The sequence below is a fragment of the Coptis chinensis genome, chromosome 6, assembly GCF_015680905.1.
Source record: "Coptis chinensis isolate HL-2020 chromosome 6, ASM1568090v1, whole genome shotgun sequence".
In the NCBI taxonomy this organism is placed as follows: Eukaryota; Viridiplantae; Streptophyta; class Magnoliopsida; order Ranunculales; family Ranunculaceae; genus Coptis; species Coptis chinensis.
Window position 1 is genome coordinate 19,327,921 of NC_141461.1, and position 72,089 is coordinate 19,400,009.

General features: G+C 36.6%; 1 protein-coding gene, 3 long non-coding RNA genes and 1 pseudogene across 4 annotated transcripts; 3 read left to right on the plus strand and 2 right to left on the minus strand.

Moving 5' to 3' along the window:
* Positions 1 to 19,920: 19,920 nt before the first annotated feature.
* LOC147491963 (putative LRR receptor-like serine/threonine-protein kinase At4g37250 pseudogene) lies at positions 19,921 to 22,045 on the plus strand (annotated as a pseudogene).
* Positions 22,046 to 37,826: 15,781 nt separating this feature from the next.
* Positions 37,827 to 38,781, minus strand: LOC147491964 (uncharacterized). The gene is made up of 2 exons (XR_015200104.1): positions 38,095 to 38,781; positions 37,827 to 38,057 (listed from the first exon to the last, which is right to left on the minus strand). It is a non-coding gene; the product is annotated as an uncharacterized LOC147491964 (long non-coding RNA).
* Positions 38,782 to 38,915: 134 nt separating this feature from the next.
* LOC147491965 (protein TIC 21, chloroplastic-like) lies at positions 38,916 to 44,038 on the minus strand. The gene is given in 5 exon segments (XM_086568582.1): positions 38,916 to 39,267; positions 39,900 to 40,092; positions 40,094 to 40,101; positions 43,438 to 43,695; positions 43,770 to 44,038. Coding segments are annotated over 5 exon segments (798 nt in total). The 5' UTR covers positions 43,995 to 44,038; the 3' UTR covers positions 38,916 to 39,153.
* A 14,219-nt stretch (positions 44,039 to 58,257) lies between these two features.
* LOC147491966 (uncharacterized) lies at positions 58,258 to 58,773 on the plus strand. The gene is made up of 3 exons (XR_015198199.1): positions 58,258 to 58,316; positions 58,406 to 58,562; positions 58,720 to 58,773. It is a non-coding gene; the product is annotated as an uncharacterized LOC147491966 (long non-coding RNA).
* A 764-nt stretch (positions 58,774 to 59,537) lies between these two features.
* On the plus strand, positions 59,538 to 60,006 carry LOC147491967 (uncharacterized). The gene is made up of 3 exons (XR_015199746.1): positions 59,538 to 59,663; positions 59,755 to 59,818; positions 59,898 to 60,006. It is a non-coding gene; the product is annotated as an uncharacterized LOC147491967 (long non-coding RNA).
* The last annotated feature ends 12,083 nt before the right edge of the window (positions 60,007 to 72,089 follow it).

The window sequence follows — 72,089 nt, forward strand, 5'->3', positions numbered from 1 at the left end:
CGATCCAATGAATAAAGGAATCAGTCTTTATCTTCTTTACGCAAATGGAAACTTCACTTTCAGTTCGAGCTGGTGCAAAAGAATTTGTGGATGGAGTTAGAGAGCGGGCATTTAACAACTTCCATAATTTATCTCATTCTTCTCCCATATAAAATATGTACATCTATGTTCTACCGGTAAATGATATGTATTTCTTGTGCAAATGAAGAAACGCCGTCCAGGATTCAACTCGGTTCTTGAAATTCTATCCAATACAGTGCTTCCACATAATGTACACTTGCTCTTATTCATGGATGTAGAAATACTACAGAAAGTTTAAAAGACAAGCATCTTGTAAAAATTCTAAACCAGACATTGGTAGTTAAACACTGATACGGGGTGTATATAAAAAGTCTAGTATAAAGCTACAAGAACAGAGCTATGACCTCAATATACATAACATTGAATAACAGACAACGATGAGCTATGTACTCATATACACTTTCATGGTCTATACAGACCCTCTAGAATCCCTGCATCTAACAAGCAAAGATTGATTTCCTTTTCATGCAATCGTCCTCCTCACATTAAGTCACTAGAACTTGTGACTCTATCAGAAATTGGAAATTAACTTAGTTGGTCAAAGGATTAATCATTCTAATTACAATTTGGGAAAATTGGGGGAAATTATCAAGTACTTTTTAATTCCACGTGAAAGTTGCAAATAATAACTAGATAATAACTAGTTACAGACAGTACGCAAGTTGTTGATCAATTTTGAATGAAATATGGAGAATAGTGAACTGAAATCATGGGTAATGCAATGGTTATTTGATTATTGCAATGGGCATAGTGGAATGGGCATTTGATTTTAAGTAATATGTGAGGAGGGTAACAAATAACAAATAACAGAAAAATAATAGAAAAATAACAAGTAACAAATAATGCAATGGGCAACAAGGGAAGTAACTAACCTGGGGTTAAAGCTTGCGATGACCTTGAATGCCGGAGTGGGTTTTTCAATTTGGAGTTTTCGGAGTTTGGAGTGTTTTTATTCTTAGTTCAAAATCGGACCTTTGTTTCACAAAGGTGTTTGTATTCCAATTTCTGTTTCTTGTTTTGTTGAGTTCGTGGGTTGGTTTTTAAGGACACAAACAAGGATGTTAGGATGTCACGTAAGATGTCTCTGTAGCCAAACCAAATACATATATATATACGATTTGGCTAGAGTGACATCCCACCGTGACATCCTACTGTTTGAGGCCGGATCTTAGAAGTACATACTTATTTTAAGTTAAAATAAGTACGTAAGTAAAAATTCACCTAGAAAATGAATTCAAATCTAATTTTTTGTGGATATCACATACTCACCATAAACATCATCTCTACAAAATTTCAACTCATTTGAAAGTCTCTAACTTAGAAAAAAAAAAATGATTGCAAAAATATTAATTTCTAGACAGTTAGATTTCTTTTTTAAATATGACAACAATTTTTAGTTAGGTTAGAAGTTTTCAAATTAGCTCAAATTTTGTTGAAATGATCTTTATGGTATGTAGGTAATACCCACAAAAAAATAGAGTTGAATTCATTTTCTAGGTGATGTTTTACTTTACGCATTTATTTTAATTTTAAAATAAGTATATACTTCTAAGATCGAGCCTGTATATAAAATTGTGAAATACTAAATATTTTGTATACAAATTGTCTGTGAATTCGATATGAACTGATCTGAAATTGACATGCTGGCTTAGCGAGTCACCCGTTATATAGGCGGGTTGGGTTTGAATTTTACAAACTCGACACAATTAGTAATTGGGTCGGGTTTAGGTTTGCTCTTCTAACACATGACCCGAATATGGCATGACACGAACCCGACCCAACACGATCCATTGCCACCCCTATAGCCACATCTAATACTTCGGGTTGATCCAACCCAATAGCATACGAAACAATGACATAACACAAGGGAAAGTCTCGGCCATTTTGTGAATTTTCCATAACTCTACAGATTAGATATAATTGATATTTTAATTCTTTCAACAGTTGGGTTTTCCTTACTTTAATCAAATCACTATTTATTTACATATAGTTGATCTTTCTAACAACTGGTTTCCCTCTACTGTGAAGGAGAGCTAGAGAGGTGTGTTTAGAGCATTTCCAATGCAAACAACAACTTGTTACCTCCACATAGGACTATTTCTCCTCATAGTTGATCATTGAACTCGATACATTTTTCTTTTTCTCCTTTTTTCTTCGCTGTGCAATATCACAATTACATTGCTGCTAAAAGATATTTGCAGTTACATTTACTTTTTGACTCTTATTGTATACTGGGTTCTCATTTTGCATACAATCATATGTTTTATGTAGGGAATGGAAGTGAATGGTGGTGCTTCTAAACATTTCATGGGTTTTGGAGGCGGTCCGAGATTTCGTGGTTGGAACATACTTTACCAAGGTTCAAATCGTAAGTCGGCCAACTTTGTGATCGATCCCGGTCACACGGCTCCATTTTGTTATTTTAGATCGATTTGGCGGACGGTGATCCTCCAAGGCATCGCGTTATCGCTCCATCAAATGATCCTAATTGGTACTTTGCCTCATTTGTCACTTTTCAAATGATTACCGACATGACCCAACTCTTCATTGTATTACGTCATCCGATGCTTATCGAGCAACGTATGAAACAAACATATAAATTATTATAACAGATTGTCGGATGGTCATGTAGCTACAGATACACATATTGATTGATTAGTAAATGGCATAATAAAATAGAAGATTGATTTATTTTTACTACAATTGGATTTACTAGGTGGACGTGATAAAGGGAGGAGATATTAATAGAACTCACGGTGGTTTCACGTTCAGATCTTGTTCCGAAAGTAATGTATGAAACAAACATATAACATTATAATTGTTGTCGATGGTCATGTAGCTACAGATACACATATTGATTGATTAGTAAATGGCATAATAAAATAGAAGATTGATTTATTTTTACTACAATTGGATTTTACGGTGGTGGGCGAAAGAAAGGAGGAGATATTGTCCGAACTCCCGGTGGTTTCATGTTCAGATCTTGAAGAACATATGATCAGTATGACATAGGACAGACGCCATATTGGCAATTCAGACCAACGGAAGTGAAAAAGTGACTTCTGAATAGCACATCCAATTTACTTCGCTCTCTGTGCACTTTGAGTACTTAAAACCGACATCAGTATAATTACATAATGAACATTTACCCGTACTTAACGCACATGGTGATATAACTTTTCTTTTATGTTCTTACCAGATACATGATTCTGCCCAATAATAACAGAAGAAGCATCAGAGAATTGGGCAGCCAGTCCACAAAGACTAATCTTACCTACATCTTCGATAAAGTCCGGGATCATGCTCCATGGGAAGCACAGCTTTTGCACCAATATGGTAAAAATTGTCAAGGTTAGCACATACCAGTCGAATCTCTACCTCTCCTTTTCATGTTTTATCTGATACTTCCATTGGTTGTGCAGCATGGAGGTGGTCAGCTATTCAAGACTCTCCAGTGGTTGGTCCACAATCTCAACAACGGAAGGGTCTCTCTGGGAGCTATAGTAATTGAGGATGAGAATGGTGCATGTCGTCACTTAAGGCACTATGCTTTGGAGCAAAAGCTACTGGAACCTTGGAGGTGGTCAGCTATTCAAGACTCTCCAGTGGTTGGTCCACAATCTCAACAACGGAAGGGTCTCTCTGGGAGCTATAGTAATTGAGGATGAGAATGGTGCATGTCGTCACTTAAGGCACTATGCTTTGGAGCAAAAGCTACTGGAACCTTAGTTTTTGCTTTAGGCACAGAAGTAGCTTTTTATGTGCACTTCCATCCATATGTTATGTGCACTTCCATCCATATCTTCCTCTTGCTCAACCACTTCAACATCCACATTCTGCATGAGACGTGTTAACATATGGCGCATAAGGACCGACTTATATGTACAAAGACGAAAAACTCGAGTGACTCCTCAATTTAGAATCAATATAGCATCTAGCTAAACTCAAAATTATATAAGGACCTTCGATATTTTGCAGTATGGCACATTCTCTTAATAGTTGTATATGTGCGAGTCGTACCCCCCTCCACTATGTATGTTGCAATCGTCCATGGCGCTCCCACAAAACCCAGCACCGCTGCTTGTTCTCCGACCTACATATAGTAAAGTTTAATCAGAGTATGCTAATAAGGAATTAGAATCTAGCTAAACTCAAAATTATATAAGGACCTTCGATATTTTGTTGCATACTGATCAACCAAAACCGCACTACAACAAATGGCACTTTCAGCGACGAATCTTTTAGTGACGATAGAAAAACGTAGGCAATAATTACTATCAGCGACACTGTTTATCGTCGGTAATAATTTTCTGTCTAAAGGTGAACTAATGACTTTGGCCACAATTTTATCGTCGTAAATAGTACCGTGAGACATATAAAAATTGCAGCTAACTTTTCAGCGACAATAAGAGTGTAGTTAAATACTTTGTAAGCTTCCGCGTTGATAAAATCGTTGGTATTTGTCATAGCATTTTCGACGCTTGTAGAGACTGTAGCTAATTGGGTATTTTAGTGACACTTGTTTCGTCGAAAATATTCTTCCCAATTTTCTAGCGCCAATGATTTCGGTATTCCCGCAATCCCACTTATTGTTTTAACTTTTGAGTCAAAAATTCAAAACAATAATCCGTAAAATCAATAAAGAGAGAAAAAAAAAATCAAACAATATAAAAAATTAGAAAAAAGAAAGAAAAGAAACCCTACGTCTGCCTCTTCCTCCCAACCCCCAACCTCAAAGTCTCTGAATATCCCTCCATCTCTTACCCCCTCTCTCCCACCTCAAAGGCAACATTTTCAATTCCGTTTAATTTATCCTTGAAGTTTGCTTCAATTTTTTTTTGTCAAATTGCAAGAGATCCACTCGCCTCTAAATAGGATTGGAACAAAATGAGAGCAGAAGAGGTTTTTTCGATTTGTTCTCCCTTCGTAATTCGTTCAACCAAAGCTTGGTAAGCTCCATCATTAAACTTGTTTGTAGATAGTTCAGATTGGAAAGTTGTGATTTTTTTTGTTCAATTCCGGTTCCTTCTTGCCCAAATGCAAAAAAAAATATAATTGTATGATATGATTTGAATCTAGGTTTGCGATGAAGTAGAAGAAAGGCCTTAATTTTGTATGGGTTATAATTGCTTTTTAAAAGGAATTCAGTGGTTTTATTCTACTTAACGAGGAGAAGAGCTTGAAGGAGGAAGACGAATCAGGTAAACCCACTTTCAGTGTGATTTTTCTCCCCTCTAAAAATTTCTAATTATTTTTCTTTTTGGGTTTTTCAATTTGGGGCGAGGAACTTAATCTACTCCTTAAAATTACTTGGGAACTTATTCTAAATGATATATGCCTTCTAAATATTAATCCTTTTTCTGTTGTTGGCGAAGGAATTTTTAGAAGTGATATTCAAGTGTTGGTAGTTGGTACTTAACTTGTTTTATGGTTAAAATTCATTTTTTACGAGTAACACTACCTGATTTAGATGTTCAGATAGGAAATCGCTTCTCTTGAAGTTGCTTGAGGCATCAGAAATAGTAATAACCCTCGAACTCGGCGAAGTTGTAAGTATTACTTTCCTTTAAAACTATTTTCTTTATTTATTTTTCGTTATAAATGAAAAGCTCAAGTATTTATTATTTTATATTATTAGACTACGGAGAAAGTGGTAATTAGAAAGGAGAAACACTTGGGAAACGATGACGTGGAAGGTGAAGAAGAAGAAATTATTTACAAAATTGAGATTGGTGCTAATAGGTACTATCATTTTTCCTATTTAAAAAAATCTCATTTATTTCATTAATTAATTAATTTGGGTTTTTGGTAATAGGTATGATTTGCTTTGTTTCGAAGGGTTAGTACTAGCGCTTAGAATATTCAAAGGACTTGATGAGATTTTTAATTATAGAGTTTCGAATATACCAAGAGATTCGATGCTTAAAATGCATGTCAAGCCTGAGGTATTATTTCGATTATTTGTGCATTGTCTTAATTATGTTTTAGATGTTATTTATGAAAAGTGGGGATATCTGCAGACTTGTGAGATTCGGGCCGTATGTTGTTTGTGCTGTTTTGAGAGACATTACTTTTGTTGAGGCAAGCTTCAAAAGTTTCATTGACCTTCAAGATAAGCTCCATCATAACATATGCGGTAATGCTTGCTCGCTTTTATTAATGATACCGTGATATATTAAAATCATGACCTATATAATTTTAAATTGTTCGTTAGTTGTTTAGTAAATGTTTGTCTCTATATTATATTCACAATACTAAACTTACCTCTTTATGAATGAACAACAAAGATCTACTCGAACTAATGTGGAACAATATTGTATATTTTAGATTGGGACCCTTTCTTATTTATTTACTCACATCAAAGCTAATTATTTTATTAGCTATCTTTTGTCTGAACAACACTTGTAATATGTACGTATTATTTACCACACTGATGAAATTGACACTTATCTTAAGTACGATGCTAGTGGAATGTTGTACTCAGGTCATTAGAACTTTCAACTCTTTTTATTTATAAAATCACGGTGGCAGTCCGCTTCTAATTCTAGCTTGGGAATTAGAAAAAAAAAAAAAAAAAAGCCTATGTACTAACCAATTATTGTTGGAATTACACCATTGTGTGCATATATTGAAGTAAATTAAATCATGAAATTTGCTTACAACATTTGCTTTTATATAAGATGATATAAATGATATCTCCAATTTCCATCAAGAGAGCGGTTGTAGGAGGAGGAGTGGGGTTACTTTCGGTTTGTGACGCCCCTATATTCCAAAGATGCTATAGCAGGCCTGGGTCTACCTTCTAGGAAGTTATGGGCGTCACATGTTGAAGACTAGGTAGCTTGGGATTTGTTTCCTATGCTGCATTCAAATTGCAAAAAGCCGTAGAAGGTTTCCATTGTGTTTTTATATGCATAATTCATCTTTTTTCTCTCGGATAATGTCTTGAAAAAGGGTATCATGTCAACTTTGTTGTCAAAATGGTTCTTTCTTTTGTTTTAGGCGGAGAACCCTTGTTGCTATTGGGACTCATGATAGAGGGCCCTTTCACTTATGAGGTAGATTATAATTCTTTTGTCTTATATTTTTTTTGTTCAGAACTCTCAGTTTTAGTTTGTATTTGGATGAGTATTGTTTGTTATTTTCTTCTCATTTGTATATATAGAGATCCTCAAAGTTACTCATTCAAATTATTTCCGGGATAACAATCATATATTAAAACTGGAATTATATATTTATTTCTTATCACCGGTCACAAACAAGTATAGAAACAATCGTTGCAAAAAGTGAATATGGGACTTGAGGAGACTTCTCTGCAAATCATGGCCCACCCAGACTTTTCACAATCCGTGGTTGATGAGTGACTATAAGCTGAAATCATTGGATGCTCTAGGTTCTTCCAAGTGGTCTTGATTTCAAGCTCTTGCATGGGGGTTCCTGGGTTGGAAATTAGGGGAAAGATCACTGAATCCATATACTAACAGTAAACATCGAACTGATAATTAGCTTATTGGTGGCTTTAAGTTCCAAGGATGCCGGATAGCTGCTTAGTCATACATGCATAAAGGAATTTCCTTCTGCAAATATAAATGCCTTTATACTTCTCGACTAGATTTTATGATTAGTGGTATATGTTTGTAAGAGTATCATATTGCTTAGCACATGTCTTGATGGCTATAATTCTTCTGCATTCTACTTAAATGTTGTGTTTATTTATTTACAGGCCCTTCCACCCACAGAGATAAATTTTGTGCCAATCAAAAACAGGTACACATTTTGATAATATTATGAGCCCTTTCTCTTTCTTTAGAAATGATAGTTTTCAGGCCCTAAAAATGATTATTGTTTCTCGATTGCTCAAAGGTTAAACTAAGTCTCTTATCTAGCTCATGCAACTATTCTCCTAGTAATAGTTGATTTGTCTAGAAACAGATTTCACAAATTTTTAGATTTGGCTGTCTTTAATCTCATTAAGAGTATGGGCTTCCATGCTTTATTGTCATTTTCCTATATGCTTCTTGAAAAAGTTCAGGATTCCGTGTTTTAAATATAATAGTCGGGATGGGAAGACAAAACAATATATGGAAACATTGTTATGTAATGAGGGGACTAATCATGTAAAATTCTTACCTAAAAGAAACTTGAGTACCCTTTTGGCATTCTTCTCTTTATTCATCTATATTTTACTAGGTCATGATATTGAGAGAAACTGCAATTAGAAGGGGAAGGATGCATAAAAATGACAATGGTAGTCAAAGTTTCAAAAATCGAAAGAGAGCGGTATGTATCCATGGGACTACCAATTATTCCTCAGATAATCCTTTCTTTGTTATCGATCCGAATAATAATGTGTTATTGTTGTGTGTGTGTGATTATTTTTGACTTCGGCCCTAATGTTTACCATCAAGCTTGGATGATTCATTTTTATCTTAGACATCTAGGATATGTCATTCAGACATGAATCTGTTAAGTGCTTGGTTGGTATCATAAAGTCAATGGGAGCATGGATGGACCAACAGTTATGAATCGGTGATTTGTATCCGCCTTAAGAGTCCCGAGAGGATGGCGTGTCAATGGATAATCAAAGTATGCCTCGTGGAGAAGGAGCCATCTTTGACTATGAGCTACATTCGAAGCAAATTCTGAACATTCGGAAAGTCGCTACTCTAAGAGCAACGTCGTGCTTTCAAAAAATAGAATTTCAGGTATGGAATTTGTAAAAGTTTGGATGTAAAATAGAATTTGTAAAAGTTTGGACTAACAGGATTGTGATGTTATGCTATACTGACTTTCCAGTTCTAAGTATGTGATATGCTCAGTAATAGGATACTGCTGCATGAATGTCCACATTTAATGAGAAGCTTTCCTGCTACTCCACAGTTGTGATCATAGCAATTGTACAATAGTAGGACGGGAGAGAGAGAGGACCTTCCAAATAATACTTTAGTTGATTGCTTAAATTATGTGAGGTGTTGGTTCTTAATTTCTGGTTGTTATTTTTTGACGTCTTTAGCACCAAACTATATTCAAGTCTGAAGGAATTTATTATTTATTTATTTTTTTGCAGATGGACTTGTAAAAATGCTAAAGGTTGGTTCTATTACAAGAGATCGGCAATTGTTCAGTCTGGCCAGTGACATGACGTTCTTCCGTTTTATAGAAACGATTTAGACTTAACAAAAGTACTTGTAGAGGATGGTAGACTATTTTTCTATATTTTGACCATGTTAAAACTTATGTACAAAAGGATGTAAAATTTTCTTTTTATATTTAATGAATATTTTTGTCTTGTTTGATATTTGATGTTTTTTTGTGTTTTAATTGAATGTTAGCAAAAAATAAAAATGATACGTGGAAGTGGCAAAATATTTGTACAAATGGTTTACATTTGGCGACGATATTAGGGCTGAAAAAATATTAAAAAATTCAAATAGTTTAGACTTTTTATCGACGAATTATTTTTATTTTTAGTGATACTAAAAATGTTGCTAATAACACCAATTTCAAATTATTTTTATCTTTAGTAACACTAAAATTGTTGCTAATTTTAAAAAATTGGGACTTGTAGCGATGATTATAACGTCGCTAATAACGCTTAATTTTTTAAATTTCTTTGACCTTTAGTGATTTATATAAACGTTGCTAATAAAGTCTTGATGGCGACGATTTTGAAGATGTCGCCAAAAAACATCTTTTGCAACGTTATTGTATAGAGAATTAGAAAAATATTTAGCGACGCAATTGAAGCAATGGCGACAATTATTATCGTCGGTGAAGATATCATATTTGGCGACATTGTAAAATCGTCGCTTTGTATCTTTGCCGACTATAGCTTTAGCGACGATTAGGTGACGCTCCAAAAAACGTCGCGAAATCTAATTAGTGACGTTTTTGTAATATTCAATGACGTTGTTTTTTGTCGCCAAAAACCCTATTTCTTGTAGTGCCGACATCAGACTCGCCAGTCCTTTAGCTCATCAGCGAGAACTCAATGAGAAGAAGAAGAAAAACTACATATAGTAAAGTTTAATCAGAGTATGCTAATAAGGAATTAGCATCTAGCTAAACCTTCAGGGTGGGAATTTTAGCTGACTTGATCAACCAAAACCGACATCAGACTCGCCAGTCCTTTAGCTCATCAGCGAGAACTCAATGAGAAGAAGAAGAATGCGCGTTACGAAGGGTTGGGTTTTCTTTTTTTTATATTTCATAATTACTAAAATAGCCCAGCCAAATAGAAATAACGGGCGTAGAATTGAAATAACGGACGTAGTTTTATTTTATTTTTTTTCAACAGAGATGAAAAGACAATTTTAACTTATATTAAATTAGAGAAGACACCAAATTTAGGGTTAGTTTGGTAAGAAGGAGAGTAATTATTTTCTAAATAGGGACTTTTTTAAAAAATATGCTGACGTGGCTCACTGTGAGCATATTGGGAGAAACTGATATTAATATAGGTAGGATTAGTGCTCGATGTCAATGGTTCCAGTAAAGATGTTAATCACTTGCAACATGCCCCCCTACGTGATGTGATGGGACAATATACAACCACTACACACGATTGAATTCTTGTTTGAACTCTTAAAACAAAATAACCAGATCAAAAGTGTAGTATGCGAGCCCACCTAACATGAAGACTAGCTGAACATTTCTAACAATGCCAAACACATAAGACTGAAAAGCTAGTTATCAACCCATCACAAACTGTCAAACCATAACAAAACGTGAAGAAGATATGGGCTTAAAAAGTATATTGAAGGCCTAAATGTGCGAAGTCGTGGCCATGTGTGATTCCGCAAGACATGCAGTTATGCCGATCAGTTGCTACTTGGGCAAATTATTTAACCTTTATATATATATATATATATATATATATATATTCCTAAATGTAACAGTAATCAGTATAATCAATTGATCAAAAATTCAGAATGCTGAACTCATCTTTAGAAGTTGCTTTGGTAATATTAGGAGTTAGCGCAAACGACACAATGACCTCAATCGGCAGGAGGGATTACATTAAGTACACCAATTTGTTCATGGCCTTACAATTGATTAAGTAATGGTAAAGTATAAAATTTATAATTAATGCTAATTTCTGCTAGAACTTCAATCTTCGCGAGACTTGACATAGACTGATAGACACCAGATCAAATGGGATGGGGGAAAGCACTGAACAGCAGGAAGGCTAGCGTACATCTCATTGATATATATACACCCGGCGATATAATTATTGAACAAAATAAATCACTAATCTAAAAAAGAGAAAATGTTAACCATTAACTGGGGTGTATCGTGTACATACGATCCAAAAATGCTTTCATCATGCAGGAGATCTATGATCTAAAACCGTACGAGGAAGAAAAATTAAGAAATAAGTGCAATGATGCAATCCAAGACCAGGTATTCATTTCCTGATTTCCTTAATAGAAAATTGGGTGGAAAAAAACAGTTGAACTAGAACGCTGAATAACGGATCAATAGAGCAGCTTAGCTTTCCAGAATTCCAGCTATAGGGAATTAGGAGATCATCATTAAAAAAAAACCTGAGGAAAAAGCCTAAAAGAGGCCGGGTTATTAAAGCAAGTCTCCTACTCTCCTTTGCTCCACTTTAAAATGACATGATGCAATACAAATGCCCCGACCCAGCAAACTAGTGTGGCCCTGTCACCCTGTGGAATGTGGATGATCTAGGTAATCAATCAAAGCGGGAGAAACAGAATTAGGAGTGTATTAATATTTCATTTCTTTGCACACATGTTATTACTTCATTACCAGAGAATGTTCCTTTTTAGTTTTTAAGTAAGTGCTTCATATGACTTTTGGGGAAGAAAATGTACAGTCAAAAAGACGTTTTGACCATTCCCAGTGTAGTGAAATACAATTGAGTATCGAAAGATAGAAGGATTGATACAAATGAAATAAATAGAAAATATTGAAATTATTATGTGAAAAATGAAAGTAGTAGTTGTTGGAGTTCTTGTTTTATGTTTGAGTTGAAACTTTTATAGTTTATAACAGGAAAAATAAAAGGAAAATTAAGGGTAATAGAAGAAAAGGAGAGGCATGATTGATAGTGATAAAGTGTACGTGAAACCACCTTGCGAAAAGAAAAGTGAGTAAAAAAAAATAGTTGCACCTTTATTATTGTGAAAGCTAACATAAAGTTCGAAGGAGCAAGCGAGAAGATTCCTACTTCAATGAAATGCATGCTATGCCCTATTTTCCTAAAGAGTGATTCGCTGATTCTGGTCAAATGGTCGATACATTGCTCTTTTCCAATTTTAGTACACAGATGAAAATTAATGTCACGAACAAATCCTCATGTACTACATTTGAGGAAGCTAAGAGGGTTTTAGAGCGCTATTATTATCTAAATTCACATTTGTGGATGGTTATATGAATTCCACTTTATATAGTGACTCTCTAAAGTTACTCCACTCATAATAGTTGACTTGCTAGATGAATTGAGAGCTAATTTTTTAGTAGAGATATACATTATAAGATGGAGAACACCCCAAAAAAACAGCTCAATTGAATACGTTTAACATTGTCAAAAGTTGTTTAAATTAAAAGAATATGAGTCGTTGGATCATTTTATAACATTATAAGCGATTTTTGATGAGGTTGTACATCTTCAAATGAATTGATTTTTGTGAAGAGGATCTCTATTGTATGGAGAATATCTCCACTAAAAAATTAGCTTCTAATTCATTGTATTTAGTTGTGGGTTTTTTTAGAGTCATTTTAAATTGGAGTTCATATAACCATCTGTAGAATTCCATATTAGTGGTGATGTTAGGAGAGTCAGAACATTGTTCTAATGAGAAAAAAAAAAAGAAGAAGAATTTTGAAAGAGAGTAGGCTATAATAATAGGGTTAGAGTTCTTCAGATATTGAGTGTCTACCCGTGAAAGTTACATACTTATACTAAACTAAAACCCGATAATATAAACTACTAGATATGGATGTCCACACCTATAGAAACGTGTGACTTTCCATATTTGACATATTCTAATACTAAAATATTCTAACACTCCCCCTCAAGCTGTAATGCCACAAACTTGCAAATTGCAGTTTGAATGGCAGAAAGAAAAGATAAGAATGCAGCTCCCCCTTTCGCATAGAATTGTCTTTAGTTAAAGAACTCAAACAACTGTTGAGAGTTGAGACATTCTGGAAGTGAAACTGTCAGTTTAGGCAATGACAAACAATAACAGTGATTTGATGTGAGCTTCTTGGTCGCTACTACCAATATCATTTGTTGAGTTTTTTGCACAACATAAATTGCAAACAATAACACTGATTTGATTTGAGCTTCTTGGCTGCTACTATCAATATCATTGTTAAAGTCTTGCATAATATAAATTGCAAACAATAACACTAATTTGATGTGAGCTTCTTGGCTGCTACTATCAATATCATTGTTAAAATCTTGCAAAATACTTGTTCTAGGTACTCCTGAATATTGAATAGTGAAACTGCAGTTTAGACTTGACTGCTACCAGCTGAATACTGAAGAGTTCATATTCTCCTTGACTGCTACCTGGAAACATGAGTACTAAATAGTGGGGATGTCACACTGTTGAGATGCAAGAAGTGAGTTCGCCAAGACATGATGGAATATGGAGACATGTTTGCTCTTCCACATACGTCTACATATTCTCTTTGCCTCATATACTACTTAATGTCCTCATATAGCCATAATCTCCCCCTCAAGTTGGAATATACAAGATGAGGAGGTGGAACATACAGGAGCTTGTCTAGTCCGACTTGAATCGAAAGCATTGAGCACCATAGTGGCATAAAAAAAAATGATAAACCTTTTGGATAACCCCAAACATGATGAGGATCACAAAAGGGCACGGATGGATAACCCCAAACATGATGAGGATAACCAAAAACGCGAACATAATAACCCCCAAACATGATGAGAATAACAAAGAAACGAGGCAGAATAACCCCAAACATGATGAGGATAACAAACAAGCGCAGACATAATAACCCCAAACATGATGAGGATTACCAAAAACACTGATTTGAATCAAATCGCTCAATTTGACCGGCTAGGTGTTCTTCGAGTGAAGTTAAATCAAGAACACCGAACAAGATAACCCACATAGGAACTCTTGAATTCCATTAGTCAAGATGCGATTCTCCATTCTTGAATTAAATACCATATATAGTGATTGGACCTTTATTATCCACCACTAGATTACCATACAAAATCTCTAAGAAAGTAAACATATTTACCTCACGGAATGGCAATAGCTCGCGGTTCGGAGACGAGTTCATAGAAACTCGAGACAAAAGCGATTATCAATACCAACCGCGACGGAAGCTAGAAATCCAATCATCCATAGCGGCATACAATCTTGGATGAGAGTGTAAACTACCTCCAAAAGCGATACTTCAAAAACTTCGGAAACTAATGTGTGGAGGCTAGAGCTCGTGCGCTCCTTTGCCAAGACATATTGGAGTGCGCCCGCGCCCTCTTCTAGTTCAACTTCATTACTTTCGGTGTCGCGTCGCCCCTTGGACTGGTTATACTTAAAGCGCCGCGGCGCCCTCTTCTCTAAATAAAAAAACAATGAACAGTACTGAAACCAACCATTTTGCGAGAATGTCAAATACTAACTCCAGAGACTACGAGATATAGAGAGGTTGTGCCCCTCTTATCAATACTAATTTAAAGAAGATGAAAAGCGGAACCGGAGGCTAAACAATACTAAAAATCAATACTGAGAAACTTCGAATCTCTCTCCTAACATTTTTCAAACAAACTTTAAACATCAGCGGAATCTTGAATACTGACTTCGAACATGTCGATGAACAGTATCGATGAAAATTATCGATGAACAGTGTCGGTGAACAGTGTCAGTGAACAGTAAAACCGTGAACATAAATAATCTATCCAGAGAAAGAAACTTCAATTGAGATATAAGACTTTCTTCTTGTGAGAAAGCTTGAAACTTAATTGAATACTAAAAAACTGAAAGCGAATTGATTTTTTTTCTTTTTCTTGTATACCAATTTTAGGAGATACCTCTCCTAGCATACCACTAAACTTATATTTGAACCTAATACTCTGATACCATGTATAATTTCATATTAGTGGTGATCTTTGGGAGAGTTCAGAATATTGTTCTAATGAGAGAAAACCAAGAAGAAGAAGAATTTTGAAGAGAGTAGGCTATAATAATAGGGTTAGAGTTCTTGTATATTGAGTGTTCTCTACCCACAATTACATACTTATACTAAACTAAAACCACGATAATATAAACTACTAGATGTGGATGTCCACATTCTAAAGCGTGATACTTTCTATATTTGATTTATTCTAATACTGACATATTCTAACACATCCCATTCACATTTAAAGAGTTCACACATAGCGCATAGAGAAATCTTGAATTGCAATCCTATTCTCCCTAGCTCTAGGTCTTCTTCATGCATGCAATTTCTCAGTTAATACTAAGTAAATGATAAAAAAAACCAAAAGAAATACTTAACTGGGCTTACGTGGTTACTAATTTACTATACATATTTAAGTATTTTGAAGGTCAACTTATAAAGATAAGTAGGCCAAGCAGCATAAATTTAATAGTGGTCCTTGACCAGTTGAATTAATTGCAAACAGTTGTGCAAACTGAACCTAAATTAACTCCAAGCTGACAATCTGTAGTTTTGGTGTGTTTACACATTCACACTGTGATGATAGGATCACAGCCAGGCAAGAAGACCCATTTGCAGTTCTTGGTACGACACTGTATTGAATTCATACCTTGTTGATGATTCATGAAATCCCAGTTTTCTGAACGTTAGATCTCCTTCTATTCAGAACTCTTTTATTTGGGCGCGACTACAACACATGGCCCAGCAAAAAAAAAAGTTACGAAGTCGTCTCTAATTGGCTCATTGTAATGACGTGGCAAGAAATTAAAAAAATGAAATACGCCCCCCAAAACCGCGATAAAATAAAGAGATATCAAACTCTCTTTCTCTTTTCACGTTCCTCTCCCAGCTTTTATCTCTCTCATTCTTCTGCAAAACCAAAAAACGCCCCTCTCCTTCCGTCCTTCTCTAGTGTGAAATTAAAATTGACTAGAGCTTGTTCTTCTTGACCCCATGAAATTTTTTGTTAACCTCTCGTACAATTGTGGGAAACAGAGCAATCTGGTACCAATGATGAAACACACGCTCACCTTTCTAATTTGTATCAATTTCATCATCTACACATTATGACTAGTAAGGTTTTGAGACAGACCTATTGCCATTTTCATATCAAATAGAAGTAATTGTCTTTCAAAAGCACAATTGAAGCATGAATTTTATAAATTATGATAATGATCCTACAAACGAAAACGAAAATATAGATAACATCAAATGGCTATGAATGTGATAAAAACTAACTAGAACAACAAAGATACTAAAATTGTTGTAGTACATTCTACTGTTTCAAAGATTTTTTGCTATACATTACAAGAATCCGGATCAATTGTTTATGGAATGCCAAGTTTAATCAGATCAGTTGGCTCGCCTGAGGACTGAGAATAGTAAGCACGCTTGATTGGGGTCCCATATCAGTCCGATTTCGTCTCCTTTTCTCAAGCACCTCCTACTCAAAAAGCTCACCTTCCAATTACTTTTCAGGATATTACTACAACAATTTTAGTATCTTTGTTGTTCTAGTTAGTTTTTATCACATTCATAGCCATTTGATGTTATCAATATTTTCGTTTGTAGGATCATTATCATAATTTATAAAATTCATGCTTCAATTGTGCTTTTGAAAGACAATTACTTCTATTTGATATGAAAATGGCAATAGGTCTGTCTCAAAACCTTACTAGTCATAATGTGTAGATGATGAAATTGATACAAATTAGAAAGGTGAGTGTGTGTTTCATCATTGGTACCAGATTGCTCTGTTTCCCACAATTGTACGAGAGGTTAACAAAAAATTTCATGGGGTCAAGAAGAACAAGCTCTAGTCAATTTTAATTTCACACTAGAGAAGGACGGAAGGAGAGGGGCGTTTTTTGGTTTTGCAGAAGAATGAGAGAGATAAAAGATGGGAGAGGAACGTGAAAAGAGAGAGAGAGTTTGATATCTCTTTATTTTATCGCGGTTTTGGGGGGCGTATTTCATTTTTTTAATTTCTTGCCACGTCATTACAATGAGCCAATTAGAGACGACTTCGTAACTTTTTTTTTTGCTGGGTCATGTGTTGTAGTCGCGCCCCTTTTATTTACCTAGATCAAATTTTCGTTGTACTTGCTAAATTGAAAGCTTTTCTCCTGTAAGTCAGTACGTGACACATTATATCAAGCTAGGATTCTTTACTAATTGTTTCTTCCATGCACTTAGTTAATAGTTGGGTGTTTTGATCCTGTTACCATTATCTAGAGTCTCAAGATTGTGGAGGGCATGTTCTTTTTCAATACACATTGTAGAACTTCACGATAAAAAACAACAACTCGTTAGTCCGGTGAGCACCATGCCTCCGATGATTTGATGAACACGCAGATTTTTCGGAGTTCAGAACTTCAGATCATTTTGTCAGAATTTTATTAAAACTGCAAAAGGGGGTTGAATTATAACGTTATACAATTAAAAAGTAAACACGCTACTGCAATGTTCTACACTTCTACGACTGGTCGGGGAGTATAAAAGAATTAAGCAATGTTCTTGATCCAAGAAGTAGAATTTCATTTATTTAATAGGTTGGGGTTTTTAAGCTAACAAAAATAAAAATAAAAAATAAAAATCTCTAGATGAACAAATATCTAAAACTTTTTTAATAAATGAGCCAAAATATGTCCTAACTGTTGGTACCTTTTCCAAGGTAAAATTAGTCCCCTCTTTGCCTTGTCGTTTGGTATACCGTACATCAGGGCCTTGGTCTGCTTATAATAATTAACCAATTATTAATCTGTTTGTTCATCTAATTCTGATCACAAGTGTCGGTTTGAAACTTTAGGGTCACCAATACCAACATGCCTGAATCCTGATGCCTGCCCGTCTTTTCTCCCTAGACGTCATGTGGTTTGTAATTGTGTATATTTTTCCTCACTAGAAGACATTCATACTACAGTGTTCAGAGTGTGGTTGTTATTAAAGTCTTTCCCATTCAATTGCTTATATATAGAAAATAAGACAGTTCTGTAATTTATCTAGCTAAATGATGATCAGATTCTAACTTCACTTGGATGTCCTGTTGCAAACTTGATCTAGATTCTATCTTCTAATTATTAAAAAATAGTGTCCCCCCTCCCCGGCCTCAAGAACAAAGTTGGTACCTTCAAGTTTGAGGTAACACAACTCCCAGCCAACCCCCACCTCCCCCTTCCCCGCAATGTTTTTTTAACGCTAATCACTGTCCTCTCAATGTGTTGACTAGTTTTTGTTGGCATGTAAATGATATTAGTTTCAGATCTTAGAATGGCACTGAATTAATTTAGATGATATAATGGTACTCTTGTATATTAACTTTTTATTGTCCATTGGAGTTTTTCATAAATATGAGTGTAGTGGCCAAATATAGTACATACCGATATTTCAATCTGTAATTTAGTTTATAAACTGAGATATCGATATAAGAGTCATATCTCTTCTTTAAATTGAATTATGCACGAAAGAGTGAGAAAGGAGGAAGAAAAAATTGAAGAAGATGGACACACATTGAAAAATGATTGGAGCTTTGATGAAAGAGGAAGACTATAGAATGATGAAAAGAGGAGAGAGAGATTCATTTTGTTTTTCCCACTTTCACATTTGGAAACCAGAGAGAAAGAAGAGAGATTGAAATCGTCATTGTTGATTAATAAGAAACCTTCACTTTCCTTCATCTCAAATCACTATCATTTCGATCCATCTTTATTGATCATTACAATGAGTTGGTTAAAATGGTAACAAACTAACAATAGAAGAAAACATGTACAAAATTAAGACTGCCTTTTCTTATAACATAAGAAGCAGTACACATAAAACTCACTTAAGCTACCATAGCATTTGATAGTATATGTAGTACTCAACTATTCAGATTCTATGTTTTTCTATGATTTCATACTTTCATATACTTTCATTCAAATAAGAAATGAAAAGCTAATAGAAATTGATAATGTACTTGTAATTTGTAAAAGGATGCAGGAAATAATATGAGATTTTCTGAGAAAGTAACCAATGAAATATAGGTAAAATACATATGTATTTTTTGAAATGATTAATGGAAAAAGAAAAAGAAAAAGAAAAATCAAATTAGAAGCAACAAGGAAAGTATCATATATAAGTATATAACTACAAGTCTACAACCAGTCGAAAAAAAATAATAAGTTGACCTTTAAACTATCATTTGACTTTGCTTGTGTCAATAGTGTTCACTAAGAGAATCCATCAAGGAGTCCAGATGTAATTTTCGGTTAGAAACTTAGAAAGGAGTAAAATATGTTTTTCCCCCGCCCTCAAATTCCCAAATAAAAGGCAAAATTACATAAAAACAAAGTCTATTGCACCATGTGAATAGTTCCAGGTCTTCAAGCACACATCATAGTACTATGCCAAACGTATAACAAAAATCTCTCCCTGGATTCATGTAGGATAACACATTAACACGATGGTCCTCAAACTTGTTTAATATTTGGACCCATACTATACAAACAAATTTTATTTGTAAATTTCTGCTTACCTTATAACATATATAGCAACAACTACGTCACACATTGAGGTGTAGCTCTCCAAAATGTGGACAAATTTGAAATGTCCATGATTCAATTTGTCCAAAAGATCATTATTTACTTCCATTATTGAAGGATAAAATCAAATGATAAAGGCACAAACTCATTTTCCTAGAATAGAAATATCAAACATTAAAATCAGATAGCAATATGTTGGAGACTTGGAGTAGATAACTTAACGGTGAGGGTGAATAAGATAAATCACTCTCACTCTTTCCTCATCACATGGTCTTTTCTGAGCTCATTAAATCTCACTTCTCATTCCCTTCTTTCTTTTTTATGTTATCGATTTGGTCACCAAACAAGAAAACTAAGTGTATTAGGTAGTATTGCTCTGTTTTCATCTGTTTTTCATCTACGCTAGAAACGGAAATGTTTCATTCCAAGAAAGTATGAGCTTCATTTCTAAAATTCTCCATTGTTGGTGGGGGGTTTCTATAACTATTCTTCTTGCTCTTGTTGTTCATTCTCTTGGGTTAAACACAGATGGAACTCTTTTGCTATCTTTCAAGTACAATGTCCTTAATGATCCATTTTCAGTGTTAGGAAACTGGAACTATGAAGATGAAACACCTTGTTTATGGACTGGTGTAATGTGTACTTCTCTTCCATACCCAGGTGCTTCTAATGCTTTAAGAGTTGTTGCTTTAGTTCTTCCTAATAACAAACTTCTTGGTTCAATACCTGAAGATTTAGGATTGCTTGAACATCTTCGACATCTTGATCTTTCCAGCAATTATCTAAACGGGTCTCTTCCAAATTCTTTGTTCAACTCTTCTGAACTTAAGATTCTTGATCTTTCTACCAATGAGATCAGTGGTCAGTTACCAAACTCATTTCAAGGATTGAACAGTCTTCAATTACTAAATCTTTCTGATAATGCTCTAACTGGTAAAATTCCTCAGTATTTAAGTTCTCTTCATGATCTTACAACTCTTTTTCTTAGAAATAATTACTTCATTGGCGAAGTTTCTAGTGGTTTTAGTTCATTAGAAGCTGTAGATTTGTCGTCGAATTTGATTAATGGATCTTTACCGAAGAATTTCGGTGGAGAGAGTCTTAACTACTTGAATTTTTCTTATAACAAGATCAGTGGAGACATTCCAATTGAATTCGCCAAGAAAATTCCAACAAATGCTACAATTGATCTCTCATTCAATACTCTCACAGGGAAGTTCCTGAAACTAGTCTTTTTTCTCTCAGACAACTGAACATCTTGCTGGAAATCCAGATCTTTGTGGAAAACATCTTAAGAATTCATGTTTAAACTCCTCAGTTGTTCCAAATGCAACAACTGATTCTACTTCTTCCGCTGCTATTACTCCTACATCAACTACTTCTCCTCCTGCTATCGCTGCGATACCGAAAACCATTGATTCTTCCCCTGCTACAGATTCACCAGGAACCGGATCATCATCGAATGGTTCTGACCAAGGTGGCCAAAGTGGTCTAAGGCCTGCAGCAATAGTGGGAATTGTAGTTGGAGACTTAGCTGGAATTGGGATATTCTCAATCATTTTTCTCTATGTTTATCAAGCAAAGAAGAAGAAAAGGATTGAAACTAGCACTATGGGAATGACAGAGTTCAAACTGAAAGAGCAGCAAATGGGAAACAAAATCGAAACAATCCCATCACCAATGGAATCAAAAGGAGTAACCCCATGGCTTTGTCTAAGACAAAAGGGGTCAAAGATGAAGAAACATCAGAAACAACAGCATCAGAAACAGATTCATCAGAAGAAGAACAGGTTAGTTTTTGCTCAACCAAAAGAGCAAAAACAGGTACACTAGTAACAGTTGATGGTGATTCAGAACTTGAACTTGAAGCTTTACTTAAAGCTTCAGCATATATACTTGGTGCAAGTGGTTCAAGCATTGTATATAAAGCTGTTCTTGAAGATGGAACTACATTTGCAGTTAGAAGAATTGGTGAAATTGGTGTTGAGAGGTTTAAAGATTTTGAGAACCAGGTTAAGCTCATCGGTAAACTACAGCATCCTAATATCGTGCGCATTCGCGGATTTTACTGGGGTTCTGATGAAAAGCTTATTATCTATGATCATGTTACTAATGGTAGCCTTGCCAACATTGGTTACAGTAAGTCTCACTCCCTTTTTGTGGATTTTTTCATACTAAATTGCGCTGATAATTATACATTTAATACACAAAAACAGATTTCAGTTGCTGCTATATTGGTCTTACACTCTTACCTAGTGTCAATTTGTTAGCAAGTTACCAGAAAACAATTTATCGCGATTATACATTTAGTTTAATGAATTGAATCGCGATAGATCCTTGAAATTGACCAATTTACAAGTTTTTGTTCACGTAACTGATCGATTTTGCTATGTTAATTAAGTTGCATGACATTTTGATTGATTTAATCCTGATAAGATATTTAGATTAGCCTATTGTGTCTGGAAGGTTAACTGATTTCGCCATGTTTTGGTACTTACTTGCAAATTTTCATTTGGAGTACACGATGAAACTTGGTCAATCTTAGTCTGATACTGTGATTTTACAGATGTCAACCTTTGTTGCTTTAGATCTGAAAAATAAAGGAGCCAAAATCAAACTTGAATGAAGCAAAAATCCAACAAAAATGGCCAATTTTTACCACCACTACTAACAAAATTCCAGCAGCTATTCAGCAAATTTATATCGTCTTTTCCTAAAATGCACAATGCTGACATAGCTGGAGTACTGGACATGATGGTAGAGTAGATGGGTAGGTTCATCTGTCGTACTGAACCCTTTATTAAACCAACACAAGGTCAAGTGGTCAACTATGGTTTAATTTCAGATACTCGTCTGGTTTTGGCAACAAAGATGAAATTGAACTAGCCTTTCTTATATATATATGCCTGTGGCATTAATTAAACATTGTTTATACAGTTTGATATATTTGCAGCACATCTGCAATTGTTGATTTTGTTATAAGACCATATTCCCATTTTCATGAGCTGATATGCTTTCAATAGTACTAGTTTGTACTCTATCTGGATTTAATGGTTGTAAAAGCTTTGGTTACACCTTCCGTAGTCCTTAATATATGTGGTATTGATAAGTAGATTGTTTTCCTCTGCTTTCCCATGTGAAATTGGAACCGTTACTCAGACAAAATTCCGTTCCCACTGACAAGTAAACACTAACCTTTATAATTTTTATGATATTTACTATTTTTTATTTTTTTTTCTGAAAAGGTTATGCTTATTTCCTGGGATCATGTGATTAAAAACCATGTTGGTATGGTGAAACTGTAAAATCTCATAAGCATTTACATTATATAAGCAAGTAATACTGTCTTTTCAAAACTAGTTGGATTCCTGTTATTGGAACTTCCTCTTGAATTGCTGAAAATTTCCTATCGTTTTTTTGTTTGGGTCAGTTGTTAGATCTTAGAATGCCCTACTGCCCTAGTTTATTGCTCCTCTTGAAGAGGAAGTCCCAAGTCTAACCAGATTCATCTTGTTTTCATAAGATAATTGCTTAAAATTGCATCCACTCTGTTTTTGTTTGGTTCATGTAGATCTTGGAATGCCTAGTTTTATCCTTCTTGAGAGGAAGTCTACCCCTATATAACCCTATATAACTTGTTATTCCTATGGCTGATACTTCTGATATTGTCTTAAAGTGATAGAGCACCCCTTGTGCTGATAAATAGGAAATCAATGAAGGCCACAACAAATGTAAAAGGATGCCCATGTTTTATCTGTTCTCTTTAATATAGGGAAGTCTCATTGTCTCTTATCTTTAGAATCTGACTCGAAGAGTGTTGCTAAGAACTTTTGAATTTTAAGCCTACCTTCTACCTTCTGTAGAGACAGTTTAAAGAGGCACTAAAATGATGAGCATAACAGATTTTATAATAGTTCTACTTCAGTCTTAAGTTTGAAGCTTGGTATGAGATTTGGAATTGATATATAGATGCAGTGGAAGTTTTATGGTAGTTTCATAATTAGATTCTTGAATTTGAACTGGGGATATTGTTTCCTGTTTAAATGTTCAGTGTAACTTTCAAATCAAACGGATCTACTGGTAACACCTACTCTCCGCTTCTCTATCTTAGTTAATACTACTTAAATTGGTCCACTTATAATAAGTGCAGATTGCATATGAATTCATTTAATGCAAAAAGCAATCCATTCTTTGGATGAAGTAGTCCAGTTTTGAATTGTAAATGATTTTAAACATGCTCCATTTTGTGGAGTGAACATAAAAATTTATTTTTCTTTAATGAATGTATCTAACTGTAAACTCTGAATGTGAATAGTGCTTGCTCTTTTTTTTTTTTTTTTTCCATACTATTGCTTTCATCCACTTAATGTTTTACCAAGCATCCTTCATAGTCTAAGTTTCATTGTGGTAAATGAAAATATGAATATTCTTTTTACTGTACTTAAAGATCAAACAACGCCACATAGTTAAGGAATGAGTCTATGTTAATGCATCTCCGAAGGAGATCTATTTTTTTTGCATTTGCCTAATCACACCTTGTTGTCATGTCAGAATTAACCTTGCATTTTTATCCTAGAAAATTTGGGCCCACAGATATCTAGAACTTGAGTGGGTTACAATACTTGCAAGGAAAATTATAGGCCAGTATGAGGTAACTGTGGTTTATAATAAAGTTCAAATAAAATTAACTTCTTGATGTGCATCACATGTTAACTTTTTTTGTGGTTACCTTCCCATCAAGGTGGTATGACATGAAATATCTTTGTGTCGGATACAAATTTTCCACTAAAGTATTTTAAGCCGGATATCCCTCAAAGCAAGTTCAACAATGTCAAAAATGCTTGCATCCTGTGTTACAGAAAGTCACAAGTTCTTTGAACTGTTACCCATAACCCATTCCTCTTGTTTGGCATACATATATAATGTTACAAGTTACCTGAATATAATTTACTATCTTTGGAGATTTAGCCTTGCTATTTTCAGAGATGCCCTGCTCTGCACATATATTGTATATAATGCTTTATTCAGAGATGCTTATTGTATATATTGTATATAATGCTTATTCAGATATATGATAGCAGTTCTAAGTTAGACATTGACTCTCATATACAGGTTCCGGCTTTGGTCTTCCCAGCCATTTGTCATCTAGTGGACTGGCATACCTGTAGCAACTGGAGATGTCACTACAATCGCCTTCATACAACCGCTACATTGTTGAAGAACGAACGTCCATTTTGGCTTTGGTTTTGACGAGTCTTGTTCTTTTTCTTTTTATGTTTCCTGTGTTAACTGAATCTCCACCCACTGATCAAAAGAAAGAGAGTAGTATTTTTCCACTTATATACAACTTTCCTGTAGTTAATTGGGCTGGAATCAAGTTTATTCATTTGGTGCGAACACAATCTACAATTTATGTTTCTCAATGTGACGTGCGTAGCATATGCCAATTTCTCCTTCTACAAATTAGATTTCATTATCTAAGGAAAGGGCCCAGGCATGTGTTTCAATGAAATGTAAGTTTTAGAGACGGGTCTTGGTGGATCATTGTGTTTAACATGTTGGCTCCCCGAATTTTGATTACAAAGCCAACAATACAGAAGAAATCAGCGTTTACTTTGATTCTTCAATCTGATTACTTAGTTAAGAAGATTGAGAGTAGAGAGTTTGTGAGAGTAGAAGTGAGTGTAAAATTATAGAGTATAAAGTTATGGTGAAAGAATGAGAAATATAGCCTTTTTTTTTTCAATCCAAATTACACTGTTTTAGTAATCCACGAAACCGCATGAACTTTAAGCCCCCGTTGCATTCTGAAAACAGCGCCATAGAAGCCAATAATTCAGCCACAATTCAGCCACTAATGTTTGGTTTGGTGTATTTTTATGTTAGAATGATTTTGATCTCATCACTAAATATGGTTTTTTACCAAATCTTCAAAAATTTAGTGTATGGTCATGAATTGGTGTCACCATTAAAATGCTTTTTATGCCCCAATGTGGTACTTGCCAATTAAAACCTGTATGTTATAGAGCTACGGATATGATACGCTCATAAAAAATTAACTCATTCGAATTTGTCTAATCATTTTTTTTTTGATAAAATTTGTCTAATCATTCAACTACTCAAGGCCATTCTTTTATGCTTTGGGATCTTAAATATTAGTACCATATTAGAGCTGGGTGAAACTATGATCTGACCCTGTAGACTCCGCCCAGTGATTGTTGTAATCATAATTTCATATATAGAAAATCCAGTCATTTTTCTCCAAATAATAGTGCGCAAAAAGAACTAATAAAAACTAAGGCTAAATCCATGGTGTGCGTCGTGACGGTATGGTATCTTTATCAATCTTGAATTAAAATACCAGGGGGTGCATGTGTATTAATTAAAAGAGTACTGATCCAAAGCGCCTACATTACCTGCGCCCCACATCTCGCGCACTGGAAGACTAACTCAAATAAAATCTGTTGTAGTGGCTGAGTACTTTTTTCCAGAATGAATTGCTGCATAGGTCATGTGGGAATTGGATTACTCTAATTCCAATTTTAACATGACCACAGCGATGCCAATAAAATTGAGCGTCTAAACATCTACTCTATTAAAATATGCCATCCAAAAACACGTTTTAACAAATTCTATAATGGTATGATTTTGGTGCTACGATCCTATAACGCAATCATTCTCCAAGTTTTTTTTGGATAAGTAATCTTTATTGATGAACTTGTGCCTGAGCACATGGTACAAATAAGTGAGTGAGATCCCCCTACAAGGCCTATTGAGAGGTTCACATTATCAAATGTTTGTAACACCTAGAGCGGATCCCATAATAATAGAGTGCCAGCTTAACATCAAGTCTTTGAAATGATAATTGCTCATTTGTGCCACCGAAGACATCCAATACTAGAGGAACGCTTTCACCTCGATCATTGATTTGCGTACTGCTGGTACATTGGCCCTAAAGATACGATCATTTCTTGTCTTTCACAGCACCCAAATAATTGCGTAGGGAAGTAAACTCCAAAACTTCGACCCAAAACAGTTTGCACCTCTTTCTCTCGACCAATTTGTAAACAAGTCTTGTATTGAATCAACTCATACAAGTGTCAGAAACGCCCTTGCAATTGGTTGAGCAGTAAAGTCCACAGTTCTTTATGAATAAGATTATCCGTCAAAAATGGATCCAAGCATGGCTTCCCAAAAGAAGAAACACACTTTTTAGTGGAATAGGCATTTTCCAAAACCAAGTTGGTAGAGAAAGGTGCCGTGAGAGAGAGTTAGTATTAGATTTTCGGTGGCTAATGCTTCATTGAAAGAGGTAAATATAGAAAGTGTAGAAAAAGTCAGATATATATTCTAAATAGGAAACAATATATTTAGGATATATTTAGATAGGAAATAATATATTTAGAATATTATGTATTTAGAATAGTGTGTCTTGGTAGACAAGAAACTAACTTGTATATAAACCCATGTTATGGGATTAATCAAATACACCTAATAGAATTAAAGTCTTTTATTCTACATGGTATCTGGAGCATGTTAGATCCTTTGAACTTTTTTTTATTGAATCTTGAACTGGCCAAGCGATTACAACTATTGAAATCAAACCATCCTTGAATCCTTGAATCTCAAACCCAAATATCAAACTTTTTCCCAAAACCTAAATCTCATACCATTTTTTTTTTTTTTTTTACTTATCAAAATCAAATTGTGCCGGAAAATCAATCATCCTCACAAGTCATTCATCACCACTACACCCCCCTAAAAGACAATTCGCCGTTTCCAAAACTATTTCATTAGATGAGTCCAACTATACCATATGGACTCCTCTCACGTTGACGATGTGTATTGAGCCGGAGAAAGATTGGTTATTTGACCGCACAAAGGTTGAACCGCATATGACTTCTCCGTAATATGAAGTTTAGGGCAAATGATAATGAAAAGGTGAAAAGTTGGCTTATTGATTCCATGGAGACTTTCTTATGAATCCATATATTCGGCCTTCCTAACTATGAGCGACATTTGGGAGGTTGTGGAGAAGACCTTCTATGATGACTCGATGAAACTCGAATCTTTGAATTGAATACTGGCAATTAGCTTTGAAGCCGGGCGTATGGGAAACCTATTCCTACCTATTACAACTAATTGGTGGCAATGTTCTAGGAAATTGATCAAAGGGTGACTTCCTAGAATAATAATGTTGCGGTACCAGAGTCCATGAAATGTCCACAATGTCCAGATTACAGTGGTTCATATGTTTTGCGCGGACTAGATTCGAGTATGATCGGTCTGCGTGGAGAGATCCTTTGAAGGAACCTAAATTTTCCTTTGGAGCAAAGCTTTACTTTTTGTAAGGTCCAATATGAGAAACAAAGTTGGGCCTGTGATCAACTCCAATCATCTTTCTTGGTCGCTCATAGCAAGACAAATAAATCCCCTCGCTTTTTCCGGTCCTTCACGCCACCTCTAAAAGGTAAATCAAATCCTTATACGTAAAAGGTGCGCAAAGTTTGTGGTGAATCGGTAAGGAAGGAAGTTATGAAGCTGATCGCCATCCCGATTGTAAGACTTTGCAAGGAGGCCAACGCGAAGAATATAAGCAAGACTTTGCAAGAAGTGATCGGCTATCCTTATTCAATGTTGTGAATGGATATCCGACAATGCTTCGCCATAATGTAGCAAAGTCAAGTATGAATGGTAAGTTATTTCGAATAATACATGGATAATTGATTCAGGTGCATCCGGATCATATGACAAATGACCCTAGCCTTGTGGAAAGTCTTGGAGCTTTACCTCAAAGCGTTGTTTCTAACACCGATGGTACTACAACTCGGTTAGCGGGAGAAGGCTTTATTGTGTTATCCGATATCCTCAATGCACTCTTAAATCTGTCTTAGTCGCTCCATCTCTTGCTTATAACCTATTGTCTATTTGTCAAATTATTCTAGCACTTGCATGTATTGTGGACGCTCTATCCATCTTTATGTGTTTTTCGATTACACTCACTCGACGGGTCCTTGGTTATGGTGTTAGAAGGGGTAACGTACTATCCGGATATGACGTAAACCGGAGAGAAACAGAAAATTTTCTCAGGCAAGCTAATCAGTCAATAGGGTCGAAATGCAAAAAAGAAGTTGTGTGGTTATGGCATCGCCGCTTAGGTCATCTATCTTTTGTTATCTTAAGAAGTTGCAACCTCATTTATTTTTCGCTTGTTAAGCGATTATGAGTTTCATTGTGACATTTGTGAACCGCCAAGAGCCACCGATTTTATATTCACCAAGTATTAATAGATGTCCTGCTCCTTTTATGAAAATTCACTCGATGTTTGGGGCAAAAGTTTCTTCATTTTCCGAACTCGATATTTTGTAACTTTTATTGATGATTGCACTCGCATGACTTGGGTGTCATTATCGGTAAAACAAAAGTGATGTATATGGGATGTTTACCGATTTTTTACAAAATGGTGGTGACGAATATCAACAATCTATCGTGGTCTTTCACCGGATAATGGTGGAGAATTTGTGAATGGCCTCATGTCCGAATTTTGCGGTCAATTGAATTCGGCCATCAAACCTCCAATTCCTGTACTCCTGAAAATGGTTTAGCGAACGGAAGAACAATTTGTTGGAAGTTGTTCGTGCTTCCTTGTTTGACATGAATGTACCTCGATTCTATTGGGGTGAAGTAGTGAAATCAACAACATATGTTATCAACCGCATTCTCCCCTCACGGGTAATTAAGTTCGGAATCCTTATCGTAAACTCCATACACTTTTTGTCAATCCCATCTATGCCTAACTTGGAGCCTCTGTGTTTGATGTACAACTTATGTCCATATCCCAAAACCGAAACGGCGCAAACTTGATCCTCAGCTAAGAAGTGTATTTTTTGGGTTATCGCGAGTTTCAAAAGGGTATATGTGTTATGATCCAATTCGATAAAATACATATATCTCTTTGATGTCTCATTCCATGAATCGGACCAGATATTACTCAGAGGGGAGTTTCCTAGTCTTCCCTTCGGGGGAGAGTGGCGGTGAAGGGAATCCTTAGTCTATTGACAACTTTGATGTCTTTGAAGAATTGGAACACTTGAGGAACGATTTGATCTTCCCCAAAGAAAAATTGATCCTCAGAAGAAGAGAGAATAATCATGAGCGTATAATCAACCATTTGGTTCCTGCTTTATTAGACAAAGCACATGATCGATGTATTCAAATCAGAAGACACCGACATTTCCCCTTCTACATTAACAACAACAAGATCTCTCGCAATGATCCACCTCGTACCTCCTATAACCTTTAATGAGTCCGGGTTAGAAAATCTTGAACCTAGAAAATCACAAAGAGCTTAGGCAAGGGAGTTCCTAAGAAACAATATGAACCGGACATTAAAGCCAATGCTAAATATCCTATAGCTAGATTTATGTCTAACCATAGGCTTTCTGAATCACATGCACTTGTTATAAAATCAATTATCTACTGTATCTATTCCTAGTAACGTGTAGGATGTTTTGAAATATCAAGAATGGAAGAAAGCAATGAATGAAGAATTGGAAGCCCTTCAAAAGAATGTAACATGGGAGGTAGTTGATATGCCCGTTGAATGAAGATCGCTGGATGTCGTTGGGTGTTTACCATGAAACTTAATACAAATGGAACTATTAATAGATATAAGGCAAGATTGGTTGCCAAGGGATACACACAACGTTATTGAATTGATTATGAGGAGACTTTCGCACCTGGGGCGAAGAACAATACGGTCCGAATTTTAATTTCGCTTGCAGCAAATGAAGATTGACCCTTGCACCAGCTTGATGTGAAGAATGCATTCCTGAATGGGAATTTGGAGGAAGAAGTATACATGGATATGCCTCCAGGTGTGAATAACCATCCCAAAGATGTTGGGAAGGTGTGTAAACTGAAGAAGTCTTTGTATGACCTGAAACAGTCTCCAAGAGCTTGGTTTGGAAGATTTACAAAGTCCATGAGAGCTTTTGGGTACAAACAGAGCAATTCTGACCATACCTTGTTTATCAAACACAAGGATGGTAAGATTACAGCTCTAATTGTGTATGTTGATGACATGATCGCTACAGGGGATGATCCGAAGGAAATAAATGAATTGTAGAAGTATTTGTCAAAGGAATATGAAATGAAGGATTTAGGATATATAACTGAAGTATTTTCTGGATATTGAAGTTGCAATGTCTAAAAAGGGGATTTCACTCTCACAGAGGAAGTATGTCCTTGATTTGCTTGCTGAAACAGGGATGTTGGATTGCAAACTGATGGAGACACCCATTGAGATGAATCATGGATTCGCCATTCATCCTGACCAAGTTCTTACTGATAAAAAAAGGTATCAGTGCCTTGTAAGAAGGTTAATTTATCTCTCTCATACTAGACCTGATATCGCTTATGCTGTGAGTGTGGTTAGTCAGTTTATGCATTGTCCGAGTGAAGAACATATGGATGTAGTCTTTCGTATTTTGAAGTATTTGAAGAAGGCACCTGGCAAAGGTTTACTGTTTGGAAAGAATGATGCGTATTGGACATTGTTGGACACACAGATCTGATTAATCGGTGATAAACCGATAGACGCGTTCTACATCGATATTTTACTTTTGTCGGTAGAAATCTTGTAACTTGGCGTGAGTAATTAAGAAGCGAAAAGTTGTGGCGGATCGAGTCACGGTTTGAATTTCGAGGTGTGACACATGGAGTATGTGAATTGTTGTGGATCCGTAATGTCTTGAAGGAATTGGGCTTCAAGCTTCAAAAGCTTATGGATTTACATTGTGATAATCAAGCCGCCATTCAGATTGCACATAATCCAGTTTAGCATGATCGAACAAAACATGTGGAGGATGATCGTCATTTTATTAAAGAAAATCTTGACAGGAAGGTTATTTGCTTTCCTTTCATAACCTCAGAGGAGCAATTAGCTGATGTTCTTACCAAAGGTGTATCTAAAAAAGTGTTCAACAGTTCAGTTGACAAGTTGGGCATGATTGACATCTATGCATCAACTTGAGGGGGAGTGTAGAAAGCTGTATATATATTCTAAATAGGAAACAATATATTTAGAATATATTTAGATAGGAAACAATATATTTAGAATATTATATATCTAGAATAGTGTGTCTTGGTAGACAAGAAACTAACTTGTATATAAACCCATGTTATGGGATGAATCAAATATACTGAATAGAATTGAAGTCTTTTATTCTACAGTACCATTCTTTGTACATCTCCACACACACTTGTCCTCATGATCCGTCAACACAATTGATTCGAGCAACAAAGTCAAAGCTGCACATTCTTGAACCTCCAAGTCAATTATAAACCTTTTAAGGATAAGTTCCACCCCATTTGACCACCCTCGAAGTTCACAAACTCCTTTACACAACTTGTTTTCCGAAATGAGGCCTGGAAAATAAGTGGAAATTGCTCCTCCAATGGCCTATCCCCAATCCAGTTATCCTACCAAAAGAGACAATTTTGGCCACTCCCTACACTAAATTTGATCCCTTTCCTAAACTGCCAAAGCATGTTAAGGATGCCTTTCCATAGGCTACACATATAGGATTGAGATGTAGTAATAGGCCGGCCATCGATGATTTTCGTAACTGATGCAGATGCAGAACATAATTGGAGCTTTTAGATGCTTGGAATGGAGGATTTTAGTTTATGGTAAAGTTGCTTAACAAGTTCTATTAATCAGAGTGTGTTTTCAAGGTCACTATAGCAATATAGAAACATGATAAAAAATAGGACGAAAATAAGGATTTAATTATGTTTAGTAAGTTATTTATTAGGTTTAGGAAACTAGGGTTTCTTGATGAGTTATGCTTTCTTAGGCTATAAATAATTGTAATCGCATCATTAGATGATAGTTTTGGTTCTTTAAAATATTGATTAGCGTGGTGCTTAGATCTAAAATAGCTCACAAACAAGAACACAAAATAAAGAGCTCTCAACTCTATAATCAATATTTTTAATAACCAAAACTATCCTCTAATGAGGTAGCTCACAAACAAGAACACAAAAATAAAGAGCTCTCAAACTCTCTAATCAATATTTTTAATAACCAAAACTATCCTCTAATGAAGCGATTACAATTATTTATAGCCTAAGAAAACATAACTCATCAAGAAACCCTAGTTTCCTAAACCTAATAAATAACTTACTAAACATAATTAAATCTTTATTTTCGTCCATATTATTTATCCTGTTTTTATATTGCTATAGTGACCACTGAAAACACACTCGATTAATAGAACTTGTTAAGTAACCTTTCCATAAACTAAAATCCTCCTTTCCAAGCATCTAAAAGCTCCAATTATGTTTTGCATCTGCATCGGTAACACCCATACTTCGCTTTAATAACATCGCACCACATTGAGCCATCGTTTGTCATATATTTCCATAGCTAGCGACCCAAGAGTGCTTGGTTCATAACCACCAACTTTCTCAAAAGCCGAGACCCCAAGGTCTTTAGTACAACAGACTTCATCCCAACCAACCAAATGATATTTCCTGTGTTCCTCACTGGAGCCCCATAAGAAGTCTCTAATCAGTCGCTCTATATACTCAGCAACGCCACATTATTAATCAGTAACACATTATTAATCACCAACACACTATTATATAGAGAATAGAGACATGAAATAAATAGGTAAGCTCAACAACAACACACTATTAATTAGAATCATCCGGACACCTTTTGACATAAGCTTCGTTTCCAACCACCTAGTCGCCTTTTGCAATCGCCTCTCTATTATTATCTCCCATACCTTCTTATTCTTGTACTTTGCTCCTAGAGACAATCCTAAATAATCTACAAGGTAGGCTACCAAAGATCACAACCCATGGTTTGGACTAGGGCATCCATATTGTCCACCTGGCCTATGCCAAAGATTGAAGTTTTAGCCATGTTTGTTTTGAGACCGGATACCACTTCAAAGATGAGGAGAATCGACTTAACCATCAAGCACTATGATAATGAGGCTTCCAACATGAACATAGTATCGTCCGCAAATTGGAGTAGTGCCACTTCAGGCCCATTAATTGCAGACTTGAAACCTCGTATATAGCCCAACTCTACCGCTTTCATAACTAACTTGAAGAGCGCTTCTATAACCACATTAAATAGAAAAGGGGATATTGGGTCTCTCAAGGACCTCCTGCTGTTGCAGTGAAGTAACCAGCCCGGTGAACCATCCACACACAATCTTGAAAGAAGTCAAGAAATGCACAACCTAATCCACTTTCTATACTTCTTGCCAATCCCCATTCTCTATAACAAGTAGTCCAAAAATTCCCAATTTACATGATCAGATGCCTTGGAGATATCCGCTTTAAGTAGAGTCCCATTCTCTTTGTTTCTCAAGCGGTGTGTCGATGCACTCGCTTTTGCAATCAAATGACCATCCAAAATTTGCCTACCACCAATAAACGACTTTGTTGAGGAGATATAATTGAAGATAAAATGCCTCAAATCTCGTAGCAAGAACTTTAGAGATAACTTTGTAGGTGCCTCCGACCAAACTGATTTGTTTAAAATCCTTCAAAGAGAGAGCCCTGGTTTTCTTTGGTATGAGTGTAATAAAAGTAGAATTATTCCTCTTGTCCAAAGAAGTAAGATCTTGGGACTCCTTAACAACCTTCATGAAATCGTCTTTTAAGAAGTGCCAACATTTTCTAAATACCCCCATCTAAAAACCATCCGGTCCCGACGCACGATCCCCACCTAACTCACTGATATGATAGCAGCCACCACTTCTAACTCAGTAATATCTTCTTCAAAACCTACTGCTTGTTTTTCTGAGATAGTATTGAATTATAGCCCATCTAGTTCAGGTCTCACTAACGGATTTTCACAATAAAACGCCTCATAATAATCGACAATATGATTTCTAATAACAACTTTATCATAGACTTCAACCCCATCAATTACTAGGTTGTTGATATTGTTAACTTTACTCGCATTTGCTGTTTTATGAATTTTTTTGGTATTGTTCTCCCCATCTTTAAAATATCTAGTTCTGGACTTCTGTCTCCACGAAATTTCTTTCTTTCTCATAAGCTCCTGGAGTTTACATTTCAAATTTGCTCTATGCACCTCTTCATCAGGAGACAAGATAGTGCACTCTTCTTTTTTGTCAAGCTCGTCAATCACATTTGCTTTGTCCTTTATGAGTAAGTCAACCCTGCCAAAGCACTCTCTATTCTAGACCCTCAATTTAGTTTTAAGTTCCTTAATTTTGCACCACCACACATAGCTAGGAGCACCATTGAAAGGAAAGACAACCACCATGAATTCTTCTATTAAGGGAATCAAATTCGTGTCTTCAAGCCACATCATCACAAATCTAAAATGAGTTGGGCCCCTAATAGGTTGAGAACAATCCAATAAAATCACCCTATGATCATACCAGTATTTAAGGTGTGCTATTTCCTTGGCGTTTGGGAATTGGTCATCCCAATCGCTAGAAGCTAAGAAATAGTCAATATGGCTAAGACACCTCCTATCAAACCATGTATAGAGAGCTCCATTCAGTGGGTAATCGACCTGCCCATTTCTTGATACAAACTCATTGAACAATTTCATCGCTTTTGTGATCCTACTATTTCCAGTTCTCTCATACCCAAAGCGAACTAAGTTGAAATCCCCTCCTAGACACCATGGTAACGGAGACCATGCCCGTACATCTTCCAACTCTTTCATGAAGTGAGCCCTACCATCATTTTTGCTAGGGCCATAGACGCTAGTCATTCGCTAGGAGAAACCTGTGGCTTTCATGGTACACTCAAGTGACAAGGTAAATGCACCGATTAATTTATCATTCACATTAATACAGTCAAAATCCCAAGCTATCAATATACCTCCTAAAAGTTCGAGAGCTGGCGCATGCATGTATTTCCACGGACCCCCCCAGTAATGCACACAGTTCACCACCCATTTTCATTTCCTGTAGTAAAATAGCTACAAGTTTGTGCTCCCTCATGAGTAGTCTCACATTATTAATAGTTTCAGTATTGCATAGGGACCTAACATTCCAGAAATAAGTTTAATCGACATGATCAATCTCCACTTCCCTTAGTTCGACCCCTTGATCCCCACCATGTTGATCCGAAGACTTACAATTGTCCTTTACCAGCTCCCCAAATAATTTCTCCGAACCTGTTCAACCCAAACTTGAAGTGATACCCAAATTTCATGCAAGTGGAATTACCATAAACTTGATCCAACCTAAAATATCGTCACTATTTTGACAATTGCACAACCTAGATGCTAACAACCCCACGTCAATAAACAAAGCATGATCATTATCTCCTTCGACCAGTTGGGTTCCTTCTCTTACTGCCTCATTCTCCATAGTGTCGCGAGCTTGGAAGACTATCATGCCAACTACAATGACATGCCGCCAACAAGAAATAAATTGTGGGGCTAGCTCTATCGTGGCTTGCTCCATTCTCTCCAAGTAGATACTTGAAAACCATTCTACATGTATAATGGAGAATTAAGACACTAGAACTCTACCCAATCTTTATCTTTATACTTGTGCGTTGTCCTAAAGGTTACACAAGTCTTTTGAACATATTATTTGATACTACAACCTGTCAAGCAATCCAAAGTACATAACTTGAGGACAAACTTCAGTGACTACTGAACAAATTTGGTCATCATTCAGTAAAGTCAATGTATAGGAAACTAAGTACACATAACACCACCCTGAGAAAATCCAAAAGAAACCTTGCATTCTAGAAGAATTCTCACTCACCAAGAGCTACACGGTTTGCCTGGAAGTGTTACAAACTTACAACAACATTGTTTCAACAAGAGAGCACCTGTCACATCTTTTTCACATTCAAGATAAATTTTGTTTGTTATGTGGGAGGGCGTTGAATCTATTCATAATCTTCTCTTAAGTTGACATTTCATAATATCTTTGTAGTATTATACACCCTGGCATATGAGACTAAATCAGTTTGAGCACTTGTAGGTACAAGAATGGATCGCTATTAGAGTCTGGGTTTATAAAGTCTTAGTCCATTTGTTTTGGGTGAACCTAAAAAAGGGACGGTTTTAAAGCCCAATTGCGTGCTACTAAATTGACCCATCAGAAGTTCAGAACCGACACACGCTTTCTATTTACAGAACTCTATACAAGTTCTAAATCAAGTCCTAGTACAAAACATTGTGTGAATTGTGAAACACGGTTTCTTAAAATCATATATATATAGTCACTTGATAACCTTAGGGTTGGCCATAAACATCCAAAGAAGAAAACGATGAAGATCGAGAAAACAGTTCCCTGCAGAAACTTACTCACAAAGGGCTTCTGCTCTTATGGTGATCGGTGCAAGTTCTCGCACCAAAACAACACCAACCCATACTCCAAAACGAACCACAACGACCCTTCTTCATCAGCCAAAAACAAATACCCAATTCAAGCCTTCTCGAAATCGATGGGTTCGTAATGCTTCACCAGAAGCACCTGTTGTTAAGCACGTGTCGTCAAAGGCTAATCACCAACAACAAACCACCAAAGCGGCGAATCAAGAACGAGTAGAAAATCATACGTGTACTGATGATATTGAGTTATGTAAAAAGCAAGTCTTTGAAGATATGCAATGTGAGAGGCCGCTTTGGAGACTCACATGCTATGGCCATTGCAAGTATGGTCCATGCGACATTGGAGGTGACGTAAGCTATGAAGAGTTGCGTGCAAACGCATACGACGACGTCGAGACGGGGTTGAGCATGTCAGCAGTTGTTGACAAGGAGAAGAACATACAGAAGTCCAAGTCAATCCAGTTTGAGAATTTCCTCAACTGTGTATCTGCAGCGTCGTCTACTGCTCAAAACAAGGTAACTCCTACTGTTTCAACTTTTCGTGAATTGGGTTTGGTAACTAATCAAGGAGTGAAGGAGACCGCCCCTCTTGCATCATCAAATACTAGTACTCAGAAAGAATCTGGAAACAGCAGAGCATCGGTGGCCAGAAGACCACAATCTGCCAATGTCCGTTGATTGTTTTCGGTGTTGGAAACAGTGTTGTTGCCAGTTTAAGTGGGCAATCATATGCAGATAGAAGTCCAGAAAGTATTAGTAGGGATGATAGCATTTGGTTAAAGAGAAGTGGAATATGAAGCTCCACCAGTTTGTTGTGTACAAAGAATTTAATTCCAGGATGATGCATTGAACAGATCATAGACAAAGATCTATATAAATTTTTGGATGGAGTTTGATTGACATGATTTATTTTTAGTCATCTTGTCAACCTGTATTTTTTTTTTTTTTTCGATAAACCTTGTCAACCTGTATTACTGCCTTGTATGCTGTATATATGTATTGCTGGGAAGCTTATCACTGTAAAGTTCGGAGTCCACCCCCTTGTATGACTAGAAAGGTATTAGTAGAGATATGGAAATTTGGTTGAAGATCGAGAAAGCAGGATCTACATATTAGTTAGGTTGTAAATTATCCTTGTGATGATATTGTTAGATAATCATGTTTGCCATGTACTGCGTGTAAATTAAGCAAGACCGCCGATGCATCATGAGTTGAGTAATGTTCTGCTGATCGTTTCCGCATTGGAAATGATTTCTGGTAGCTTGACTGGATAAACATATGCCGATAGAAGTTCAGTTTGGTTGAAAGCCAAAGGCGGAATCATGGAGGTGATACAAAACGAATCTCCACCAATTGCTTCTCTAGGATGAATCTATTCCGGCAAGGCACTCACATATACCGAAGAAATCATGTATGGATGTTGTGTATAGATTTTTGGTCTATACTGAAGAAATCATCTATAAGCTACTATAGTTATTGTTTGATAATCATGTAAGTGTTAGGAAGTGTAATGTATCACGTTTGTGATTTAGGTGTAAATTAACAAACGTAATGTTTTTGTTAGATAATAATGTACTCTCGATTACTTGAGAATTCAAGATTTATTCAACTATTGATAGTTATCGCTTTAGAAATACTCGCGTCAGACCCTCTAAAAGGGTAGAAGTCTCTTCCCTTCAGAAAAAATAAATACGATCTGATCTGATCTGAATTGGTTGGGGTTCTCCACCCAAATTGATGAAGAACCATAACAATTGGAGGTTGGAAACTAATCGACCTGTAAAAAACCACCTAAATTTCTTACTTATAATAATGATAAAATCCAAACAGAATATGAACCGGGAATGAAAAGTTCAATACAAAGCAAAACCACTTGGATTTTGGAAGCCTATCAAAGTTTCTACAATATCAAACTGGGAGTGAACCATTCAAAATACATAATTCACATAATAACTTGATTGGTACCCGTGCGATAATTCTGGTAGCAAAACTAGATCATACTTGAGATATCAATGCTCACGCAACTCTGGGGACAGGAACTCCTTCTGAAGGGGGTAATGTCACCGACCGCAATAGTTCCAAAGAGAAAACAAGCCCTAAGAAATGTGAAAGGATTGTGTTGGCTGAAGCCTACATAACAATAGTAGAGATAGTAGAAGGTTAGAATTTTGAGTAAACAAGCAGATTTAAACGATCTAGACACGATTAAAAACAGAGACATTCACCTGCGACCTAAAGACAAAAATTCATGGGTGCTATTATTTTGGTTGGGGGTATAGATATAGCAAAAGTTCATACTTATCTTTATATCCAAGTACAAACTACCAAGATCTTCCCCCCAAAAAAAATTAAGTTCGACATCCAAAAATGTCCAGATTATCTCCTGATATTAGTTAATCAATTCATTGGAGGATGGTTGACTGCATGACCACAAATATTTATTTCTCGAATGATTGAATTTACGTTCTTTTTTTAGTTAAAGATTTGACATTTTAGGACACATGCTCAAAAGTTCTCTAGAAGGACGTGTGAGTCAATGAAGGTAGACCAGGGTACTTCTGAGCAACCATTTGTATGGCGGACCAAAAGGTGTCACAAAATGCAGTGGGTAACTACAGTGGAGATAGAAAAAAAGAAAATCAAGTAAGTTCTAACTTCTAACAAAGTTTAAATATACAAGAAAAGAAGAAGAGACCAGTTCGAAAAAGTTGATAGAAACTAGATGATCTGCAATCCAAAATAATTAGAAATTAATCATGTACCTGCACCAAGAATACATCGAGAGCCAAAACAGGACTGGAACCAGGAGTAACGCCCTGGTAATACGGGTTCGCAGAGGAAGTAAGGGCCTTCGCAACTAACAATCCTACGGTAGCTTGCATACCCAGAACTGCAGCACCCATTCCCAAAATATTTACCACTATACCATTCTTTAAGCTTTTCACCACTTCAGCCAGGAGGAGCCTGAAAATAGGTGCAAACCATGACCCACCTCAATTTATGAATATAAACTTTATGCATATTTAAAACTGCAATGAACATTTTAAAACCACAATTTGTATGCATAGAAATTTCCCTAAACTCTGCCATGGTGTAGAGGTTATGAAATATGAAGTAATGAACCAAAATGACTTTGAAAAGTCTAAAAGAGAACATTAAACAACAACAGAAAAAGGCCACACATAACTTATAAGAGTAAGTACAAAGCTGTAAGCAAGTGTCTACATATACAAACATATAATTGCCACACATAACTTATAAGGGTAAGTACAAAGCTGTAAGCAAGTGTCTATATATACAAACATATAATTACAAGTCTGTCCAAAGCTATTAATCATCCTCAACTAGAAACACAAAGTAATTAATAAATCATTCATTTGGGGTGTTGAAATCCAAGTATTCAGACTTGAGCTACTGGGATTAAGTAAAATGTATGCTGAAAGATGGCAGGTGGTTTAATAACATAGGATCAATGTTGCACAGATGCAGACACCGACGCAGACGCGGCGGCTCAACTATATCTCAAAAAACATAGGACGCGGACGCGACTTGGACGCGGAAATTAAATAATATATATATTTTAAATAATTGAATATTATAAACAAATTCATATGTATATAAATTTATGATGTACTTCTTCATATAGGTTTATTCTAACTTTGATGGGTCTAACACCAATGTCCCATCCAGTGAATGATCAGCCTATCTTCCCACACAAAGCCCGGCCCAAGATCTGATGTCCAAAGCAAGCACGAGAACTTTCCTTGCATATCATCCAATTTCTTCAAAAGTAAGTTTTAACATTCACAGATCTAAACTTCATTTCCATGAGCATCAGAAGAGAAGCACTACCAGTGATCACCCATCATATAATTGAAGTTCATATTCTTTAAGAAACTCACCATCAGTAAGTCTATAAACATCCCAACTCTCTCCTTCTCTAATAAACTTACAAATACTCCAAAATACCCACCATATTTCTTCTTCGCCTACTCATAATCTTGTGTACAGAGAAGAACAACAAATCTCTTTTCACCCATTTTCAAATTTTCTCCATCAGCAAATTTGATTTAGTTTTCTTTTTAAATTTGACCGTGTCCAAAATGCGTCCTGACCCGCGTCCATTACAATTGACCGCGTCGGACGCACGCCCAAGCCACGTCCATCCCCGCGTCCTCGTCTTTCTTTTTAAATTTGACAGCATCCAAAATGCGTCCTAACCCGCGTCCATTGCAATTGACCGCGTCGGATGCACGTCCGTCCCCGCATCCGCGTCCGACACGAACACAACACTTGGGTAGGCGCGTCCGTGCATTAGAGCATAGGATAGACACATCAATAAAAAAAATGTCACAATGAATCAAATTAGTCTAGAAAAAAACTGAATTCTTTAGAGGACAAAATCTCCAAATAGAGACCATTTCCACTATTTCAGTCCAACTACCCAGCATCCACACAGATTGATATTATGTATGCAACTATGATAACATGGACTTAAGTCTAGCTCACCTATCATAGCAAAAGTTTTACCTAAGTCCGGAGCAGGAAAGTACATAAAGCCAACGGGAGGACGAGTTTTGTAAGAGGATGAAAAGTATATAGCATTTCCGTGTCAATATATTCTGGAAACTCTGGTAATATCTTGTCTAGTTTCTGGGACTATCTAGACTTTAAAAAATCTCGTTTCCTAGGCTATTGCACAAACGCCACAAAGATAAGTTACATTGACACGGATACGTGTCCGAATCCAATATGAGGTGTCCGACATGGCAAAGTACCAAAAGCTGATATTTCATGCAAAATGTGTATGTATCGTGTCCAACACGAATACCTATGTATCCGAACACGAATTATTTATAAAGTATGGTGTGCCCATGTAACATAGGCACAAACCTGCCACCACACTAGGTGAGGTGCTAATGTGGTACACTACGACTAGCCTTAGCCACACACAAAAACTATAATTTGGTCTTGCAATTTTGCAGGAAAGTCAAGTCACAGAAGAGGGACTGCAGTGAGTGGCAGCTACAATTTTTTTTTCTTTAAAAAAAAGAATAATATAATTTATTCGGTAGAGTAAATTATAGTTGAAATCCTAGCTCTGAACCAACTAAAACTGATACTACTCCATAAATTTCTATGTGTGTATCTATTATACAAATATGAAATATTAGATGGTTGCACGGAGGTTAAAACTTGGGTTTGGCATCCTAATTGAACTATTGTGAGTGTTGGTCATTTTGGAAAATTTTGAGTGTCTGAAATCTACAATTGAATAGCTGCTCGATAAGATCCCGAAAAGGGGTTGGACTTGGGCCTAATCAGGGGCTCAGGGAAAAATATAACAGATCAGTCTTCGCATGAAGGTTAGTTAATATCATGGATGTAAGACGTGTAAAAGTTGGAGAGCATATGGACTTTGAAGAATATTAAATAGAGGTGAGAAGGTGTAATAGATGCCCTAGTAGGTCACAAAAATCGACAAAGTTGACTAGAACTTCAGCAGGGAATTTCAGTAATTTGCTCGGTTTGTTTGAATTATGAAAAAAAAGCTTTTCCACAAATTGTCAGTGCAAACTTGTCATTTCGCCTCAAATTTAAACAAGTCCGAAAAATCTACCTTCTTTCCCTCCAGGGAAACATATATTTTCTTCTTAAAATCCTCGAACATATCCTCCAAAACTCTCTCCCCTCTTCCATCAGTTGAATGAATTTAACATAGCTTGAAGAGCCTGATAAATTCTCCCCAAGTTTTACCAACCAATCAGATTGGAGAATCACAACAGCGATTGAAAATGAGTTCCCTGAAATTCTACCCACTTCTTGTCATTCCTAGAATATAAAGAACACTGCAAAACTTTCTATTTTATGGAAAACCAATTTACAGACGAATCAAACATCCCACAAGTAAAAGTTAAGCAATTAAGTGTACTGATATATATTTCACAAAACCCCTAGTTTACTAGTTAGATCCAACATTCAAACATTTGAATTTGTACTTAGAATCACAACAACACTTTAACAACTTACACCATAAAACGCACATCAAATACAGAAAAGAGGTTGACCACAGAACAAGTAATGAATGAAGCATTTATCATGAAAAATTCACAGAAACAAATAATATAAACTAAGCAGTCACCCATAACGAAAATCTCAAAGAAGTAGTTTCAAACACCACAAGGGCACATATTCTATAATCATTCCTTTATCAACATTTTAGTCTACCTAGATTCTACTCCTTCACTCCTCAGCTAAAATGTCCCCAGTGTTTATTGTATTGAGTTTATGAAAGCATACCTTTGCAGGATCATTAGCAGTTCTCCTTAGTCTATCCGAAAGGCGAATATAACCAAATGACCAAAAAACCGAAATAAACGCAGCCACAATCCCAGCAGCAGTAGAATAAAATGTAACAGGTGAAGTAATCTTCCCAGTAATCACAATCGAAAAGGATAGTATTACAGCTGACACCACAGTACATACTAGTTGTCCCCAAAACCCTAAACTCCCTAACCTCTTAAAATATCTTGATGTGTTCTCTAGTCTCTTTGCCACCTAAAAATAAACAAGTACCAAAAGCTCAAAAACTTATCAAATGTAGAATAAAAACAAAGTGTGGGGCAATTTACCTGGGCTAGTTTCGCCTTTTCGGAGTCGTCGTTGGGGGAAATGAATGTGGAGGGGCTAGTGGCAAAAGGGGTAGCGGTTTTGAGGGGAAGGGGTAATGGTGTTTTGAGGAAAGAGATGGAAGAGAGAAGGGGGAGTTTTGAGGGAAATGAGGAGTGGGAAGAAGAAGAAGAAGAGAAGGAAAGTGGAAATGGTTTGGTGGTGGAATGGAGAAGTAGTGACTGCATTTTTTTTTTTTTTTTTTTGAGGGTGGTGCTGGAAATTGACTCTTTTGGAGTGGGGAGAAAGAATGGAAGATATGTTGCAGCTGTGGAAGTGAAGTGATGAATTGGTGGGCTGGAGATTTTTTTATGGGCTGTTATTAAGCCCATGTTCAAATTGTAATAGCGTATAATGAACGATCGACAAGTGAAGGTGCAAATTTCAGGCCCAGTCGTACCTCTGAGCTGTTAAAGTTGTTTTGGGCTTTGAGGCCCAAGTGTTGTTTTAGGGGCAGGGTATTTACACACCACTTTCAATATGTGTGGCAGCGAGGTGTCTTTAGTTGCCACTTTCCACAATAATGAGGTCCCAAAAGAGCAAAGCAGACCACTACAGAGTTTTTTTCGGGAAGGATTTTATTATTATTATTATTATTATTTGTTTTTAACCATATTTGTACAACAAAATATATAATGGGGGCGTATATCAGTTGTTGTATGCAGATAAAAGAAAACAATAGAAAACAAGGGACACGAATAGGTAATAACCAAGGCGGATTAGGTCATCCTTAAGGAAAGATTTCGCCCTTCCAATGGTGCGAAAAGGCAACATTGCGTCTTCCTCACATGATTGATAGTTAGTTAAATGTGTCGACTTTCTAGCACTAGAAACGGACTACCCTCAGAATAGCAATATAACTCTCTCTGGGCGGCCGACGAAGAAGAAGAAATAAAGAAAGCAATGAAAGACTTATCTGTTTCTCGATTAGGTGTAGGGATAGTATGCACGAGTTACTTTTACGTTTTATTTGGTGTATAGAGATAGCGGCCGACGACTTACCTCTCTCTCGATATCGAGGCGTGCCGGGGCGACTTCTTGTATACCACGAGTTCTCTCCCTCTGCGTCTCTCTCTCTCTGTTCTGTGATCGAATACTCCTCTTATGAACACAGCAGTGTTTATATAGAGGTATGATCGTATCATAGATGGAGAAGGACACCTCTCCAATTCGGTTTCACAAAACCAAGTTGAAGTAGAACTCTCAAGCTATGAGACAGAATCCAACTGTAAGTGGAACTCCAGCCGAAACTTGTTCAAAAAGAAAAAGTTTAGGCTATTGATAATCCACTACCCACTAGACTAACAGCCCAAGCCCAAGCCCACGACACGACTCGGCTCGGTTCGGTGCGGGGCGGGCGTGTGTGGCTTTGGGTGAGTCCTCCCTCCTAACACAAAAGCCTTTGTACCCTAAGGGCACGCCCTTATGCTAGAGGTTCACCTCAAATACCTCACTTGCTAGTGGTGGTTTATCAATGTGGGACTAAACAACACACAAGTATTTGAAATACACATGAAGATTCCAACAATCCCCCACTATTTCAAAATACTTATAGTCCCCACTATTTTGGAATAGGATATTACAAAAGAAATGGGTTAACGAAATGCCGGAGAGAATCGAAAAAACAATGCATAAGATCTCGGTGCTTTTCGGGCTTGAACCGGTCGTAGGGTAACATGTCTTATAATACGTGAAAGTGGTGGATTAAAAATCTTTGAACCAACATTCCTCAGTAGTAAAATAGAGGACATGCACCCACATTGCTCCTTCATTATATGCACGTTACAAGGTGTTGGCTTTTTTGGCCCTTTGCTTCGTGTTATGTGAATGCTTTAGAGTATTTGCACGAATACTCATAAGAACCGACCCAGTTCTACATTCACGTGGGTGGATATCCATCAAGTGTACATAGCGGTTAAAATACACTATCTCATAAAAATAATGGACTATGGATTCCATTAAGAGTAAAATAACTCATCCTTTTTCTCATTGCTATTCAAGTTATCTGAGTATACAATAATGCTATCTAGTCATAGGGTGGGGCGTCTCAAATAAAGACAATAGCATACCGTGAGAGCGACGAGGTGACTTGTTTTTCCCTTTGAACCTACTTCATGGGATCTCCAATCACATAGGTGGGGTTCCGTCGATGTCGCCTCTATCTAAGGCAAAAGTCCCATCCCCTCGGCGTATCAACCACTTGTCTCCTGTTAAGTGGCTTTGTCAGAGGATCGGCCAAATTTAACTCTGACCTCACATAATCTAGAGCCACAACTCCAGATTCCAGCAGCTGCTTTATAGACTGTAGTCTCGCATTTAATATGCCTCTTTTCCCATTATACAATTTGCTCTTTTGCCTTTGCTATTGCGGCCCCGACAATCCGCAATGCATAGGTATGCAATTTGAGCGGTTTTGTACCAATAGGAAGATCTGCCAAGAGGTTTCTAAGCCACTCAGCCTCAGCACTTGCTTTATCTAAAGCAATAAGCTCGGACTCCATGGTTGAACGAGCTATCAAGGTCTGCTTAGAAGATTTCCAAGCGGTCGCACCTCCACCTTTAGGGTGAAAATATAACCACTAGTGGACTTGATATCATGAGAATCGGATATCCGGTTTGCATCACAATAACCCTCTATCCGCAGGTGGAGTTTGTCTAAACCTTATGCCGTAATTCATTGTTCCTCCAAGTACTTGGCTAATCTCTAACGCACTCCAATGTTCCCCGACTAGGACAATGAGTGTATCTATCTTAGCCTTCTAACCTGCATAAGCAATGTCGTCTAGTGCAATTCATCTACATGAGACTACCAATAATTTGGGCATATCTAGACGAGTACACCATGTTGAGCATTTTTCTAAAGTTCACTATTTGCCTCGTAAGGTGTCGACCGCGGGCTTACTATCATAAAAGTTAAACTTCTTCAAAAACTTCTCAACATAATGCTCTTGTGAAAGCGTATAGCCATCAACATTTTACGATGATTTTGATTCCAAGAATCACATCGACTTCTCCCAAATCCTTCATTTCAAATTGGGAGGATAAAACATCTTGGTGTTTCTCCAACATCAAGGCTAGGACTCATGATTAACATGTCATCCACATATAGACAGATAATCACATATGAATTCACATCAAAAGATTTGAAGTAAATACATTTATCGGCATCATTTATGTGATATCCATTAGACATCATGACAACATCAAACTTTTCATGCCATTGTTTTGCGCTTGTTTCAACCCATATAAAGACTTAACTAACTTGCATACTTTATGCTCATTCCCGGTACTATCGTGACCCTCAGGTGCATCATATATATTTCTTCATCAAGATCACCATTCAAAATGCGGTTTTACATCCATTTGATGAATAAATAAATTATGAATAGCGGCTAGAGCCATTAGAACTCTTATAGAAGAAATCCTAGTTACGGGAGCATAAGTATCAAAATAGTCAATGCCTTTCTTTCGGGAGAACCCTTGACTACAAGTCTAGCCTTGTATTTCTCAATGGAACCATCTAGTTTCAATTTCTTTTTGAAGATCCACTTGTAACGATATAGGTTTTAAGCCCGGGAGGTAGATCAACTATCTCCCATGTGTGATTAGCTATAATCGAATCTAGTTCTCGAGTGTATAGCATCCTTCCGAGAAAGGAGCATCTCGAGAACTGATTGCCTCATTATACGTCATAGGATCATCATCAAGAAGAAATGTGTAAAAGTCATCACCAAAATTGGTGGATTTCCTGTCTCTTTTACTCTTCCGAATTTCTTGTTCAGAAATTTCAGGATCTGTTGATTGTTGTTCACTAGGAGCTACCAACCTCTCAATGCCAATTTTCAAAGGAAACAAATTCTCAAAGAAATCAGCATTTTTACTCTCTATAATAGTGTTAGCATCGACAAGGTTATTATCAGATTTTACTACTAAAAATCTATATGCAGCACTATTATGAGCATAACCAATGAACATACAATCAACAGTTCTAGGTCCCAATTTTCTCTTTTTAGGTTCGTTCACAAGAACCTTAGCAAGACACCCCCACATTTTTAAATATGTCAGGTTAGGTACATGACCTTTCCATAACTCATATGGTGTCTTATTCCCTGTTTTCTTGTTGGGTATCCTATTCTGTATATGGCAAGCAGATAGGATTGCTTCCCCCCACAAGTTCAGGGAAGCTCGAAACTTACAAGCATAGCATTCATCATCTCTTTTAAGTGTTACGTTTTTTCCTTTCGGCTACTCCATTAGACTCGGGAGAGTATGGTGGAGTAGTCTCATGAATAATGCCACTCTTGTCACAAAAAGTCCCTGGAAGGGGTTAGACTCATATTCTCCACCCTATCGGACCAGAAGTCTCTTAATCTTACAGTTAAAATTTGGTTTTCAACTTCGACTTTGTACTTGAGAAACATCTCACTTTTCCTCATGCTTGTGTCTAAGTAAATATACCATGGTGTACCTAGAGAAGTCATCTATGAATGTAATATAATAAAACTTCCCCCTACAGACATGGTACTTACGAATTCACCCAAATCCATTATGAATAAGAGTTAGTAATTCGGTTTTATCTCTAGACCACGTTCTACTGGGTTTCTTCGTGGCTTTAGTCTCGGCCGACATATCTCACATTTATCATTAGAAAAATCAGAAATATTAGACAATAAACCACATGCTTTCATCCTTTTCATATCTTGAACATTCACATGTCCTAGTCTACCATGCCATATATTAAAAGAGTCAAGCAAATAAGCGTTGATTCATTCTTATTAATAATAATGTTGTCAAGTACATTCAACATGAAAAGACCAACTGTTATTACAATAACCTTTACCAACAAAACCCTCATTCTTTGTCGGAACAAACTTGTCACTCTCAAAGTCACCTTGGCCGGCTTTTCCCAAGTAGGGACCGCGAGAAATCAGATTCGGCCGAATCTCGGGAACATGAAGAACATTACTAAGTGAAAGGGTTTTCCACGGGTTAACCGGAAGAACCTTGCTGTTCCTCAACAGAACAGACCTAAAGTCACCCATATAGACCTTTTCATCTTTCACTAGTATGTAATCTGAGAAGGCTTCAACATCACCACAGGCGTGGCGGGTGGCACCGAATCTAGTACCCGTTCCTCTTCCCAATGGCTATGAACACTTGTGACACGACAAAGCGACAACAATATCATCTCCCTCAACTAGATTAGCAATGGGAGGATCATCGTGTCTTTCTTGTAATCCCGACCGAAAAGCCCTGTCGGGTTTACCCAAACATAACAATTTCCATTGCCGCGAACCCACTCCTTTTAAAAGAAGTGCCTTTGACCTTGAAATTCTTATTTTTGTTGGACTTACGCTTCTTAGAGGTTTTGTTAGATTTCTTTGGGATTACCTTCAACGATATATTGGCTTTAGAATGAAATTCCTTAGACAACACCCTCATCCCGAAGTCTTGTTCTTTTCCTCTATGTGAATGTGAATGATCACATCCTCAAGAGTCATCCGCTTACGCTTTTATGCTTCATACTATTTTTATAGTGTTTCCAAGACTTCGGGGAGTTTCTCAATCAAACATCCAAAGACAAAGGATTCGGGTAAATTAATACCCTCGGTTTTCAAATCATTAATCGACATGAAAATCATGGATTTGAGGCGTTACATCTCTATCCTCTCTCATATGGAACTTTCGAAAATTCCCGATAGCATATTTTTGAGTACCAAGATCCTCTATTATGTATTTCTTGTTCAAACTCTCCCATATATCATGTGCATTCTTATTTGAACAATAAATATCAAAAATCTCATTGGACAAGGTACTCAAAATAGCATGACGACATACCTTATTCCCATTGAGCCAAAGCGGATTTCTTTCTTTTCGAAATCATTAGAACCCTCCACGGGTCTTTGTATCGATGAGATACTTTGCATAGTTGAGTACATCTAGGGATGTGAACACCCTTTCTCTCCATCGCTTGAAGTGTGAACCGTTTGAAGGATTCAATCTTTTTGACATATTGGGTAAGTTCGCGAGCATTCGGTAGAGGTCGCGATCTCTCATAGATGAAGTTACTTCCATGACTCGAATTAGTTTCTTTGATCGGTGGTGTCAACGGTGTAGACATCTTGTTCTTTCCTTAAGATTGTTGTATGCAGATAAAAGAAAACAATAGAAGACAAGGACGAATAATGGTAATAACCAAGGCGCGGATTAGAATTTGTCCTTAAGGAAAGATTTAAGCCCGCTTCCAATGGTGCGTAAAGGCAACAATGGCGTCTTCCTCACGAGGATTCAATGGTTAACAGCGATCGACTTTGCACTAGAAACGGACTACCCTCTAACGACAATATAACTCTCTCGGGGCGGCGACGGAAGAAGAGAATAAAGAAAGCAATGAAAAACTTATCTGTTTCTCTGATTCGTGTAGGGATAGTATGCACGAGTTCTGTTTCTGTTTCGCTGGTGTATAGAGATAGCAGCACGACTTCTGTCTCTCTCAATATCGAGGCAGCAGCAGGACGACTTCTTGTATACACGAGTTCTCTCCCTCTGCGTCTCTCTCTCTCTGTTCTGTGATCGAATACTCCTCTTATGAACACAGCAGTGTTTATATAGAGGTATGATCGTATCATAGATGGAGAATGACACCTCTCCAATTCGGTTTCACAAAACCAAGTTGATTGAAGTAGAACTCTCAAGCTATGGCAAGTTTAGGCTATTGATAATCCACTACCCTAACAGCCCGCCCACGACTCGACTCGGTGCGGTGCGGGCGCGCGCGTGTGGCTTTGGGTGAGTCCTCCCTCCTAACACAAAAGCCTTTGTACCCTAAGGGCACGCCCTTATGCTAGAGGTTCACCTCAAATACCGCACTTGCTTGTGGTGGTTTATCAATGTGGGACTAAACAACACACAAGTATTTGAAATACACATGAAGATTCCAACATCAGTTTATATGATTAATGGAAGGGTGCTGATACCAAGAAATTCACTAAAGGGGTGTCAATGAAGACCAGGCATCAACTAGTCTGCCCAATCCACAATGCAGCTAATAAGACTTTCCTTATAATTTCATGAAAAGAAAATTATAAGAAAACTTCTGCAAATTTCCCATTAGTGTTCTACATTTCTACATCTTACAAAGGGAATATGAGATAAAAATCAGACTGCCTAGATCCACCTCTCCGGTTAAAAAATAAAGGAGTTCATTGTAAACCTTGCAGTGTGAATGAAGTGAGAAATCACAAAGATGGGGTGATGAAGAACTGAAGAAGTTCCTCGCTTCCTCATACCATTAGTAATCCATCGAGTGATCCTAGTCTACTAGTCTCGGCGCTGAAAGAAACTCCTTTATTAGTGGTTGTTGTCTATTACACTCTATTTCACTATTTGTACAAATGCACTATCCCAAATGCCCAAAACAGACTACAAAACTGCAAACAATCAGACAATATGATAAAAGCCACTAGATTCCAATTCAATGTCGTTACGCATTGAACTCTGTGCTCTCGGACTGAACATAGTTTGCTGAAACCCAAGTTACTTACCTAAAACCTCCTAAAATATTACTATGGAGTATGGACAAGAAGAGTACGTCAAACCTCGTGAAGGTGAATGCCAACAGAACAATGAGATCATCATGTAACTTTAACGTCACACATTCTATATATAATAAAACTAGTAAAAGGCCTGATCTTGAACTCCGATCCCCACTCTCAATGTTTCAACATATACTATGTATATAGTAAGGTCCTATGTAACAGCTTTTCAATTATTCAACTTCGATCAGCTCGTCTACTAAGACATAATACAAGACAAACCAATGTGATGTCACCGAATCACTCTGCAAAAACATTTTGAATCATATCTTAGCTGTGTTTGTCTACAATAATCGAGTTTTACTACTAATTTATATTCTACTCCAAAACAGATTAAGGAAGAGTATAGATCTTATTCTACGTCGGAGCTACGCATAAAAATGCCTATCAGGCTATGACTTGGAATTAGGGTTATATATCAGTCTAGCTAGTAAACTAGTACAGCACAAATCCTCAGAGTGTGTATGCCAGACTATGGCTAAAAACTAATTACTAATATTGTTACGCAATGCGCTCCAAAATTATATAGGCAAAATTCCAATTGGGAGTCAAACTATGCAAGGTCCACAATGTTACATTTCAAGGGCACACATCTAACACGGGTGGTTCAACTCTCAGTGACCCGACATTTCTTGGAAAGCGATTGTTCCGTACACATACCCGGCAATGCAGTACTCCCACATGCCCACACCGAATGGTTCTTGTAGTGTAAGAAATAATGCCTCTAATCAGCAGTGATTAGCGTTTTTCAAACTGTCAGCCGTAGGAGTGGCAGTTTTGTACACGGTCCTCTAACCATACACGAAATTAGTGGGTTTGAGTTGGGAAAACAGGCTTTTGAGTTATTTAAAAGTTGACCTGCTGAACCCGTCAAATAAATGAGTTGGATTATGATCACATATGTTAACTCGAGTAAAACGTTAGTAGACCCAATTAGTTTTCGGGTCTAATGGTTCGGGTCATCAACCCATGAACTGTATAATTTGTTTTAAGATAAGTTTCATTATCCTAACAACTTAAAATAAACGACTAAAAGGAGAAGGATTAGCCGTCATATTGATTCATTTGATAAATATATGTTTTGTTATTCAATTTTCATTGATATGTAATTGAATTATGGATGGTTTCTGATAATTAATATATATATATATATATATATATATTACGGTTTGGCTAGGGAGACATGAGTTTCCGAAACTGCCAAAAACAGCCGTTAGATCCACACCATCCTGAATCAAGATTAAAAAAATGAAATTTTGAAATTAACCTCACAAAATACGAAACAAAATTTCGAAAACTCAAAATTTTCGTAAACTTACAGAAACAAACTCACGAAGGGTTTTGAATTGGGCGTTTTCATATCACTGAAAATTAAACCATTTTTATATCACCGAAAATTAAATAAACAACAAACAAACTCAACAAAAGAAGGAAGGACGAAACTAATTACGAGTTTTTTTTTTCCAAAAGTGAAGGTAATTTAGATTAAGTTTATAACTTTGATTAAGTTTGAGTTTTCCCTTGCTAGCTAGCATTTGAACTCGAACTCAAAATTTAGAAAGGGAGTCAATGGGAGATAGTGTAAGAATAAGTGTCGACAAGGACATATATATATATATATATATACGGTTTGGCTAGGGAGACATGAGTTTCCGAAACTGCCAAAAACAGCCGTTAGATCCAAACCATCCTGAATCAAGATTAAAAAAATGAAATTTTGAAATTAACCTCACAAAATCTGAAACAAAATTTGAAAACTCAAAATTTTAAGAAACTTACGAAAACAAACTCACGAAGGGTTTTGAATTGCTTTTTTATCATATCGAAAATTAAACCATTTTTATATCACCGAAAAATTAAATAAACAACAAACAAACTCAACAAAAGAAGGAAGGGATCTAAACTAATTACGAGTTTTTTTCCAAAATGAAGGTAATTTAGATTAAGTTTATAACTTTGATTAAGTTTGAGTTTTCCCTTGCTAGCTAGCATTTGAACTCGAACTCAAAATTTAGAAAGGGAGTCAATGGGAGATAGTGTAAGAATAAGTGTCGACAAGGACATAGTTGTTGGGTCTTCGTCGAATAAATCACCGGATAGACTAGTTGCTCCGTTTGTAGGTATGGTTTTCAGTAGTGTTGACGATGCAAATACTTACTACAAACAATATAGTCAACAAGAGGGATTTGAGACCCGTGTTCGGTCGACAAAATGGAAAAAAGGCGGTGTGGATTTTGTTACGGGATGTTTAATAGTTTGTTCACGTGAAGGGGTCCATAACAGGAGAGAAGTGGGAGAAATGGGTGTTTCTAGAAATACTAGCACTGTCAAGTGTAGTTGCCTCGCTAGAATCGTGTTACAAAAAGAAAACATGAATATATATACTATGTAAGTTGCACTGATAATGACCATAGTCACGGTTTGGTTAGTCCAGCAAAGAGAAAATGCATGAGATCGAACAAAAATATGCCTGAAGCGGCGAAGAAGTTTACTGAGATTTTTGGTGAACAAGGTTTACCTGTCGGTAAAGTTGCAGCTGTTTTTAGTGGGGAAGAAGTTGGGTTTACAAATAAGGATTGTTGGAACCATCACTATAGTTTGACTAGAAAGATGTCTAAAGAAAGTGATGCAACTGCCGTGCTTAAATATTTTATGCAGAAGAGTGCCGAGAATCTCCAGTTTTACTATGCTATTGATCTAGATCAAAATGGGACAAAGATAAACTTTTTCCTCGGGTTGATGGGAGGTCTCGAAATATGAGTATTTCGGGATGTTGTCTCTTTTGATACCACATATCGCATCGAATGCATACTCTATGCCTTTTGCCCCTTTTACTGGAGTCAATCGTCATATGCAGTCGATTCAGTTTGGTTGTGCACTGTTACTTGATGAGACAGAAGATACATTCATATGGTTGTTTAAGGCCTGGCTTGCAACCATGGGTGGTCGTGCGCCAACTGCAATCATCACTGACCAGGATAGAGCGATGACTGCAGCCATTGCAAAAGTGTTCCCTGATACTCGTCATCGTTACTGTCTTTGGCATATTATGCAGAAATTTCAAGAGAAGCTGTCCTTTACTAAAATTGAGACACTGGTAACTGACTTGAAAAACACTATTTCTTACTCGTATAAGATTGCTGATTTTGAAAGAGGATGGTGTACAATAATAGAGAAGAATGAGTTGTCTGCAAATCCTTGGTTGATAGAAATGTATAATATGCGGGAGAAATGGGTTCTTTGTTATCTCAGTGACACATTTTTTGCTGGTATGCATACGACTGGGAGGAGTGAATCGATGAATTCTCATTATGACCAATTCGTAAATTCGAGCACTATGCTGATGGAGTTTGTATATGGTAATGAGAGATCTTTAGCTTTGATTGCTAGGAATGAAAGAGATGCTGATTATCGCACTGAGCATAGTTCACGAATTGTGGCTAAAGATGCTTTCCTCCTTATGCATGCTGCGAAGGTCTATACGATTAATGCATTCAATAAATTTAAGGAGCAATTAGAGAAGGCAAAGATGGAGTACAAAATTGATGGGGACGAGATTGTCAACAATGGAACCGGAAGCTACATGGTGAAATTCAGAGACCTGCAAAAGAAGTCCGTTTGGAAAGTAAGTTTCAATAGAAGAACCTTAGAGGGAGACTGTGAATGTAAGTATTTTCAGTTTATGGGGTTACTTTGTGGTCACATGTTAAAGATTTTTCAGTGTTACGAAATCGAAGAGATTCTAGGGCATTTTCTTTTGAAGCGGTGGATGCAAAAGGCAAACACGTATAGAGCGGAGTTTCATACTGGATTAGTGGTCGGCCATGAAAACCATGAACTTTTGAGAGTGGCTCATTGTATCAAGGTTACTTCTCAAGTGGCTTACGATGCGGGGAGTAGTGTTGAGGCTTATTCATATTTTATAGAAAAGATGGATGAAATAGCTAAGCATGTCTCAACGTTGAATATAGCTTCGAACGAAGGAGACGAAGATAATGAAGATGATCTAGTTGAAGAGTCTTTCGTTGATACCTCACAGGTTATGATTGTGATATTAATGTTTAATTTGATATAGGTTTAGTGTTTTGTTATTTGATTTATTATAATGTTTAATTTGATATAATTTTTATTTTTTTTTTATTTTAACTTTCAAATCTTTATTTCAAATATTGATTTTGAATCTCAACATTTCTCAAACAAAAGGGAGGAAGAAGAAAGCGGAGAGATGGAAATCCCCTAGAGAGATAACCCTAAACAATCCAGAAAGAATGTGTAGAAATTGTGGAAATATTGCTAACCATGACTCGAGAAATTGTCCGGAGAAAAATAAGACGTAATTTGTGAAATGTAAGTATTTTTGGTTGCTAGATTGTTTGGTTTTTTGGTTAATACGTAATCTATGATATGTTAGAGGGGTGCACATGCTTTGTACATTTTGGTATTTTCCTGACCCTCTACTTGATATATGAAAGTGATTATGATGTGGTTGTTCATACCTATTTGGGGTATGAACAATCACTGTTCATACCCCAATATGAGCTATGAACACTCATTGTTCATATGAACAATCATTGATGATGTAGTAGCCAATGAACTTGGCATATGTGATGAAGTACAGGTTGCCAATGCATAATATGTCAATGAACTTGGCATATGTCAATGAACTGGAAAAGCGGGCAACAAAGTCGGAAAGATGGACGCGACCATATTTGATTGGAAACATCAAAATAAGCATAACTCACTGCTTTGCCATGGGCACCACCCTCTCGGGCCCTAAATCCATCGTTTAGGCCTTCAAAATCACGTTTTTGCCGTTTTAGAATTTTTTTGTTTTTGCTATATCTTTTGATAGGAGAGTCCGTTTTCAATTTGGTCAGTTGGGTTAGTTCTATTTTGATTAGTAGTTTCTTAATATGTGGTTATCCCAAAACTTTTTATTTTTGGAAAATTTTGAGTTTTGTGGTAATTAGGGCATTTAAGCTATATATAAAATTTGGTAGTCCTGTAGTCCATTATTAGGGTTTTTTCAGTTTTGGTTTGAGTTAATAATATTAAGAGTTACTTCTCTTGTTTCCATTGTTTGGTATTCCTTGTGTGTGAATCAACAAACCTTGAAGCCATTAATCCCTGGTATTTCACAAGAAATCAACAAGCTTTAGTGTAGGTTGTGAAAATCTGCAACTTATAAGTTCTTTCCTACATCAATTGTTCTTACTTATCATACATTATGTGATGTATGAACAGTATGAACACTTGTTGGAGTATGAACACTCATTGTTCATACCTATTGTAAAGTATGAGCAATGATTGTTCATACCTACTAGAGTATGAACAATGGATGTTCATAGCTCATGACTATGAACAATGATTGTTCATAGTCTAATTGTGGTATGAACAAAGAATATTCATAGCTCATAACTATGAACATTGAGTGTTCATAGCTACCGAACTATAAACAATCACTGTTCATAGTCCAATTGTGATATGAACAAAAAATGTTCATAGCTCATGACTATGAACAATCATTGTTCGATCATAGTCCAATTATGGTATGAACAAAGAATATTCATAGCTCATGACTATGAACATTGATTGTTCATAGACGTACAATATTCAATTCAACTGGTATATTTACGCTAGACCTCTGTGTATTAGTGTGTTAGTCTCATGGTTTACAATTTGGAGTAAGCTGGTGGAAGGAACACAGTTGATGAAGCATGGATGACAACTGACAAATAATGAAGCATGGCTGAACCTTGGGTTGATCTAAAAAATGGAAGGCTCTATAGAGCAAGCTGCAGAATTCTTCCAAGCGGCATATGAGCTAAGCTTAAGCAATATGCTCCTGTTCTGAAGTATTTGTGAACATTATATGAAGGCACTGAATGGTAGAACAGTCACTACCAAAAAAACGAGTTTACCCGAGAGACGCCATAAAGAATACCCGACGGATTCCGTCGGTAGGACGTTACCAACACATTTTGTCTGTTGGGTATAATCTGACCATTTGTCGGGTAATCTCCCTGGGTACCCGACGGTTCTACAAGAGTTGTTAACGGTCGACATATCTCTTCTAAATACAAGCGGCAAACTAATTTCGCTTCCCACCTAATTTTTTTTTGGAAAATTAAAAAAATAACCAAAAAACACCCTAAAGCTAACTGTTTAGTCTTTGTCGCAGCCACTTGCTGCCCGATTCACTCCTTTCTCAAATCTCAAATCTCTCCCTCTTACACAGTCACACTCACTCTCTATCACTCACTCTCACACTCAATGAAATACAAATTCAAATAACACAGAGAAGAATAATCATGGATATGCAACAGAGTGATTTCGATCGTCTTTTATTCTTCGAGCACGCCCGTAAACAAGCTGAGATGAACCACGCTAAGAATCCCCTAGACCCCGACGTATGCTTTTTTATTTATTTGTTAAAAATTCAATCTTTTTGTTTGTGTAAATTTATAAGTACTAAAAAGATTCAATCTTTTTGTAGAATTTGAGGAGATGGGGAGGAGCACTTTTAAAGTTATCACAGTTCCAGAATCCCCTGGAATCCCAGAAGATGATCGAAGGTTTATTATTTACTTCTTTAGACAATATTGAGTATGTTATTAGATGGTCCATTGGCAATAAATGCTGGAAGGCACCCTATTCTGGAAAGCTTACACACTAATTTTATTGTAAGTATTGTTTCTGGCCTTTTTAGGTTGTTTTCTTTGGACTTCGGTTTTATTCATACATTTTCATTTTCTTATGTAGATAGCATCTACAGCTACTTCTCTTTTTGGGTCCCTGAGTTTTAGTTTAACCGTCCAATACAATTAAAGCCGATCTCAGATTTCCTATCCTGTAGCCAAATAATGTTTTTCTTTATGAAGCATCGAACATGGTGATTGTCATGGGCCCAAATATGTAGGTATTCCATGCATGGAAAGTTGTTCCTGTCTGTGGTTTTAACATTCAACTTGTTAAAGTTATCTCAAACTTGAAGGTCCTTTCAGGAGTGGAAAGAGTACTTACCTTCAACAAGTGTGTCTAGTGGTCATCCTTGCACAGATAGGTTGCTATGTTCCTACCCGTTTCTCATCTTTAAGGGTGGCAGATCGTATATTTACTCGGATGGGAACTGGGGACAATCTTGAATCCAACTCTAGCACGGTTTGTTTCCCAAACCTTGTTGTTCTCTCTATTAAGTTTTGTGGGTCATCTTCTTTGACTATTACGTGAGTGATTCTTTGGAAAATTCTTCTGCCCATGCAATGATGTGGCTTGGAGCATAAAGGCTAATTATTTTATATCCCTTTTTGGATTGCAGTTCATGACAGAGATGAAAGAGACGGCTTTTATTATGCAGAATGTTTCCTCAAGGTATGTGTATCGGTAAATTTATGCTTGCATTGACCTAAAATTACAAAAATGTTTTTATATACAAAGTTGGAGATATGATCAGGAGTTTGATTGTTATAGATGGGCTTGGGAGGGCAACTTCTTCTGATGGATTAGTGATTGCATGGAGTTGTTGTGAGTATCTGTTATCACTCAAGGCGTAAGTACTTGCATCACAATGTTGCCATTTCTCTTAAGTTTTCTGTGATGAACTTTAGCTAATCAGTTGGTTTAAATGGTAATGAGCAGTTTTTACTCTATCATGGCTTGATTGGCCCCAGCTAGGAAATATTTGAAAGAACTAAAGTGAATCACAGTCATTTTAAATTTTAAATTATGAATTCCACATATGACTTGTTGTAGCCTACATTAAAGAAATGAAAAGGAACTAGTGTAACTCTGAATTCTATATCTATGTATGGATTGATGGATCTATTCTTGTGTTTTCTTTGTTTATAGGGAAGTGTGCTAGTCAAAAGTTTGGCAGCCAAAGAGCCATCGGCACTTGGTTTGGATACTTACTACAAGCAGTATTATCTTTGCTTGGCTGCAGTTGCCGCTACTATTAAGTGGTACTTTAGTGTTTTATAAAGCTACTATCATGTGTTTTCTTTGATTTAGTATTATCTTTGCTTTATTCCAGATGACATCCAAGTTACTGTAGTTACTGATTCTTATTGTTGGGGATGTAGCACTGGCTTATTTATCTGTGGCATGGTGTTAAACTGGCAGAGTTGGATTAGTTGCAAAGTGGAGCCAAAGTTTTGTTCCTCGAGTATTTTCTTATTCTCTTGTAACTTTGTTGTACAGAGAACTGCTGATTTCGTTCAGGAAGTCAACTGGGTACAAACCACAACGAATTATATTTTATAGGTGATGACCCTTATTTAGGAGCAACGTTTCTTATTATGCGTTGGAAGACGAATATATTCGTACAATAATATATTTTTTTTCAAATTTGCAGAGATGGTGTTAGTGAAGGACAGTTCAGCCAGGTCCTACTCAATGAGTTGGACGCGATTCGCAAGGTCTTGAATCTTCATTTAATTATCTAAAGATTGTTCTAGTAAAATTAGTTTCTAATATGAATCACTGTTTCTTATCCAGGCTTCTGCTTCTCTGCAAGAGGGGTATCTTCCTCCTGTAACGTTTGTAGTTGTGCAGAAAAGACACCATACACGCTTTTTCCTGCTGATCATGATAATAAAAATATGACGAGGCGAGAGTGGGAAATATTCTTCACGGTACCGCTCTTGTCCAATCAATTATCAAGTGATTTCTTGTCATATGAGAATTGTTGTTTGAAACATGACTTTTCTTAATCGAATCAGCGTGAGTTGATTCAATGATATGTCATCCTTGAGTTTGATTTTTACCGTCGGCGGTCATCTTTGGTATCCGTGTAATTGCTTGTGCAAGTCATGCAAGTTTTTATTTTTGGATGTCTGTTTTAACCATGGTTCCATAACGTCCCACGGGTACCAGCCGACCTACTCACTATCATGTTACGTGGGATGAGAATAATTTCAACTTCGGATACCATGCAGATGCTTACAAACAACTTATGCTATAATAATACCTTACGCTCTGTGATCTCTAAATGCTCAAGACTAATGTGTTTTTTTTGTTCTCTTCTTTTCTTAAGATGTGCTCATTCTGCTCTTTTCACCCTTTTGTTTTAGGTATGCAAGGTGCACACGATCCGTGTCTGTCGGTAAGTCTTTATTTGCATCCAATTTCCTGTTGTACTTCTCACAATTTCCTCCTTCCTGTCATTGATGGCTGAAGTTTTTATGTTTTGCAGTTCCTCCTGTGTATTATGCGCATTTGGCTGCTTTCCGTGCCCGCTACTATATTGAAGGGGATGTGTCTGATAGTGGGACTGGGGCATCTGCCACAAGGGGACAACGAGCACAAATACATTCTCTTCCTAAGATCAAAGATAATGTCAAAGATGTTATGTTTTACTGCTGAACTGAGTGTTACGTTTATCCCCTTTTCATGGGCTGGGATTTTTTATTTGGGTATTTTTAGGTACTTATAGCTAGAATAGAACAGCTAGAATTATTTCTAGTTCCTAAGAGAGTACTTCATGATCTTCTTCTTCTTTTTTTTGTCGTCGAAAACTCATTTCAAGATCTTGGCAAATGGATTACCAACTTGGTGAGACGCTTTGGACCTTAGTGATTTTGTTGAAGGGTTGAATCAAGGTTGCAGTATGAGTAATCTATTGTGTGGGATATGCAAACTTCATCTATTTTGGTTTTTTGAATATGTTTGTTGTAAGTAATGGTACTAGAGATTACTAGGACTTGTTGCTAGACAGATGGTGTACGTGGTGCTGATTTTTGGTTTATGAAGGAAGTAATATGTATACTTAGTGAATGACATGTCTTATTGTTGTTTTTTTTTATGAACACATTGTTTCTTTATGAATACATTGGCGTTTGTAGCATTTGAGTGGGAACTTGCAAGAATGTAATGTTGGGATATCTGAAACAATTATTATAAAAAATATATTTTTTTAAATAAAGAACTAATACCCGACGGATAAAAACTGTCTAGTAGCAAACTATCCGACTGACTAGCAAACCGCATATCCGGCGGTGGTGACGGGTCTAACCCACGGTTCATAACAAAATGAAACTATCCGACCGGTTTTTAGCGGTAGGAATATCCAAGCAGATTTTTAGCGGCGGGAATATCCGGCGGTTTTACAAGACAACTATCCGGCCGGTTTTGGCGGTAGGCATATCCAACGGTTATTAACAGTAGGAATGTCCGTTGGCAAAGATCCTCAATCCCGACGGCCTGTTTTGACCAATAAAAACCGTCGGAAGCCTATGCCGACCGAGCATTTTCCGACGGTCTTGCGGCAGTTTTGGTCTGTCGGGTAATACCTTTCACGACAGCCATAGTCAGTCGGGTAAAATCGTTATTTTGGTAGTGAGTCCACAACAAATGTGATGACAATGAGAATGCGTTGTATCTTTGTGTGGATAGATGAGGCATTGTTTTTCTACTAATAAGTTTAATCGAATTTGGACTTGTTAGGTTGATGACAAGCCGGTCTTGTTTCCATGATTATGTATATTAGCTCCTTGATTTTTACGGTAGCAACATCAGCTGTTTTGGTAAGATCCACTACTGTGTAAACATGGGAACAAAGGAAATTAAAGGGCTTTTTAGACTTTGGTCCTACGCATAGTTGGTTTATTAGACTTTGGTCCAGAAAAGCTTGAATATTAGACTTTAGTCCTAGTTCTGTTTGTTCACCGTTAGTCAACTCAGTTGACTAACAGTCAACGTAGTCAATCTACCTACATACGACTGAGTTGACTGTTAGTCAACTGAGTTGACTAACGGTGAACAAATAGAACTAGGACTAAAGTCTAATATTCAAGCTTTTCTGGACCAAAGTCTAATAAACCAACTATGCGTAGGACCAAAGTCTAAAAAACCCGAAATTAAATGAAAACATTTTGTCAGAGAAAAGAACCATGGCAGAGAATGGACGAACTACACCACATTATACAAAAGAAAAATGGTCTCTCTTGGTTAAAACTCTGACAACACCACATTATACAAAAGAAAAATGCTCTCTCTTAGACAAACTACACCACATTAAAACTCTGACAACGCCAAAATTAAAACTCTGTAAGACTAGGTTGAATTGTTGAGTTTTAACTAGCATTTTCGGTGAACTCTGTCAGAGTTTTAACTAGCATCTCTCTGTAAAAGAATAACAAGCCCAGCTCTCTGTCAGAGTTTTAACAAGCCCAGCTCAATAAGCTAAAACTGATCAGAACAAGTTCTATTAGAGAATTTGCTCTCAAGCAGGGGCTGAAGAAATAAAATCTGTCATAGTTTTGCTCATCAACTTGGAAAATAAAATCTTAAACCAAAACAAATGATGAAGAGATAATATACTTTCCATCTGATCTATTTCACACTTGTAAGAAATACATGTTCAATCAACATGCACAGTGATAAATACAACAAAAGTGTATACAGGACCACACAAGAAAACCTCTTACATTGATCAATCTCACCTTGACACTAGTTTCACAATATTAATGGTAAGCACATTAGGAATGAGTCCTATAACATGCCCCTTCAGTGACTTTGATGTACATACAGGAACTTCTGCAAAGCTCCATCCTCTATGAGCAAGGAAACATCTTCATTTAGTATCGCAGAGATTGAGCACTCGGTAGCTTTCCTACCTTTGTCTTCTATGTCTGATCCAAAATCTTTCATCCAAGAAGAACTTGAGAAATAGTCTTCTTGGATATAAAAACTCCTCAACCGTTCTGGTCGAATGCCCCGAATTCCAAACCTTATCGAAAACGAAGATGCTTTCTAATTCTGTCGGATTTACCTTTTGTGGAGATTAGGATTTCCAATTCCTCATTTGCATATAAGATCACATCAAAGATCTTAACAATCCATTCAGATCCATAACTATAAGTCTCATTCATTAATTGAAAAACTGCAACTGCTTGATCCAGCTAACTCAGCAATGCGAAATCTCTCTCACCATATGACAACAAATTCTGTTAAGGGAAGCACTTGCACTACTTGATTTCCATATATAAATGGTACTAAGATTGTCACAGCCCAAATTTTCTAAACAATTAAAATAAATGAATAATTGAAATATAAATATCTCAACCATCACTTTGTTCAATTGTCTAAAAACCCAGGCTATGACGGGGGATACAACACATGTAAAAACCTAAAACCCACCTCACAACAGGATCAACTTAACAACAAAAATCTCCAAATTCCTCAACTATCAATTTATTAAAAACTTTCTTCCATCCCAATACAAACATAAACAACTTTAAGAATAAATTTCCAACATCGTATTCTCATGTCACATAAAAATGTAACCTACGTTATTACATTCTTCCAACAAAGAATCAGACCTAAAAGAAAACTAACGGACCGCTCCAGGCACGAATCCCAATCACACGCCGCGGTTCCACTGCCTTCCACCTATGTTCCCAAGAACACACCCACGTTGCCAAAACAAAGCAAACATGGGTCAGCAAATTGAATTTGCTGGTATGAGTAGACTAAACACATATAAACATTTCAAACTTTTCTTATCCAACTAACACTTTAAATCTATCCCATAACTCAATCATTCACAGCTTGGAAGACAGGTAGTTCCGTCATTTTAACCGGCATAATTTCTTCCCAAGCAAGACTTCCATTATAGAACTCATTATAATACCTCCTTTTAATATCTAAACCATTGAATTAAAACTTACCGATATCCACTGCTGTATAAGGGTAAGACCGCGTCCCTGCACAAAATGTTATTAAGTCCTACCCTCCTGCAAAAGAAAGTTATAACTTCTATATATCATATGTATATATTATATTAGGTATTCAAAAGAAAACCCAAACACTCACATAATCAAATTAATACCACTAACCCGCAAGGCGAATACCTTAGTTCCTCTCTAGGGCAGTCCAAACAATCTGGTCATTCATGGCACATTCAATGAATACCCGGGTCATTCATGGCACATTCAATAAATACCCCTATATAACGCTAACGGGCCATTTATGGCACATTCAATAAATGCCCACCTAACATATGACATCAACAGTCATAAAACTCAATTCCAAAACTTGAGTCGTGGAGTTCTAAAAGAGTGCGGTAAATTTATTTATGCATTATTGAACTTTATTTTATATATCATTTAAGATAACGAATGAGTATCTTGATTCCTGTATTTTTGATTTACGCGTTATTAATTTCAGGGATGTCTTAGTGTCATAACGTTGCATATCATAAAATACTGCAAAATCACATAGTAGTTAATACACATACCCACGTATATATAGAGGTCTTAGCCTAAAGTCAAGTATGCTAATAGTCCTAGACCTATCTTAATAACCCAAATCATAATCCGAGTTAAAAGGTCAAATTGGGTTAACTGGTCAAAGTCAACCCTGGTCAACAATCAACTCTGGTCAAAGTCAAACTGTCGTTTCCATGTTCGACAGGTTCATGGTCATAGCCATGGTTCATGGCTAAGGTCAATGGTGCATGGCTCATGGGCTCATGACCAAGGTAACGGTTCGGACCCAACTGGCCAAGCCCAAACCTTAGAACCCGAAAGTCTAAACATTCAAATACCCAATTAGATCTATTTTAAATCCAATGGACTGGCCCAAGCAATATTAGAAACGGGCCCAAAAACTTTAAATTAAACAGGTCCACAAAATAAGAGGAAACCGGCCCACAACAAGTTATCAACTAATAGGAAAAGGGCCCAAACAAAAACTTAATAAACTGGCCCAACTAACAAAACCAAAATAGCCCAAAAACCAAAAACCGCCCAGTTTAACTAAGATGAATGAAGCATCGCTTCATCTTCTCTAGCTTCTCTCCTCCACCAAAAATCCGGCCACCACCAACCACCACTAATCCCCACTCGTCCCAACCAAATTGAAAATGACGAGAATGAAAAACCATACAATATTTACAAAACCGAAAACCCCAACTTCTTCAATATATATCTTCTCAAAAAACTAGATCTAGCCAAATTTCGAACCGCCATTAAAGAGTTTTGGGAGCTTCCAACAACCCCCATTCGACATTCCAACATACCAACATACATCAACCATTCAAAATCACAACCAAAACAGTTGGAACTACAAAAAATCGCATCTTTCAAGAACACAAGAAAACGCGTTAGCCATTAAAGCCTCCCTCAAAGCTTTGGCAAAGACCTTGACAACCTCCCACCGTATTTCTCAACCCACAACACACTACCCAATCGGTGACCAACCAACAATCAAAAAGTTTACAAAAACGACAACCAACAAATAAAGATCTAAATCATGCAGACGCCCGGGCTCATGCCGCCATTGACGAAGCTCGGAAGCTTGAACGGCTTTTTAAGTTCGAGTTTCAAAACCACGACCAAACCGAAGTTTAAACGAAAACCCAAGCCGACCTCTTTTCCAACAAATTCAACGGTTTAATCACAAATCCAAATTTAATAAGGTTTAATCAAACAAATGGCACGAAAGTCCAACACAACAGTATAATGAACAGTATCAATACACAGAAAACCATACGTTCGGTGAAATAGCAAAATAGCTACTCACCTTAACTAATAGCTCGACGAATTTTCCTAGCCCGAATCGTCGTGCTCCACCTCTCCAAAGAAACCCGGCTTTCTTTCTCTCACTTCCATTTTTTATATTTTATTATCTTTAAAACCCTATTCTTTAGAACAATGTGTTTATATACTTGGGTCTGAAACCCAAGCCCAACACCGACTCGGGCCCAAAACCAAGCCCACGTATCCCGAGTCCAATCCGACGAATTTTTAAAATAAATAATTAAATTAATTAATTAAATAGAAAAATACGATTTAAAAATACGCGCATAGACGGCGCCTCGTGCTCACGCCGCCATTAACGGCCTCCGACCTCGAAGCCGACAGTTCAAAGACAAGATCACAAAGAATATCTGAGTTTGGATTTCTATATCAAATCCGAAGTTTCTCTAGAGTTTTAACAACTCGACGGCGACGACGAGAATAAAAACAAGACACCACTTATCTATTTATCTACAGGCTTTTATCCGTATCTGATAGTTATCTATATCTATTCATTTTATCTAGTTTAATTATTATTATTATTAGGGTAAAAATAAAAGAATAAAACACGGGGTGTTATAAAGATTCTCCAAGCAGATAGAGACGTCAACCACTACTTCCTTCACTCTCAGCCACCTTGAACCTAACTGCAGCAAATCAACCAAAGCGTGCTCTATTCCTCCTTCCACATACTTCCTATGCAAATTCAAAAGCCATCTATAAATACCCCTTAGTCCAGCACTCCCACTTGACGTAAGCCTAACACTTCCTTTTTCGCAAACCTTTTAACTACTGAAGCACTAAAATATCGTAATATTTAAATTGCAACAAACAAACAAACCCCTAAATCTCAAATTTTCCAAAACATCAAATTTCAAATATGCCACAGGAAATCCATTAGAGAAAAGAAGCTCTTTAATTGTGGAGATATTGAAATCCATCAGGAAATATGCAACTGTGGAGATATTGAAATCAAATAATTATGTTGAAATCGAGCTGCAACTGTGGAGATATTGAAATCAAATAATTAAGTTGAGCAAATTACCTTCTTTTTAGTTGAAATTGAGAAATTGAGATGTTTGTTGTTTGTTGAGTTTGTTGTTTGAAAATGAACCCAATTCTTTACCCATCGTGAGTTTGTTTCTATGAGTTTACGAAAATTTTGAGTTTTTGTATTTTGTTTTGTATTTTGTGAGGCTAATTCCGAAATATCATTTTTTAATCTTGTTTCAAGATTGTTTGGATCCAACTACTACTTTTGGCTATTTTTTTTGCTGTCTCAGAAACTTATGTCTATAATGACACTCTTAAGGGCCATTTGTTTTTGCCTCTTATAAGACCTTGAGGTCTTATAACCTCTTATAAGATGTGGCCCAGTGATTTTTGGCATTTTTTTTGTTTGTTTTTTGCCTCTTATAAGAGGCATTCTACTAGAAATGTCTTATAAGAGGCTTCAATTCTATAAGTACCAAAATTAGATCTACTTCAATTCTATAAGTCTTATAACTTGAAAAATGACTCAAACACCCCCGTCCATATACCTCTAATCCCATTTATCTCTTCTTTCCTTTTCATTATCTTCTTCTCCAAATAACTCCATTGCCCTATCCACCACCGGTTACCACCACCACCACCACCAAACTATTAAAACCACCACCACCACTGTTGCCACTACCACCACCACCACCACCACCACTGCCGCCACTACCACCACCATCATTACCACCACCATCATCACCTCCACCACCACTATCACCGTACTATTAAGACTATCACCACCACCACCACCACCACCGTGCTATTAAAACCATCACCATCACTACCACCATGCTATTAAGACCAATATCATCACCTCCACTACCACTACCATCACCACCACTACTACCGTACTATTAAGACTATCACCACCACCACCACCACCGTGCTATTAAGATATCTACCACTTCTACTACTACTACTACCACTACCACCACCGTGTTATTAAGACCAATATCATCACTTCCACTACCACCACCACCGTGCTATTAAGACCACTACCACCACTGCCAATTAAAGTAGTTTCCTAAAATTGATATTATAATTATCAAAATTGATTTGAAATCGAAAATCAAACTATATCTTTGTTTCAAATTAATCTATTCATGTTAAATGTGATGTAAAAGTAGGGTTATATTTGTCAAATAACCATCTATAAGATGTTATGTATTTGTTTTTTCTATTTTTACAAGTGCTTATAAGAGGAACTTAAAATGAAAAACAAACCACTTTATAAGACTATCTTATAAGACCCTCTTATAACACATGGTCTTATAAGACCCTCTTATTACTTAACCCAAAAAAACAAATAGCCCCTTATTCTGCCACTCTAATCTCACACTCCTCATGGTCCCTCAGATCTCATCCTGAGATGTCTTACAAAAAGGGTATAATGGTAATTATAGTGTTTCTCTCCCAAATTTCCTCTCTCTCTCTCCTCACTATAGAGAATCTTCAAAAATCAAAACCCAAAATCAACAATAGCTATCATTCATAACCCAAAATCAAACCCAAAATTTTGAAACCCACAAATTGATTCACAAATTTGCCTCTTCAAAAATTGAAACCCAAAATCATGGTGCATGCTAACGTTTACCGCAACTGTAAATCTCTTTCACTCTTTTATTTTCATGAGATTTATTATTATTGTTTGTTTCGTTTTTATGATAATCATGCTTTGATCTGATCTAATCTTAGTAGTTTATGGGTTGTTTAGATTTGGCAGTGTCTGGTCGTGGCAGTGCCTTTGGGGAGTTCAAGTATGTTGGTGATCATCGATCAGGCAAAATTGTTGTTGAACTGAATGGTAGATCGAACAAGTGTGGAGTTATCAACCCTCATTTTGATGTGGAGTTAACAAGCTTAGAAAGTGAGAAACTGAAAACTCAAAGCTTTAGTTTCTCAAGCACACCAAGCACTATGTGAAACTAAAATATTGTATATCTAATGTCTAATAGTTAAAACTGAAATTTGGTAGGCATGGAGGGTGTGATATCAGTGTTTAGGAGCAGGACATTGCGATTGCATACAACTCGTAGTTGGGATTTTTTAGGTCTTAGATTGGAACAGGGCAAAGTGACTTCAGTAGCCATGAAGACAAACAAAGCGTCTCCAATGTAGCTAGTTGAACTGCTGCAGGCCTTGTGAACTAATGCATGCCTTATTTGACACGGGTCTTTCAGGTGATGATATCAATGTGGCTTGTTGAATTGCTGCAGGCCTTGTGATTTGAGTTACTGGTGCTTGGACCACTTCTGAAGATTGGCTAGTAGCAACTGGCCTTGTACAAGTTGCAAAAACTCATTTGGCCTTGAGAAATGAGCTCCTTTTCAATTGTAAATGAAATCCGCAATAGTATTGATAGAAGGACGTATGTGTCTGAGAATTTACTTGTAAAGAATTTGGGTGGCATAAGTTTCTCAATAACTTCTGACAGTGCTCGAAACAATGTCTATAATATTGACAATTCACTAGTGATTTGATTTTGTGGAATTAGTAGGGATTTTATGAGTCTGTAGATACAAATAAAGGAAAAGATGCCTGAAACTTCAAAACTTAGTAACAATAATTCATTAGAGTTGTCAAACTTATTACTTCGATGGAAAACTAATTTTACGATGCTTGCTGACGGTTTGTTCAGTCATAATCAATGGAATGACCTTAAACTTGTCAGAGAGCTACTTATCAGAGAAAGTTTGTATCCTGATGTAACAGTTATCCAATGCATATGAAATCAACAATCAACCTGTCATATTGATGACAAATCACTACTACAGAAAATGTCATATACCATTGTTTTTAAGAGTGGTAAAAAGGCTTTTACTACTATTTCTAAACCGTGTATCAGCTGGGGTGGTAAATACTTTTATCAGAACCGTGGTATAAACTTGTACCTATTAACTACGGTTTCGTATAACACCATGGTAATAAGTTTTTAAAAACCGTGGTATATGACTATTACAAAGTATTGATATTTGAGAAACCGTGGTATAAAGTCACCATGTTCGCCACAATTATTCCAAAACCGTGGTATATAATATTTTTTTATTTAAAAAAAATTCCTGATTATTTAAATATTCCAAATCACCTAATAACTTCACAAAATTATTCACATCATATTCCACTTCATCACATATTCAAAACACCATGGTCTACCATATGACTAATTCTAAACACGATCCAAAAACACAATCCATTCCTAATCCAAAATCCAAAATCTAATCAATACGCAAAATATATAATATACAGAACCTCCAAACCAACTTATTCCATCTTGTTATGTATTCCAAATTCGATCTATTGCAATGAACGAAAGAACTACAAAAAAAAAAAAAATGTAAATCTCTATAACTTCACCAAGGACATTCTCCTTTGTGTTGGCCTTCTCGTCCCAAGAACATTCATCAAAGAATAAGCAAAGTTTGATCACCCTATAAAAAAAATAGTTGTGATTAAAAAATAAAGAAAATTATCGAAGATCAAGACAATTAAGAATGAGTGGCATATATTCATTCAAGGAATTTAGCCCTATGGACTCTTTAACAAGCAAGCTTACAAAGAAAAAGAAAATGCAACATTTGGCAACCTTCTAAAAGATAAAGTCGGTGAAGGCATGATATGAATAAATATGATTTAAGTATATAGAACCCAGATAATATAAGCACAAAGAACGTAACCCGGATAATACCTTAACAAATAGTAGTGATAATCATCAGATTGGAGAGCATAAAGTTCTTTTGTTTTTTTGGTCTTCTTGAATTAATAACACACCCAACGATAACAAAATGATCTATTGAGCTAGGAAAGAACTTGCGCATGTGAAAAGATTAATTTACCGAGCTATTCTAGAAGGTTTTAAAATACTTTAGAAACAAAAGCACCACTTCAACAAACTTAGGACTGTCTGCAAAAATTTCTCTTGCATTTAAGTGTACTAGCAAGACATGGACCCAACACAACCCTAAAAAGCAGGGGGAACATAAAAAGTATGAAGTAGTCGATGACCTACTTGTACCAAGTGAAATAAGTATGAATGAAACATGACTTATGTGCATGTGCCTGAGCTTGCTTGGGATTTGCTTACAAAGCTTTAGCTTTTGTACTCTTACTACATTTGACGTCAATAACAACTTGTCATAAAATTATAAGATCGAATTTTAAAGATGCATAAATACAACAGAGTTATACCACAAAAAAGACAAAGGATTCTTTAACTAGTAAGCTATATTACCTTGAAGTCTCCCCTTTGAAACCAATCACAATAAGCATCCCCTATCTCCTGCTCCAAGCCACTGTAATGGCATCATTGTGCCACTCCATTTTTGGAACTCTTATGGTCTAAGTTAAGAAGACACCTGAAACTCATATAAATGCCATATTTAAGTCTTGTATAAACCAAATGAGTTGAACAGCAAACAAGCTCACCTCCGTGATCAATACGCAGCTGTTTCTGCAACCAAATTGAAATTATATTATTAAAACCCTCGTACAGTCCTGTACCATTTCAAACATTAATTACAAGTTGTGATTATTAGACTAGGGCTTTATGGGTAAGTCATAGCATGGCCAGAAAAATTGGATCTAAGACGATCAAAAGGCAAAACAAAAGGATTGTACGCATAGCAAAAATTGAAGCTAACCATCTAAACTGCCGAGCAAAAGAGTAGAAACAATGGACCTTCTGGAAGCCCGCATCAAAGCACTGCTTAATTGTGTGCACACAAAAGATAACACTGAAGACACACATACACTTACATAGAAGCATTATGTCAATCCAGGAATATTAGTAATGCATGCCAGTATACCTGGTGGCCAACATGGCAAGACAAATTACAAGCAGTGTAGCAGGTCAAATAAACATAAGCAATGTTAAAAGTCAGACCGGATGCCTCTTTTGTCATTTAGTTATGAGCTTGAAATGCTTGTGCAGCAGCCATTGCAGCGGTAGCACGTGCCATATGAACCTGACTTAAAGTCCTCATATTACCTTAACAAGTTCCAAACCTTGGCATAGAAGACCAAAAGTGATATGTCTCACAGTTAATAGAAAAATAATTTCAGACTAACCATTTATCTACAGACAACGGCCTTAATTAGCAAACACAACAATGCATGAATACAACTAATAACCAAT